Below are 72089 nucleotides of genomic sequence, written 5' to 3'. Positions count from 1 at the left end.
ATTTCCTCATTTTAAGTTTGGTGTTCCTGTTGAAATGAACTTCAGTATGTGCCCAACTTTTCAAACTACCAGGCTATGTGGTCTGTGGTGGGTGGAGGAAATCATAAGGCCAACTTCTGTTGGATGCTGACTGTTGTCATTGTTGGGGGATTCCCATGGAGTAACTGGACTAAGGTTACATTTTCAGCTGATTTGTTCTGAAATATTCTGTTAAGTGAGATAATATTGTATAATATATATAACAACATATTTTAAATTGTGGATTTCAAGAGGTTTCATATCCTAAACTAAATGCAGAACCTAAAACATATTTTTTCTATCAAACATTTTTCAGTAAGATAGTTACTACTGTAATGGAATCACATTATAAAACCCAAGCTTCTTTATATGTGGTGTCACCAGGCCCAAAGTACAGCTGTTGAGAACCTTCCAAAGCATTTAGGAATTTTTTATTTCCTCAAAATAAATTTTTGCTATATTCCATTCAATAAGCACCCTACTCACTGCTTTTACTCCTGCAATTAGCCAGAAAAAGAAAAGTTTACAATCAATGGTTCCCCTCTAGTGATAAACAGTAGTACAAAATACCCTCTTTTAACAAACACCATACAGAAGTGTACTCAATATGCCTCTGTGGTAAGAATTCTGCCTAGGAATGGCCGTAATAACTAAAAGTTACCAGTTACTGAAATTACTACATGAAGTATCAAAAAGAATTCATCATTGCTAAAACATCCAGCATTACACATATTGGGTTGGCCAAAAAGTTCACTCTGGGTGTTCTGTAACATCTTCTGAACAAACTTTTTGGCTAACCCAATGCTTTTTACTTGCTACTGATCCTGGACTGTGTTATGGAAAGGCAAAATTAGATGAAACTCATGGAAACCGAGCTACGTCCAAGAGGCTATATATGATTATAGCAAGAAGATATTTGCCCCACATCCATAATCAGGCTTAACACACAGATCTGTAACCAAAGTGATTTCAGGGCGCTTAGAACTGTCTGAGATACCTGCTTTGGCTTGAGGCTGATGTGGGAGCTTCGCCCCGGACTGACAGGAAAGGTCTGAGTTGGCATTTCCAAGGATAAGTAGGGTCCTCTTGTCCACTTGGCTACATTCATCCTCTAGTCAGTGAAGAAAGGTCAAGGTGTCTGAGGAGTTAGCCAAAGACACGGCTGGTCACCACCCCCGACCCCTGTAACCATGTATCACAAGTACTGGAGAGTACCAGCGCCACTGAGATTTTTCTGTCAATTCTGACTTTCAACAGGGGAACTTTAGTCACCACGCTGCAGCCCAGCACTGGAAATTAGCTGAATGATTCTGGATGATTTTGTACAGTTTCAAATTTTTAGCCTTAAGAATTTGAGGGCTTTGAAATAACACAACTAAGCAGAAGCCTGCCAACTTTCAAAACTAATTGAAAGATAAGACTTTTAATTTGGTACCTTTTATGGACAAAGTTCTTATTATTTATTTTTGGCCACGCCATGCAGATCTTAGTTCCCTGACCACGGTTCCAACCTGGGTCCCCTGCAGTAGAAGTGCGGAGTTCTAACCACTGGACCACCAGGGAATTCCCAGTAAATTAGTCCTTATGAGTAGGCAAATTCGCAAGCTGAGATTTTTTTTTCCAGGTTCTGTTTTAGTTCTACTGTATTTCTCTTTGATGAACACTGCCCAAATTTATATTAATAGGTATACTGTATTAGAACACCTGAAACAAAGAGTATAAACAGACTTTATAACTATTTTTTCAGATATACAAAAAAGCAGAATTATAACCTATTTATAAATTAATGACACAAAACCTAATAAGAGTGTATACAGGAGATAAGAAGTATTTATATTTAGCACTGTTAAAATAACTTTATTCATTTATTTTTTAAAAAGTTATTTTAACAGGTGCTAAATATAAATACTTCTTATCTCCTGTCTACACTCCTGTTCAGATTAACTCTTCTATCAATAGAAAGCTACAACTGACTCTCTTCAAGTCTGTCTGTATCACGTAACTGTTGATCAATTTTGGGAACTCTATTCATAGCTGCCTGTCTTTGCTGAGTGGTCTTCACAAATCTGAGCAGGTTGACGATGGCAGCAGCTGTCACTCCAGGTATACGACTGGCAGCCCCAATCTAGGAATTAAAACCACAAGAGAAACATAAATGAGCTATGTCAGTTATAAGCAAATTTATTTTCCTCTTGATAATGATCTGTATGTTACAGTTTGTAAAATATTTTCAAAACTTTATCTTAATGTATTGCCAAAATAACTTTACAAAGTAGGTAAAAGAAATGTGGTTATAATTAATATCTTCACTTTAAAAACGGGAAACCGAGACTCAGAGACATTAAAATGACTTGTCTAAGATGATGTAACTAACAGATGTTAAAGTACCTAACCTTTTCTTTTTGTTAAACTAAACTAGCATCACTAGCAGTGTGCTGGTCAGCACCCTATGACTAACCTCAGTGATATTTCTATGGTATATTTTTGCAGTGAAATGTATGACTTATTCACTTCACGTGGTATAAAGACCTCATATCAGTTCACGTCTGTTTTGCCACCAAATGACTCTGTAGCAAACGTTTGCAAGAGCTTTCGGTATTTCAGAATTTTGGTTAAGAGGTGAACTGTGATGACCAATATAATGCAATTGAACTTTTCTGTGATAATGGAAAATTTCTGTAACACTGGCAGTGTAAAAATATGATAACTGTCCAGTATGACAGCCAATAGCCTTTTGTAGCTACTGAGCATCTGAAATGTGGCTAATATGACTGAGGAGTTGAATTTTTAACTTTATTTCATTTAAATTACTGTAAATGGTTGCACCTGGTTAGCGGCTATCATATTGGGCAGTGCAGCCTATGACTATCCACAAAAACATAACCCAAAATGAGTAAGATACAGATATAAAACTTAAGGCCTCTCTGCTGCTTTCCATGATGACTATGACTAAGAATATCATATTAGTTGATGAAATCACTCCTCTTTTCAAAAAATCTTTTCAAAATTTTTTGCAGGCCATGGTTTTGTTAAGTGCCCCTTTATTTTATGATCCACTGAAAAAAATTTAAAAAAACCCAACGCAATGCCCATTAAACTATGATACACCATCAATTTTTAAGCTACAACTCAGAGATGTTAAAAATGTATCTCAGAATCAATAAATACAGCCTACAAGTCTTTCAATATTTGTTATTACAAATTCACTACTGTACGCTGCCAAGTTTTTAACAGATGTGTACAGCGTGGTGCCCATGTACTCATGCAAATGCAAACCACACACAGACACACGCAGGATCATGGGTGGGGGCCTCTCTGGCCCTCTACTTCCTCCTACTGGCTCCCAAGGCAACACTATGGAACTCCTTGGAGGGATCCAAGCAGTGATCTGAAAACCACTGACATGTATTCTATTTTAACCTAAAGTAGTTTAAGTCATGCATATAAACAAGCGTGCACATAGTTGGATAATTATAATCAACCCAATTCTTGACTTCCAGATACATATTTAGACTACGCTTTTTTATCTCTCATAAAAAATATAATGATACCTGTCCTATAAAGAGAATATGAAAATAAGAGGTTAAACTTTTTATGATGACATAAAACATTAGTTATATGGCCACTATAAATCCAGCTTTTAAAAATTAAAGCATTGGCTCTTTATGATCTGTTCCTGTCCACTGCCTGTTTTCTTACCGTCTGTGGGCGACTGAAATGGAGCTTCTCTCGAACTTCATAGGACAAAGATATATCCTTGAGAGTCAAATAATCTAGGTCCTTTGGTAGTTGGAGAGCTTCATCTCTCTGAACTTCCTTTATTTCTTGTTGCTGATGGAACAGTACTGATTCATAAGTGGCTGGTGAACAAAATTTATTATGTTGTGATACTCAGATAACATTAACAACCTACATGTTTCTAGCTTTTTACAATTTACAGAGAGCTTTTGCATATATGATCTCAGTACCACGACAGGTGGGGTAGGTGTTTCCTTTCGCAGAAGAGGAGACTGAGGTTAAAATAAAGAGAGGGAGTATCTTGTGTATTAACTACAATATTCTGTCTGGCAGTTTATTCCATGTCCTTCTCATTTAAAAAATCTAGAAAATTTTAAGTAAAAAAAAAAATTGCTTTCTTTCTCAGTGCAAATTTTGGTGGAACACTTTCTTCAACAGGCTATAGGTTTGAAGTTCTAAAGATCAGGTGTTTCTCCAAGAAGACGGTTTTCAAATAAAGCTATAATTGTTAAAAGTATATATTCTTGGATGATAACATATAATTTAAATAAATTAACTGAAGTTTTATTCAGAGTGAAGTTAGAAAGACAATTCAGCAATTATTTTGTAATTAACGCATTCCATTCTTAGAAAAATAAAAGACCTTCATTCTGTCCTGTTTAAGAAAAGCAAGTCTTCCCTAGAGGTTCTGGAAGCTTCTGCTTCTATCACTTGACTGGTAGCCAGAAAGTCTCAGCTCTGAGCCTGGCTCCACCGATAAATTACCCTCTGACAGTGAACACATCATGATACTTCTGGGCCTCAGGCACCTTATCTAGAAATGTTACGGGCTGACCCAGAGACTTATGATGGTCTTTTTGACAACAAAGGAGAGCTGTGAGGTGCACAGGCCTTGCAGACAGATATACTAGGTTCAAAGCCCAGTTCTGCCACTCCCCAACTGTGTGACCCTGGGCAAGTTATAACTATCTGTAAATTAAGACATAATGCTAGTAGCTATCCTTTACACGACACTTTTTAAGTATCAAATGAAATAATTCACATAAAGGGATTAATATAACACATCAGCATGACAAATTATAATGAAATTTTATGACTCAGGAATAGACTGTAGGATCACAGCATATAAATAATGTATATGTTAAAGATATATTTAATTTTTCAAATATGTATAGCAAAACATGAGAGATAGTACAGAGAAGACTCTGAAACTGATTTCTGCCTTCCAGAAATTTGTCTAAGGACTTCCCTGGCAGTCCAGTGATTAAGACTTCACGTTCCAATTCAAGGGGTGCAGGTTTGATCCCTGGTCAGGGAGCTAAGATCACATATGCCTCAGGGCCAAAAAAACTAAAACATAAAACAGAAGCAATGTTGTAATAAATTCAACAGATTTTTTAAATGGTCCACATTAAAAAAAAAGAAAGAAAAAACTTATCTAGTGGAGGATCTAGGTAGTGATTTGAAAACTACTGATATATGCTATATTTTAACCTAGTGTGGTTTCTTTTAAGCCATGGGTATTAGTTAGAGTCTTTATATATGCCAGTCTTAAAGAACAAGGCAAAACAGTAACTACTCCATGGCTGAAGTCAGGGTTTCCTATAAACAAGTTGAAGATAATTATTTTGGACCATTTATTGGACACAGTAAAACAGCAAACCAAGTTTAAAATACAGAGTTTAATCACCTTTTTCCAGATGCTAACGGCCTAAATGTTCAATAAAGTAACCTTTACTCAATAGAGAGATCATGATGTTGAGATATAAGGTTAACAATACTCCTTACACATTAGCAAATGACCAGGGCATGTTCATTTGTAAGAATGATAGGTAGCACTTGGGTCATTCTATATAAGCAGTCAAAGCATAGCAGGGTGACAGACCTCTCTGGAACTGAAAGAAAATGTTACTGCTAGAAGGACTGCAGCATTCTTACCACCTTCGCCGGTCCCCAAGGAGCCTGAAGGCCTTTCCTATTTAACAGTCCACCTTTTATCGTGCTTTTCCTACCCTTCTCTCCCATCTCATTCTGGTTCCTGACTTTTTCTGCAAACAATTTTCCAGAGGAGGAAAAAAAAGAAAATCTTCTATCACAATGCAGAAGCTAATGCTATTATCAGTATTTCTGTTTGAATTTTTTTTTTTTTTTTTGGCATGCGGGATCTTCCGTGACTGAGGATCAAACCTGTGCCCCCTGCATTTGGAGTATGGAGTCTTAATCACCAGGGAAGTCCTGAAATATTTTTTTTTATAAAGAAAAAGTTAAAAATTGCAGTACAACTCCAAAAGTCACATGTGACTTTGATGGTCAATATATTGACTAAGAGTGTGAGAACACACCAAATGTTAGAACATACAGGAGCAGACTCTGAACTTCTTTGCCTGATACAGAATAAGTCTTTGTTAATGGAAGAGTATTATAACATATCATCAAAGCCAAAGATAGCATTATTTTCCTCATTATTAGAACATTTAAGTGGAGAAAACATTAAAAGAAAAAGTTCAAAAGGAGAAAAGATTTTTTTTTTTTTAAAAGGAGAGCTCTACAGTGGCACTTCCCAACATGAAATATACACACAGATCACCTAGGGAATCTTGTTAAAATGCAAATGCTCACTCAGTGGGTCTGGGGTGGAGCTTGAGATTGTGCATTCCTAACACATTCTGATGTGTTACAATGCTACCTGGGAAACCTACTCTGAGTGGTCAGAGCCTAAGACGGTAGGTGTTAGGCTGGTCTTACGGTAATAATGGCTCCTCTTGACACAGACCTCTCTGTGTATCTGCAATTCGTTCATTATTAGCACAAATGAAGAAGATAGCATACAGACATTCTCAGTAAAAAATTTTCTACCTTCTATTTTCAGTCTTTCGGCCAGCTCTCTACATTGGGTGTACTTCTTCAAGGGCTCTGGAACAGCCCTGGCCAACAACTCCATGTCAACTTCCTCATACTTCAGAACATCAAGAGCTCTACAAACACAGAAAAGTTTCATTAACACAAGGGTCCATATTATATCAGGCAGATTAAGAACAAAATTCCTTGAAAGTAATACCAAATCTCAGAATAAATAATATCAATATATTTCTAAATTTCCCCAAGTATACTGAGCAAACACAGCAGCATCTGCGACACAGCGAGACCTCCAGAAGATCAGCATGTGATTCTCAGGCTGAATTCTGTCGAAAGCGTTTCTGCATCTACTGAGATTATCATATGATGTTTATCTTTCAATTTGTCGATATGGTGTATCACACTGACTGATTTGCGTATATTGAAGAATCCTTGCATCCCTCAGATAAACCCGACTTGATCATGGTGTATCTTTTTAATGTGTTGCTGAATTCTGTTAGAATTTTGTTGATTTTTGCATCTATGGTTATCGTAATATTGGCCGGTAATTTTCTTTTTTTGTGATGTCGTTGTCTGCATTTGTTATCTGGGTGATGGTGGCTTCACAGAATGAGTTTGGAAGTGTTCCTTCCTCTGCAATTTTTTGAAAGAGAGCATGTGATTCTCAACTCCTTTCCTTTATCAAGATGGGTAAGCAGTTGGTAAAGTGGTACTGCAACAATCCATGTGTCCTCTGGAGCTTTCCTATTAGGACAGAATATCCTCTGAAAACAAGGGTGTGATTAAACTCCCTAAGAATTTACATCTAAGTCACGTTAAGCCCACGGCCTGTGAATGCGTCATCCTTCTACACGCATGCTCAGAACCAACTAAAGGAGATCTCCTGCTTGTTCCAAGACTGGAAAATATCCTGCAGTTTCCTTCTCATTTTGCTTGGTTCTCACAAGGTTTCACTGATCTGTACACTTTCCATACACTACACTTACTGCCTTAATTTTATTTTTATTTACTTTGCCCTTTCCCTCTTTCAATAGATTGCTTTTTTGATCAACTCTGTCCACCCAAAATCAATTAAACCAATTAATTTATCAAGTCAAAAGAAAGTCAAATCTGCCCATCCCAGGGTCCCAAGTCCCTTCAGGCCTCCCAGATGTGTTTCTTTTTTTGCAGCTCATTCTATCACCACAGTCTTGTGTCACACTCTCTGCAGAGGCCTGTCTCATCTCAGTCTAGGAAAGGCCAGACACCTCTTTGCACAAGGAGCTGTCAACTTTGTTGTGCTCCACAAGATGAATTATGTCAATTAATTTCAGAAGTCTCATCAGATAAGCTATTGATACAATGAAACCAAATAACCCTAAACTCCAAAAGGGGTTGTCCTTTCAGAAGTTATAGAACAAGACTTCCCTGGTGGCTCAGTGGTTAGGAATCGCCTGCTAATGCAGGGAACATGGGTTCAATCCCTGGTGTGGGGAGATCGCACATGCTATGGGGCAACTGAGCCTGTGTGCCAGAACTACAGAGCTCACTCGCCTTGGAACTGGTGCTCTGAGACATGAGAAGCCATCACAACATGAAGCCCACGCTCTGCAACCTGAGAGCAGCCCGCACCAGTCACAACTAGAGGAAGCCTGCATGTAGCAACGAAAACCCAGGGTGGCCAAAAATAAAATAAAAAAATTATAGAACATGCAGGAAAATACCTCCTAATGACTAACCAAAAAGAGAGCAATCTTAGAGAATGGTGACCTCAAAGAAAAGCCTATGACCATTTAACTTTTAAGAAGGTTTTAGGGTTCCCTGGTGGTCCAGTGTTGAAGTTAAGAATCTGCCTGCTAATGTAGGGGACGTGGGTTTGATCCCTGGTTTGGGAAGATCCCACAGGCCATGGGGCAACTAAGCCCGTGTGCCACAACTACTGACCCAGCACTCTGGAGCCTACCAGCTGTGACTACTGAAGCCTGTGCTCGTCGACAGGAGAAGCTGCTGCAATGAGAAGCCCCAGTTCCGCAGTGAAGAGCAGCTCCCGCTTGCTGCAACTAGAGAAAGCCCACAGGCAGCAGTGAAGACCCAGAGCAGCCAAAATAAATACATCTTTTAAAAGGCTTTTAAGCAATTTGTTTAGAAGGCTTGGAACTATTTGCAGGTCCAAACTTCAAGACCAGCTTTGAATGAAGCCTAAGTGTCGGAGTACAGAGGGCTGCCACTGAAGGACATGTTAGCACACTTCCGCAGAACACAAGAGACAGTTTCTGCACTACCTGACGCATCAGTGGGTCTCCCTACGATCCTGACAGGAAATGTGTGCGCGCATGCTCTGTGGATCTCTTCTGTCAAAACGGTAGCTCAAAGTCTAGTCCCACTTCTCAGTGCCTGGCGCACAGCTTGCTATGTGTGCGGCAGACACAATACATGTCCTTGGACCAATTTTCTGTCTTTCTAGCTTTATATGTCTAGGAATTGATCAAGTGAGTTCTTTCAGGGAGGCTCAACACTAGATTATAGATATTCTACCAAAATCAAACAGGAGGATGAGGCCCCTGTTTCCTTCTGAAAGGAAAGACACCTGAATTAACAAGAAAAGCATTTGGTCAAATTACTGTTTAAAAAAAGGTTACCTTAACAAAATGGGTACTCTTGGGATTAGGTAAAAATATAAAACTGACAGCTCCCTCCTTTTTCGTATTTTTATTCATCAATTAGCATTCTAAACAGTGTTGAAAACAATCACTTCCCTTGCTCTCACTATGACCTCAATCCACATGAGTCACATCGAATGCAAATTCTAATTATATAAAATCTAACATAGTGCAATATTTGATCTATGTTAAGCATAATGCTATAAATTCTTCTGCAAAGTTTGAAATAATAATAAACTCTCCTAAATTTAAACAAATAGCTGGACAACAGAGTGAAATACAAAACTGTGCTTATACTACTACCATCTCCCAGTACCACTTAACTGGTAAACAAATAAATCTGCCACCCTTATCTGTGAACCAAGCTGTCTTTCCTGTGAATGAGACCCCCTGGTTTAGGTGACAACCATGCAGATTCTTTATTAATTGTTGCTAAGTCACTTTAGTCATGTCTGATTCTTTACTATCCTATGGACTGTAGCCTGCCAGGCTCCTCTATCCATGGGATTCTCCAGGCAAGAATACTGAAATGGGTTGCCATGTCCTTCTCCAGGGGATCCTGACCTAGGGATTGAACCCACATCTCTTAGTTTTCCTGCATTGGCAGGTGGGTTCTGTACCACCAGCGCCACCTGGGAAGCTGATTATTTACTGTTACTATAATTAAAAACCTGCTTACTATCCTCTATCAGTGGTGCCAGTGCTTTGCGAAATTCTCATGAAAATGAAAATTTGGGAACACAAACTGTAAACAAAAAACACTGTGATGAGATGGAAGTCAAAGACATGTTATGCCTGGCTGTTAGTTAAAAAGAAAGCAGTTAGAGAGATTGGGGATGATAAAAAGTGGCATTAAAATGAATATACCATTAAGTCTACAAATTTCCTCACAAGCAAAACAAGGACTGAGAAAAAGAAAACTATCAACAAAAAACATACCGGAGACACAGCAGCAAGATCAAGTCAGCATGTGTGCTTCTAAGACACAATGATTGTAGATTTATACCTTCTAAACCCACCCTCCAATCCCCCTCTCCGCATTAGCTTACATTTTTTAAATGGGAAAAATCAGTGGTGACTGATGTAAATTCTGAATTACATGAGGTTTTCAGAAATGCATCTCTGAATCATAAAAGCTCTCTATTAATGTCCTTTAGAGTCCATACAACCAGAATGGTAAAAACAAGGACAAAAATACTCCTAAAATGTAGCAAGGGACTCTTCAAGAATTGGTAACACTGCTTCATCAGTTTCCCTGCTATTGTTCACAGGCAAGATGAGACCATTCCAATTGTTCAATGCCTAAAAAAGGAAGCAGATTATGCTATTTCTTGGTTTATGCCCTCTAGATCTTAGGAAAGGCAGAACTCAATGGGAACCACAGAGAAATAAAATAAAAAATAATTTAGAATCATGTATATTGTCATTTGTGAGTAAGGAGATTAAATTATCTCTAAAGAATTTTGAAAAGAAGCAAACATAAGAGCTGCATTCATTTAAAATGTGTAGCTAGAGAATCTATAGGTAGGATCTGAGATGACTCCATTTTTCTATAAAAAGAAAGTTTATACAAAAAATGCATACCTGAGAGGCAGACTTTTACCACTACTTATAGAAGACTCTGGAATTAAGTTTTTCCATTTAGTACTTAAAAACTCAATGGATTTTAGCATAGAAATGCCTTCTTCTAAAGAAGACTTCATCCAAGAAGCTCTTTCATATCGTTGTTGGGACACACAACCAGCTTCCTTGTACCCTAGAAGGGGGAGGGGGAGATTATAATGAAAGAGGTCTTAAAGGAGAGAAAGTCTGGTTGCAGGACTCAGTGTAAGTTACCTCGGAATGTGAGCCTGCTGTCGGCGTTATCAGGACGCAGTGACAAACGGAACTCGGCTCGGCTGGTAAACATGCGGTATGGTTCGTTGGTGCCCAGTGTGGTGAGGTCATCAATCAAGACTCCTATGTAACCTTCTGTTCGGCTAATGACAAAAGCAGGCTTGTGTCTGACCCGAAGACTTGCATTGATTCCAGCTATCACGCCCTACAAGAGGACTGAAATGTTTAAAAGGCCATTATGAACTGAACCAAGAGCTATCCTATTCAGACACTACCTGGAAAAAATGGTTCAGGCAGTAAGGAAGCAGGCCTGCCCAGAAGGGACACAACAGAGACAGAAAATGTGGTTCACATTTACCAACAGAATATGGGTAATATACCACTTTAGAATGCTATAATTCATTGTTTTCAAAAATATCTAATATTCTTGATAAACCAGGTGGCTAATCTTTAAAAAAAAAACAATCCACTTGTAAGACTTTTTTAGCCTTTTCCCACTTCCAACTAAAAATAACATAACTTTCTGTTTAAAAAGGAGTAACAACAGGGTAATTTTCAATAAAGTTAGGTTAGGTTAAAAGAACTAAATTTTCTTTTTTTAAATTTCAGAAGCAATACAAAAATCTAATCAAAATATGCAACTGGATCTAGGAGCTCAGAAAAGAGTAACAAAGACACAGTGTTTTAAAAATCCTGTTGTATACAGAAGCCACCCCCATATGTCCTGAAATAGAAGTCAGTTTTCTATTACAGTTACGAGTTGTATCTAAGCTCTATATAGCAATCATGACAGATGTCAAGAGGAGGAACACCAGTTAAATAGTCCTTTTCTGTTTATAGTAACATTTGAACCACTTCTTACTTGAGCTGCAGCTTCCTCGTAACCAGTAGTGCCATTTATCTGTCCAGCAAAGAACAGCCGCTGCACCAAATGAGTCTCGAGAGAAGGAGAGATCTGCCGGGGGTCCATGTAATCATACTGAACACCGTAACCTGGCCAAAGAACAGATGGTACAAAAAGCAAAAACGGCTGGGTTTGCCTCAAGGTGGAGATGCAAAGATTATCATTAAATGCTCTTCAAATGTGAAGACTATTTTATTAACAAACGTGCAGATGCTGGGTTTTGTCTTCTGGGGCTCTAAGCACCATGACTGTAGCTTCAATTTTCCGCTGTCTGCTAAGCAACGATGAGCTCAGACCAAAGGGCAGCTGGGAGTCTCTTTACCTGGCTGAATCATTTTAGCATTCTCCAGGCCTCTGATGCATGTGATCATTTTCTCCTGTAATTCAGCTGGCAGTGTCACAGATAACCCTTGGGGGTAGATGAGGTCAGAATCCATTCCTTCAGGTTCCAACCAAACTTGATGTACACGGTTTGGAAAACGCAAGACCTTTGATTCAATGGAGGGACAGTATCTAGAATAGGACATTGGAATTTAAAAATGTAATGAAACAAATAAAAGAGGGTTGACATTATTCCTTACTGCAATTAAGCACTGGTATTTTGTCCTTACCGGGGTCCTCTTGTAGTTTCCTTAACGTGACAGTTAAGGTGAAGGTTCTCAAGGACAATCTCATCCACTCGAGGGTTAGTGTGAGTCAAGTAACATGGCAGCTGATCTTCTGGCTAAAACATGGGAACTCGTCACAACACTGTTTCACTTCTCTGTTAGTTTGCCTCTAATTCAAATGAATTCCATACATGATATAAACTTACTTGTACAGACATCAAATCTATGCACAAAGCCAAATACTAATGGTGAAATATGCTTGTTAAAAACAACCCAAAAGATGAACCTAAATTTACATAAGCCTCCAGATCAACAGTTCACAAGAAATATTGATGATGTAGGAACATGTTTAAGGCACCAGAGCAGTGAAATCAGACAAATCTACAAATCTAGAATGTAGGAAATTCCAGAAATGTCTGAGTTTCTTCCCCATGTAGATGTAAAAGAGGCTCCCCTGGTAGCTCAGGTAATAAAGAATCCACCTGCAGTGCAGGAGACCCTGGTTCGATTCCTGGGTCGGGAAAATCTGGAGGAGGGCATGGAAAACCCACTCCAGTATTCTTGCCAGGAGAAGCCCCATGGACAGAGGAGCTTGGCAGGCTACAGTCCATGGGGCTGCAAAGAGTTAGACATAACCGAGCGACTAAGCACAGCACAGCACACAGATGTAAAAAAGAGAGGATTATAAGATATGTAATGTATGAACCTCATTCGGTTCTTGGTTCAAATAAAACAACTATAAAATACTAGGAATGCACTTGGAACATTGTAGTTCAACTATACTTCAATTATATATATATTTAATACTAGGGAAAATTGAGCACTGAGTATCAGATGATATTAAGAAATTATGTTTTGCTATGTGCACTAATAGTATTATGGTTGATTTTTACAAAATCCTTATTTGTTAAAGACATGTACCAAGGTATTTCTGGATGAAATGATGTCTGGGACTTACTTTAAAACTCAGTAAGACAAAGTGTTGAGGAAAGATAAGAATGTCAAAAGAGGGAATTCCCTGATCGCTTAGTGGTTAGGACTCCACACTTTCACTGTAGGAGGCATGGATTCAATCCCTGGTCAGGGAACTAAGTTCGCACAAGCTGTGCAGCATGGCTAGATAAATAAATAAATAGCCACTCATCAGGGTAACACTCACCCAAAATTAGGACTGTCAACTACTAGCCCTTAATTCTAAACACACAATATAGAGCTTGTTTTTTTCTTAAATTACAAGAACAGGTAAAAGTAGCCTATATCTTCAAAAGTATCAGTACTATTAAGACTGAAGAACTATTCCAGATTAAAAAGAAATGACAATTAAATGGAATATATGATGCTAGGTTGGAAAAAGAACGTTGGGACAAAAAAATTTATTGGGGTGGTCAGAAAACTCTATGAATTTTATTTTCGATAACAGCACTGTCAATGTTAAATTCCCCAAATTTCATCACTGCATTGAAGTTATATGAGGATGTCTTTGGCTTAGCTGAGATGCAGACTGAGGTATTTAGAGGTAAAGGGTCATGATCTCTGCAACTTACTCTTAAATGTTTTGGGAAAAGAAAAAAGAATAAAAATAAATGTGTATGTTACTGTTCTCTATGTTAAATATATGTATCTATGTCTATATATATGGAGAGGGCAAGTAACAGTCCTACAACTTTTCTGAAATTATTTCAAAAAATTTAATAAGGTAAAGTTATCAAAGCAATGAAATTTAAGAATTTATGGGATTTGGGGAGGGAGGTGGAGGGAGGGTCAGAATGGGGAACACATGTACACCCATGGCTGATTCATGTGAATGTATGGCAAAAACCACCACAGTACTGTAAAGTAATTAGCCTCCAATTAAAAAAAAAAAAAATTTATGAGGAAATACCGAAGTAGCCAAATCAGCTAATCCTTCTAAAGAACACATTTTTGTGCCCTAATTAATAGTGATGAAAAATGAATACAAAAAAAAGTCTATATTCCCTGTTTAAAGCCACATTTTCATAAATTATCTCACCTTAATCCACACTGTCTGATTGATAAAGCTGAATGGTATGGATGGATTATCTGGTGTCTGCTTGTTTAGAATGCTGAAATTAACGGATTCTTTGGCAATTCGGGGCGGAGTTCCAGTCTTCAATCTTCCCACCACAAACCCCAACTTCTCCAGAGTCTGAGCCAACCCTATGGAAGGCTGATCCCCTAAACGTCCTGCTGGATGCATCTCCAAGCCGATTACAATCATGCCTCTCAGAAACGTCCCAGTAGTCAGAACCACACTCTCTGCATACACTGTACTTCCATCCGCTAAAGGACAGGAAAGAGAACAAAACTCATGCTCTAATTGTCACCATGGATCAAATTAGAATGTTACGCTTTTGTAAGAGAACTACAGAAAAATTTGTCTTTACAAACCTGAAAAAGATTTTAAATCAGTAAGAAGGCTATATGTTACCAATCTGAAGAATCCAAAAAAGCTGAGATGGAGAGCATAATGTATTATCACAGATACACATGTTCCCAAAGTCTTGTCAGCACTGAATAGCTGGTCTCAGTTAATTTTTTAAATTAATTAAATTTAGACTTCTAGTTAAATTTAACAGATCCCACCTCACATCATTTCTTCTCCTTCTTAAAATTCCGAAAGAAAATAAAGGAGCAAAAAAGATATGAAACCACAAGAACCACAAGAATGGGAAAGAACTTGTCAAAAGATAAAAAATTTCAAATATTTTTGAAAGATAGAAAGTGGTTGGGGGGATAGATAAATTAGGAATTTGGGATTAACATATACACACCACAATAAATAAAATAGTCAACAAGGACCTACTGTGTAACACAAGGAACTCTACTCAATATTCTATAATAACCTACAGTGGAAAATAACCTGAAAAAAGAATGGATAATATACATTATATACGTTTAACTGAATCGTTTTGCTGTATACCTGAAACTAACACAATATTGTAAATCAACTATACTCTAACATAAAATAAATTTTTTTTGAAGTGGTTGGAAGAGTGATAACTGACTGAGCAGAGGGGAGAACACTATAACTCAAGAACCTGAAGACAACATACAGATGACAGTGAAGTACTCTGCCCTGCAGCAGTGCAGAAACGGGAGGACTGAGTGTGAGAACTGTGGGAATGTAGCTGGGGGTTGAAGATGAGAAAGAGCTGAAATTCACATATAAAGGTTTGTCTATAGATGGATCTACCATACAAGAAAATGTAGGTTAATTCTTTGGCTAATAGAGAGTTACTGTTAATGGGTACAGTATTTCAACTAAATTTCAGAAGTTCTAGAAATGGAGAATGGTGACAGCTGCACAACATTGTGGGGGTACTTGATGGCATGGAACTGTATATTTAGAAATGGCTACAGTGGCAAACTTTATGCTATATACATTTTACTACAATAAAAAACTGATTATTAATAAGCTATAAAAAACTGATTATTAATAAGCTATAATCGAGAAGACTGAAAAAGAATATATATATCACTTCACTGTACATCTGAAACACTGTAAATCAACTACACTTCAGTAAAAAAAGTTAATTAAAAATTGTATTGTTGGGCCCATAAAATATAGACAGGGTCCAAGAAATAGCATTTGAAGACACTAATTTAAATAACAAGTAAAAATAATTAAAAAGGATAAAGGGCTACCCTAATAAAAACAATATAATCATCAGTCTGGAGAGGAAAGGAGGCAGAGGGAAAGGGAAATGAAAATAAAAGTAGTAACTGTTCAACATAGGGAAGTCACGAAACGCTGACAGAAGAAAGGGAAGATTAAGTGTATTACAGAAAATCATAGTTACTAAGGTAATCACAGAACAAAAGCCATGAACTTGTAGGAAAGACACATAGCTCCCAAAAAGCAAAGCAAATATAGACTAAGTGGTTAAATAAAGTATAGCAGGGTGTGTACAATATGTTACTACTGTGTGTGTGGGTGGAATATATATACCTATGCGTGAAGTCAAGGATAAAATCACAGACAGAAAGACCATACCAGTGCCTAGGAATGCTCCTGAGGAAGGAAACCGGCTGCCTGGAGCACAAGATGGGAGACAGACCACCTTTTCACTCTGCCTTCTTTCATCCCCTTTAAACTGTTGATGACGCAAAAGGAACATTTAAGTTTTTAAATACCTGGGTTGAGTTCCTGACTGTGATATTTTCTAGCTGTGGGACTTGGGGAAACTACTTGAACTTTATGAAAGTTGGCTTTCTAATCTATAAAAAAGATATGCCTACATCATAAATATACTTATATGGAATTTAAAAAATTCAGGTGGAATGTAGAGCAAATTGAAAATTTCTTCAGACCCCTGGCTTTAATTGCCTGTGGTAAATGGCAATTTTTCTTAAAAAATTTTTTTTTAGGCATTAGCTGGCTGCAGCTACCATGTTTTTTTATTATTAATGTTGCAGTTATTTATTAAGTAATTCACTATAACTATTTATTAAATATTATATTATGATCTATTAAATCCTTACTATATGCCAGCCTCAACATTAAGTCACACTTTTCTCATTTGGTGAAATATACATTACTCTCCCAATTTTGTAGATGAAGAAACTGAAACTCAAAGCTAAGTCTGAACACTAGTCTAATTCCAAAGCACCGTCTCCAGTCAATGTATTTTCTTTTTACTCTTTGATTCCACCAAATTCCTCACAGTAAAGTTTGAGCAGTATCATTCTGCTTTTCTTCATTTTGTCTTTCCTTTTTCCTTTTAATTAGAGGATAACTGCTTTACAATGTTGTGTTGGTTTCTGCCGTAGAACAACTATATGAATCAGCCAGACATACACATATGTCCCCTCCCTCTTGAACCTTCCCTCCGATTCCCCACCGATTCCACCCCTCCAGGTTGTCACAGAGCCTTGGATTGAGCTCCCCGTACTATACAGCAACTTCCCACTTGCTATCTATTCTACACATGGTTTTGTATACGTTTTTTTTTTTTTCATTTTGGATTTATTTATTTTTAATTTTACTTTACTTTACAATACTGTATTGGTTTTTGTACGTTTTAACGCTACTCTCTCAATTCGTCCCACCCTCTTCTTCCCCCACTGGGTCCACAAGTCTCTTCTCTATGTCTGTGTCTCTATTGCTGCCCTGCAAACAGGTCCATCAGTATCATTTTTCTATATTCCACATGTATGCGTTAATATACGATATTTGTTTTTCTCGTTTAACAGGCTCTAGGTTCATCCACCTCATTAGAACCAACTCAAATTCATTCCTTTTATGGCTGAGTAATATTCCATTGTGTATATGTACCACAGTCTTTTTCTCCATTCATCTGTCGATGGACATCTAGGATGCTTCCGTGTCCTGGCTATTGTAAACAGTGCTGCAATGAACACTGGGGTACGTGTGTCTTTTTGAATTATGAAATTTTGTCAGGGTATATGCCTAGTAGTGGGACTGCTGCATTGTATGGCTACCACAGTATTTGATTATTGTTTTTACTTGTAACACCAGATATGTTCAGTGTCTATGTGGGATGTAAATTATAGGTGATGTATTTATGTCACAATAGCACTCTCGATATAAGTAATTCCTTATCTAACTGACACACTTTCTTGACTAATAACTCTAATTTTCCTTGGGTGAAATATACCAATCAAAAATATTTATCTTTTCACACCAATGTGAGGCCATAGAAGGCCATTAGGATGCAGTTTTGGTCAATGGACTTCAAGAAGATGCTGGGCTAGACTTCTATTAATAGGAAGGTGGAAATCCTTTTTGAAAGGAAAGGCACCTTGTTTGCTCTGTTTTTGTTTGGTCTTTAGCCTTCCCTCTTTTTCCTTTTCTTTCTGATATGATAATGGATACCTGGATATGTGACTTTGGTCTTGTGAACACTGGAATGAAAGCTACAGCCACAGGTGATAGAGCAGGACAATGGAAGGGGCACGGGTGTCTGGTGACATGGCTAGGACTTTCATGTGGATTGTCTACCCATGTCCTTCTTACTGTGTAAGACAAATACACTCAATTTTTTCTAAGTAAAAAAATTAATATGTATATCCCATTCTAAAAAATAAGTCTACAATAAAATTTAAACAGGGAAAACAAGTTAATAAGTGTATTTTAAATGATGAAATTTTTATGGCTGATTTGAGATGTTATATGGCAGAAACCAATAAAACATTGTAAAGCAATTATCCTCTAATTAAAAAAAAAAAGGATAAATTTCTCCAGTGCAGCCCCTTCTACTACTGTGTTCCTAGAAAGCTAACAGTCCAGTCCTCTGGCAGAAGACTGATTCTTCTCCTTAGGACTAACAGATGTAGATGTTTGGGAATTCCTCAACAAAAAAGCCAGTTCAATCCCTAATTATTAGACTGTACAGAGTCAGTCAAGCCATAAAATAACTATGCACACATAAATCTCTCAATTAGTGTTTGCAGTGAAGGCTAAAAAAGCTGAAGTGGTTAAGTCTTTAAAGGGAGAAAACAGAGATAAACTGCTTTTCCATTCTTCTGTAAAAAATATGTTCATGTGCAATTTTATTTTAAAAATTAACATGTAACTCAAATAAAAACATAAATAATCTTGTAAAATATAAATTTAAAATGTTTAAAGTCAGAACTAAGAAAAATAAAAATTATCACAGAAATACCAAGAGGAAAATACACAATTATGCAGGCTATAGAGTCCCAAAATAAGATGGTACAGAATGTGAATTTCATGGTGAAAATGAAATGAGGAATAGGATTTTTTTCTATACAGTTTCCCTCATACTTGAACAGAAAACACAATTTCCTAGAATAAGCAAAACATCTCCATACGCTACTCAGGATAAAATTTTCACATGGAGTTTGATACTGTTATTATTATCCATAAGCAGTACATACCCAAAACAACGCCACTGACACGGTATTTCCCAGTGTGCTCAGGCTCTGGTTCTGTAAGGATGAGATCTTCTACAGCTCCCTCCTGAACAGTAAGCAGCGGTGTATTGAGGATTTCTTTCTATCAAAAGAAAATGCAAGTTGAAAATAACTTGTTAAAAATAACTTGCATGTTAAATAATCACTACAATCCTTCCTGTTTTCATGCCCTGATCTTACCTGCATGTTCTGCTTATAAAGCTTCCTATCAATTTGAGCTCTCAGACCCCAAACAGCTGGTCCCTTGCGCCGGTTTAATACTTTGTAATGTATACCAGACTGGTCACAGATTCGAGAACACAGGCCATCCAAGGCATCGACTTCCCTCATTAAATGCCCCTTTCCAATGCCACCAAAGGAAGGATTACAGGACATCTGACCTAAAGAGAACAGACATAAACAAAATAAATATATGAGCATCTTGCACATAGTGCGTGCTTGATAGGGAAATGTCTGTACAAGTGACTAGAATCAGGTGATTAAAAATAAAAAACTTGATGCAAACACTAAAACTGCTGAAGTCCCAGTGGGACGCAAGAGTTATTCGGGGCATCTTGGAAGACAAACCATTGCTGGACGTTTCTTTTGAATCTTTCTCTTGTACATATTTTTAGCATTTCATTACGCTGCCTCTTCCTTTACAATGTGATTTTGAAAACTTTACCTCATGAAACCTTCCTAAATCAAGCATAATTTAAGAAATTTCTTTGTACTGGTTCACAGTTATAATTAATTATGTCTTCCATAAAGGACATCTGCTGATCCTGTGACCAGCATTTAGGCCTCCAAAAGTTTTCATGGTCTCCAGAGGGAGGCTGAATAGTGCTGTCATTATGAGCATGGGTTAGTAGCAAGGTAGAGTTCTGGTTCAGTTCCTATATTTACCACTTATAAGCTCTATGTGATCTTGGCAAGTTGTCTAATATTCTGTATCTCAGTGTTCCTACAGTAAAAACAGGGATGACAGCTGCGTAGATTATTTTCCTCCTTCCTTTGATATAGAACCACTGTTTATTTAGGTAAATACTCTTCCTGATGAGGCTTTGTGCTTGGGGAGTGTGACCTAAACTTAGTTTAGGGATAAATCTTTATTGATCTAAAGTAATCCTGTTCCTACTTGCCAGTGAGTGGTTTGGTGTTAAAAGACTTCTCTTTCATCATGAATGGCAAACAAGTTTGTCAAAAAGTATTATTTCCCAGGTTATTAATAAAATAAAAAATTTTCTACCTCTGACTTTATTATGGCAGATGATATGACAGAACTGATACAGGACAATTCCTGCATTCTGTATTCCTATGGAAGTTTAACCTTCTAAGTCAAAACTATCTTTCTGAGAACAAGCAGAAATACTTCATACTCCACAACATCAAAGTACCTTAAAAAAATGAGACTTTGATTTTAAGATAGAACTGTCATTCATTAAGCTCATTTATAAGAGTTATTAAATATCTCTGATATCCATTTATTTAAAAAGAAAACTTAGGTCACATTGTATTGGTATAAAAATATAAATACAGGTTTTGATGGCAATTCCTTTATCCTTGACAAAACTACACCACTTATACTATTATCTGATCATCTTATTTCAGTAATAATTTTTGTTCATTCAACTTTTAAAATTATTATTATTGAAATGCAGTACCTGCTTTTTACTTGGGTAATCACATAGCCTCTATCCAAAAGAATCGCTGTTAACAAAAGTATATATTTCTCCACAGTTATAAACTGAATGGTTATTTCTAAACAGTATTTCAGTACAGAAAGCATAGTTAACATTTCAATTACTGTTCCCTCGTAAGCAAAATGCACAAGGAAAGACACAGGCATGCATAATTTACAAGACAGTGTCCTGCTGTTGCTGCTGCTAAGTCACTTCAGTCGTGTCCAACTCTGTGCGACCCCATAGACAGCAGCCCACCAGGTCCCCCGTCCCTAGGATTCTCCAGGCAAGAACACTGGAGTGGGTTGCCATTTCCTTCTCCAATGCATGAAAGTGAAAAGTGAAAGTGAAGTCGCTCAGTCGTGTCCGACTCTTCGCGACCCCATGGACTGCAGCCTACCAGGCTCCTCCGCCCATGGGATTTCCCAGGCAGGAGTACTGGAGTGGGGTGCCACTGCCTTCTCCGAGATAGTGTCCTAGCTGGCCCTAGCTGGCATCTATGATGATGCCAGAGAGGGGTCTTGCTTTAAATTATGGCCGTCCAGCCACTGCTTGTGAAGTGCCAAAAAGCACAGTCGGGTCCTAACCACAAAACTGGGGAATAAACATTCAGTATGAATATAAAATACAATTTAAAAAGTAGCCTCGTTCTTCAAAAGGGTTTCACAAAAATCTCGAGAAAAACACAATGGGTATTTAATAAACGAGTACTAATAACGTTGATTCACTCTTTAACCGAGGCAACAAGCTAGTAAAGGGCAAAAGACAACATTGAAATAAAGTATCACCAGTGTTCTTAAAAGTTTGTTCTTTTCTTAACGTACCTCTCCCCCAGTCCTCCTCCAACTAATTACCTCTGTCAACAGCAGCACAATTCGTGGTCCACAGAATAGCCGAGACCAGAGTTCTGGCCCGGTCCCGCCTGATCTGCGAAACACACATCAGGCTAAAACAATATTCGGTAGGATTCTCACCAGAGTAACGGGAGGAAAAGGTACTGGGAAGGGGAGGAGGACCCTGGCAGCGTGCGTCTCTCTGCAAGCCTCACACCGCGCCACTCACCGATGGTGTCCACTCGGTGCGTGAGCAGCAGAGTCCGGGAGCCGCACCGAGCTGCTGCTGCGGCGGCTTCGGTCCCTGCGTGTCCTCCGCCGATGACCACTACGTCGAAGTGCGGCGTCCAGGGCGCCGCGCTGTCACCGCCGAACCGGACCGACGCAAGGTGCTGTTTGGTGAGCGAAGCCGCGACCCGGCGGCCACAGCCTCGGATACAGAACATTGCTGGAGAAACGCAAGTCTGTAACTCGGATCCTGATACGAGCGAGGGGAAAACACTTCGGAGAGAAAGCCTTCAGGGAGCAGCCATCTTGCTATGATGTCACAGCGTCACGTCTACGTCCAGCGTCGCCGCTGATTGGCAGTTAGGCGCGACTTTCCTGGCGAAGCGCGTTGGTGTGGACGTGGATTGGTGCCTGTGTACCTCGTTTCTTGCCTGGCGGAGGCTGTTGGATTACCTGTGGTTGGAGAAGGGGACGACAGAGGATGAGACGGTTGGATGGCATCACCGACTCAATGGACATGGGTTTGGGTGGACTCCGGGAGTTGGTGATGGCCTGGCGTGCTGCGGTTCATGGGGTCGCAAAGAGTCGGACACGACTGAGCGACTGAACTGAACCTCGTTTCTTGCCTGGCGGAGGAGGCTGTTTGTTGGATTACCTGTGGTTCTGGATTTTGGGGTCAGGGGAGACTTCTACTCAGTCATCTTTTGTTCTTTTCAGCGAATTGCTGCCCTAATCACCAGGTGACTGCCTGCAAACAATAATTTAGGTCCCTTTGCTTTATAGGGCTTCCCTGGTAGCTCAGACGGTAAAGCGTCTGCCTACAATGCTGGAGATCCAGGTTCGATCCCTGGGTCGGGAAGATCCCCTGGAGAAGGGAATGGCAACCCACTCCAGTACTCCTACCTGGAAAATCCCATGGACTGAGGAGCCTGGTAGGCTACAGTCCATGGGGTCGCAGAGAGTCGGACACGACTGAGCGGGTTTTGTTTTTTGTTTTGCTTTATATGAGTCTTCGAAATTTGTGGTGCAGCCATCACCTTGCCTTCTGTTTATGAAGATTGGGATAGATTCCAGAGACATTCAAATGTGTTTGTGGATGAAAGGTTCATGAAGGCTAGTTAGAAGAACTGAAAGGTTGAAGGTTAAAGTCCAGCCTTTTGGAACTGATAGTTTTAAAACCTCTATGTGGTCAGTTACATCGCCTGCTCTGTGTGCATGCCCTAGTCAGCCAGTGTCTACCTTACCTACACCCTACTCACATGACTGACTTTCCTACATACTCTTGCCCCAGACCTTAGCTGGTGACTGCTGAGCCTGCTGAGGGGGTCATGACCCAGTTACTTCACCATGTAACTGCTAACCTCTCCCTTTCACTGGGAGGGAATTCTGCTGTGGCCTGTCCCCGCTCCAAGGTACGCAGTGGGGTGTCGCTCGAGGACCTTGTTGCAGACAAGCAAGCACTCCCTGTCCCTTAAACCATTGATGTCTCTGTGCTGACTCCAGGCTGTTTCTTCAGTTTTCAAGCCGTGCAAACACACCCTGGTTGTGGGGAGGAGGGTAGTGTGCAACCCAACACCTTCTTTAGAAAGGAAAATTTTCACTGGTTGGATTGTGAAACGATCCATGTGGCAGTTTTATTATTCTGATTATTAATCTCTATCGAATACATAATTTTTGTCATTACATTATTAGTATTTTTCATACACAGTTTAAAGCTTACAGAAATACAAAACTTTGAGAGTTAAGGAACTTGTAACTTCCATTGGGGCCTGTGGACTTTCATCTCTAATAATTGTCAGCATTTTGTTGCTAATACCTTCTAATTTTTTATTTATTAAAATAAAGACTGCACCAGGTCTTATTTGTGGCATGCGAACATAGCTGTAGCATGTGGAATCTAGTTCCTCTGACAGGGATTGAACCCAGGCCCCCTGTGTTGGGAGCGTGGAGTTTTAGCCACTGGACCACCAGGAAAGTCCCAGTGTCTCATTTTTTATAGTTATACCAATGCTACTATTATTTTGCACATGTAATATATTACATGTGATTATATTGTTTTTTACTTTGCTACTTTTTTAAACAATTTTTTTTTTTACCATCTCTATGCCAATATATATGAATCTATCTATCTCACTTTTTAGTGATCTAGTCAGTTGTTTATATGAACCATAGTTTATTTTTGAGCAGATGGCTACAGCAGTTGATTGCTAGATGGTGGGCATTCCTGGTTTCCATCCTGCGTTCCCTCAGCGCTCACCATCCAGACATGTGGTGGCTTGATGGCTCCAACATCCTTTGTTTACTAATATGGCAAGCAGCACTCTTAGTTCACATTTCTAATTTTTTGATATTATGATCATCTTTGTACATATATCTTTTAAAAGTTATGGGACTCTTGGGCTTCCTTGGTGGCACAGTGGTAAAGAACCCACCTGCCAATGCAGGGGCCATGAGTTTGATCCCTGCCTAATCCAAGAGGATCCCACCTGCTGCAGAGCGACTAAGCCCACGCACCACAACTACTGGAAGCCCGTGCACTGCAACTTAAGAGTAGTCCCCACTTGCCGCAACTAGAGAAAAAGCCCTCACAGCAATGAAAACTCAGCAGAGCCAAAAATAACTAAATAAAAACTATTAAAAAAAAAGTTATGGGACTCATTATAAGTGAAAATTCTGGGTAAAAGGACTCCTCAATGTTTAAATTTTTCATAACTACTAAATTAACTTTCTAAAATCTTTGTGTCAGGTTGCATGGACAGTGTAAGATTATTTCATCTCATCGTAGCCAGCACTGGATTTTAATTTTTAATTATAAATGTATTTTCATTATCTTTTAATGAAAATATGGTCATACTGTGATCTATATACACTGTTTTGTAACCTACTTTTTTTTTTTTCTATTACAACATCATGATTTATTAAAGCACAGCATTCTGTACAACAAAGGGCCTTAACAGTGGTCTATTCTCAGCCAAATTTCTCTGTAAGTTAGTTTCTCTTAATAAAAAACATGTTATACTTTAATAATTTAACTAATGAGGAAGTTACCATAATACCTATTTTAACATTGAACAAATCTAACCACCTATTGGACATTAATGTAAAATCCTGACATAGAATTTGATTTAAAACTTCTCAAAATAAATTTATTAAAGCAAGTTCCCTGTGAAAATATGTAAGAATGAAAGCCAGCATAATAGCAGGTGCAGTCTTTACATTTTATTAACCATAAAAGATACTTTTTTAAAGAGTCTAATAGAGACATTAACTGTGCAAAACCTGGTGAGATTTACAGTCTTAAATACAAGCACCAACACAGAAAGGAGATTGTGTCAGTTCAGTTCAGTTCAGTTCAGTCGCTCAGTCGTGTCCGACTCTCTGCGACCTCATGAATCGCAGCACTCCAGGCCTCCCCGTCCATCACCAACTCTTGGAGTTCAACCAAACTCATATCCATCGAGTCGGTGATGCCATCCAGCCATCTCATCCTCTGTCGTCCCCTTCTCCTGCCCCCAATCCCTCCCAGCATCAGAGTCTTTTCCAATGAGTCGACTCTTTGCATGAGGTGGCCAGAGTACTGGAATTTCAGCTTTAGCATCAGTCCTTCAAATGAACACCCAGGACTGATCTCCTTTAGGATGGACTGGTTGCATCTCCTTGCAGTCCAAGGAACTCACTCTCAAGAGTCTTCTCCAACACCACAGCTCAAAAGCATCAATTCTTCGCTGCTCAGCTTTCTTCACAGTCCAACTTTCATATCCATACATGACAACTGGAAAAACCATAGCCTTGACTAGATGGACCTCTGTTGGCAACGTAATGTCTCTGCTTTTTAATACACTATCTAGGTTGGTCATAACTTTCCTTCCAAGGAGTAAGCGTCTTTTAATTTCATGGCTGCAATCACAATCTGCAGTGATTTTGGAGCCCCCCAAAATAAAGTCTGACACTGTTTCCACTGTTTCCCCATCTATTTCCCATGAAGTGATGGGACCAGATGCCATGATCTTCATTTTCTGAATGGTGAGCTTTAAGCCAACTTTTTCACTCTCCTCTTTCACTTTGATCAAGAGGCTTTCTAGTTCCTTTTCACTTTCTGCCATAAGGGTGGTGTCATTGGCATATCTAAAGCTCCATTAAATCTACACTTAAGAGGATCTTTTCTTTATGTCAGCACAATCTCATTTATGAATTACACATGATATGCAGTTTAGGATCCATCTACATTATGTTGGTAACTGCGTGCCGCTGCTGCTAAGTCGCTTCAGTTGTGTCCGACTCTGTGTGACCCCATGGCCTGCAGCCTACCAGGCTCCTCTGTCCATGGGATTTTCCAGGCAAGAGTACTGGAGTGGGTTGCCATTGTCTTCTCCTTGTAACCTACTTTTGCATATAATAGTTCATCATGGACATTTTTCTATGCCAAGGAATACAGGTTTATGTCATTTTCAAGGCTACACAATGTACTGTTTTATTAATAAGTATTTTAAAATTAGTAGCTTGAGCCTTTGATTAGAGAATCACAGGCCTACGTTTTCAATTTGACCATTCCTTTCACATGGTGTATATTTATTTATTTATTTTTAACTATTTATTTGTTTATTGGCTGTGGTGGCCTGTGCTGCTGTGTGGGCCTTCCTCTATTTGTGGCCAGCAGGGGCTGCTCTCTAGTTGCAGTGCACTGGCTTCTCATTCTGGTGACCTCTCTTGTAGAGGACAGGCTTTAGGCTTCAGTATTTGCAGCTCCTGGACTCTGGAATAAAGCCAAAGTGAGCTGCAATTACAGGGGGCATGATCCTGCCCACAGCAGATGATAGGAAATGCTTCTTAAAATAATTGATTTATGAAATGGACTTGAAGCACAGTGGTTGGATTCCTTATTATCTGGCCTCCAAATACCTTCTTAGTCTTTTTCCTTTTGCATTTGCTGTTCCTTCAGCCTGTAATACATTTTTCCTTTAACCCTTGCCCTGCAACCACATCTCCCCACAAACTTTATGGTATTTCATGCTTAAAAAAAGAAGAATAGCATTCAGCAGAAAAGGAAGTTAACTGTAGGCAAGAAGGTGGACATTTGTATGTTAATCTTCCCCTTCACAGCTGTTTCTTTTTTGTAATACTGGATTATAACATGATGTGCTTCACCTGTACCATATTATGGGCTTCCCAGGTGGCACTAGTGATAGAGAATCCACCTACCAATGCAGGAGACACAAGAGACACAGGTTCAATCCGTCAGACCCCGGGAAGAGGAAACAGCAACTCACTCCAATATTCTTGCCTGAAGAATTCCGTGGACAGAGAAACAGGCTACAGTCCATGGGGCTGCAGAGAGTCAGACACAGCTGTGGAACTGAGCACAGGTACCACACTGTATTTCTTCTCTGTATACACTACAGAAGGGTACTCACCACCAAAAGTTTAGTTTCTATCAGTCACCATACAGTTGACCCCCTTTACCCATTCACTTTCCTTCCACTCCCTTTTCCCTCTGGTAACCAATACTCTGCTCTCTATATCTGTGTGTTTTTGTTTGGTTTGGTTAGTTCACATATTTTGTTTTTTTTTAAATTCCACCTCTGAGTAAAATCATATGCTGTTTGTCTTTCTCCATCTGATGTATCTCACTTTGCATAATATCCTCAATATTGTTGCACATGGAAAGATGAAATCTTTTAATGGCTGAATAGTAGTCCATTGTACATATAGACCCATCTTCTTTATTCATTCATCTGTCAATGGGCACTTAGGTTATTTCCATATCTTGCCTATTGTTAATTTTAATAATACTGTGGTGAACAAAGGGGTACATATCTTTTCAAATTGGTGTTCTTTTTAAATTTGTCAGATAAATACCCAGAAGTGGAATAATGGGATCATATGGTACTTCCTTGGGCTTCCCTGGTGGCTCAGATGGTAAAGAATCTGCCTGCAATGCGGGAGACCTGGGTGTCAGGTTGAACCTTGGTATCTTCATTTTGTCAATCCCCTGCTACTCCCTCTATTATGTGGAAACTGCGGGAAACGTCTTCCTGCAATGTTCCTCCAGCAATTTCTACTGAAAAAAGTTACCATAGTGGGCACTTTCAAAGAGAAATGCTTGGGCTTCCCTGGTGGCTCAGTTGTAAAGAATCTACTGGCCAATGCAGGAGACACTGGTTTGATCCCTGGTCCAGGAGTATCCCATATGCCACAGAGCAACTAGGCCCATGTGCCACAACCAGTGAGCCTAGGCTCCAGAGCCGGGAGCTGCAACTACTGAGCCCATGTGCCACAACTACTGAAGCCCGCACGCCTAGAGCCCATGCTCTGCAACAAGAGAAGCCACAGCAATTATAAGCTTGAGCATTGCAACCAGAGAGTAGACCCAGCAAAGGCAAAAATTTTTCTTAAATATATAATTGATTTAAAGTAAATAAATAAAAGAGGAATGCTTAGCGGAATTCTGTTTATCAGTAAGCTTTTATTGAAGGGCGTGTTTGAAGCTGAGAGGCATTAAGGGGATAACCCACCCTCTTCCCCTGGGTATCCCCTCCTTTAACTTTTGCTCAAGTGTCATTCTTTCACTGTTTTACTGAGAGTGAAAGTGGCTCAGTCTTGTCCGATTCTTTGCGACCCCACGGACTACACGGTCCGTGGAATTCTCTAGGCCAGAATACTGTAGTGGGTAGCCTTTCCCTTCTCCAGCCCAGGGATCAAACCCAGGTCTCCCACACTGCGGGTGTATTCTTTACCAGCTGAGCCACAAGGAAAGCTGAAGAATATTGGAGTGGGTAGCCTATCGCTTCTCCAGCAGGTCATCCTCACCCAGGAACAGAACCGGGGGTTCTCCTACATTGCAGGCATAGTCTTTACCAATTGAGCTATCAGGAAATCAATAGAATGGGAAGGACTAGAGATCTCAAGAAAATTAGAGATACCAAGGGAACATTTCATGCAAAGATGGGCACAGTAAAGGACAGAAATGGTATGGGCCTAATGGAAGCAGAAGATATTAAGGAGAGGTGACAAGAATACACGGAAGAACTATACAAAGAAGATCTTAATGACCCAGATAACCACAATGGTGTGATCACTCACCCAGAGCCAGACATTCTGGAGTCCGAAGTTAGGTGGGCCTTAGGAAGCATCAAACATAGCTGGTGGAGGTGATGGAAGTCCAGCTTTCAAGTCCTGAAAGATGATATTGTGAAAGTGCTAGACTCAATATGCCAGCAAATTTGGAAAACTCAGCAGTGGTCACAGGACTGGAAAAGGTCAATTTTCATTCCAATCCCAAAGAAAGGCAATGCCAAAGAATGTTCAAACTACTGCACAATTGCACTCACCTCACACGCTAGCAAAGTAATGCTCAAAATTCTCCAAGCCAGGTTTCGACAATACATGAAGCGAGACCTTCCAGATGTTCAAGCTAGATTCAGAAAAGGCAGAGGAACCAGAAATCAAATTGTCAACATCTGTTGGATCATCGAGAAAGTAAGAGAGTTCCAGAAAAACACCTACATCTGCTTTATTGACTATGCCAAAGCCTTTGACTGTGTGGATCACAACAAATGGACTGGTTCCAAATTGAGAAAGGGAAAGGAGTACATCAAGGCTGTATATTGTCACCCTGCTTATTTAACTTATATGCAGAGTACATCATGTGAAATGCCAGGCTGGGTGAAGCACAAGCTGGAATCAAGATTGCTGGGAGAAATATCAATAACCTCAGATATGCAGATGACACCACCCTTATGGCAGCAAGCAAAGAGGAACTGAAGAGCCTTTTGATGAAAATGAAAGAGGAGAGTGAAAAAGCTGGCTTAAAACTCAACATTCAGAAAACTAAGATCATGGCATCTGGTCCCATCACTTCATGGCAAATAGATGGGGAAACAATGGAAACAGTGACAGACTTTATTTTCTTGGGCTCCCAAATCACTGCATATGGTGCCTGCAACCATGAAATCAAAAGATGCTTGTTCCTTGGAAGAAAAGCTATGTCCAACCTAGACAGCATATTAAAAAGCAGAGACATTGCTTTGCTGACCAAGGTCAAAGCTTGGTCAAAGCTTCTTTCATAGCTTCTAGTCAAAGCTATGGTTTTTCCAGCAGTCATGTTTGGATGTGAGAGTTGGACCATAAAGAAAGCTGAGCACCGAAGAATTGATGCTTTTGAAATGTGGTTTGGAGAAGACTCTTGAGAGTCACTGGGACTGCAAGGAGATCCTGAATATTCACTGGAAGGACCGATGCTGAAGCTGAAGCTGCAATATTTTGGCCACCTGATGGGAAGAGCTGACTCACTGAAAAAGACCCTGATGCTGGGAAAGATTGAAGGCAGGAGAAGGTGACGACAGAGGATAAGATGGTTGGATATGAGTTTGAGCAAGCTCCAGGCATTGGTAATGGACAGGGAGGCCTGGCATGCTTCAGTCTGTGGGGTTGCAAAGAGTCAGATACGACTGAGCAACTGAACTGAACTGAACACTATTTTAGTATTGTACGATTCCTCATTCCTGATTTTTCTTGCACTATTTTTTTTTCCTGTTATTTCTTGCACTGTTTTCCCCTGGTAGCTCAGACAGTAAAGAAGCTGCCTGCAAGGTGGGATCCCTTGAGTCCCACCTTGGGGATCTCCAAGAGCCCCTGGAGAAGGGAATGGCTACCCACTCCAGTATCCTTGGACAGAGGAACCTGGCAGACTATAGTCCATGGGGTTGCAAACAGTCGGACATGACTGAGCAACTAACATTTCACTTCAACCCTTAAATGGTCCCATGCTCCATATGTTATTTGGGCTTCCTTGGTGCCTCAGGTGGTAAGGAATCTGCCTGCAGTGCAAGAGACTGTGTTCAATCCCTCAGTCGGAAAGATCCCCTGCAGAAGGGCATGGCAGCCCACTCTAGTATTCTTGCCTAGAGAATTCCATGGACAGAGGAGCCTGGTGGGCTACAGTCCATGGGATCCCAGAGTTGGACATGACTGAGCGTCTTCCACTTTTTTAAATACAGCTCATCATTTTCTGTGATATGGAGTAATTTATGTATGTATTATTTTATTGTGTTTTTCCCTGCCAGAGTGCAAGCTCTAGGAGGGCAAGATCTTTATCAGTATATTGTGAGCGCCTATGGTTGAGCTTGGCACATAGTATTTGTGCCAAATATTTGTTGAATAAGTGAATTACTGAGATAAACATGGGACATAAAATAAAATATATAAAATCATCTAGGTAAAATATATACCCATAAGCAAATCTCTTGTGTTTTCCTACCTGATAAAGTCCAAACTCCATATAGTCATTCCTTCTGTGATTTGGACATTGATTGCTGCTGCAAGATTGAGCAAGGAATGTTTTCCTTTTTTGACAGGTCAGCAGAAGAGGTACTTGATTGTGATCTTGTGGCCTGTTGCTTGCACGCTTTTGTTTAAGCTAACACTAGTGCACTTTGAAAACAGCTAGAAGACAGCATTCTCCACTACTCTTGACTGGAAAATCCCATGGACAGAGGAGCCTGGTAGGCTGCAGTCCATGGGGTCTCAAAGAGTGGGACATGACTGAGCGACTTCACTTTCACTTTTCACTTTCATGCATCGGAGAAGGAAATGGCAACCCATTCCAGTGTTCTTGCCTGCCGAATCCCAGGTACGAGGGAGCCTGGTGGGCTGCCGTCTATGAGGTCGCACAGAGTCGGACACGACTGAAGCGACTTAGCAGCAGCAGCAACAGAAGACAGCATTAAGCCGGCTACCTCAGCATTTACAGGATTTCAGGACAGGCATGGAGCCCTTGGAGGACAAAAACAGAATCACAGAGCAGAGGTCTTCAATGTGGAAGAGGCATACTCCTGCTCATCCTGGAAGACAGTCCGAGGGACCTGCGATTTTAAGGAAATGGCTTCCAACTTTCAGCTTCCGTTTTACTCTTGCCTGAAATTGGTCTGCTTGAGAAGTCTGACTATACACTAGTCCTCCTTCCATTTTACAAAAGAAAGACGTCTTTTAAAATTCAGAGAAGGATATATCAAAATACTGGTTTCAAGGAAACCTTTTAGAAAAGTAATCAAGGCATTTTGTCCCTTGACAGATGAATGGAAAACAATGTGTTTTATATACATACCTATCAATTCAGTCAGTCCTGTCAGACTCTTTGAGACCACATGGACTCCACCACATCAGGCCTCCCTGTCCATCACCAACTCCGGACTTTGCTCAAACTTATGCCCATCAAGTTGGTGATGCCATCCAACCATCTCATCCTCTGTCGTCCTCTTCCCCTCTACATACATATAATACAATGAAATTATTCAGCCTTAAAAAGGAAGGCTGAGACGTGCTACAACATAGAGAAACCTTGAGGACTTTATTATTGAATAAGCTCATCATGAAAGGAAAAATATGATTCCACTTACATAAGGAACCTAGATGGTCAGATTAGAGACAGAAGGGTGCTTTCCAGAAGTCAGAGCAAGCAGGAGGGAATGGGGTGTTAGTTTAATGGGTAGAGTTTCAGTTTTTCAACATGAAGAATTCTTGAGACTGATGGTGGCGATGGTTTCACCCTGAACTGTACACTTAAAATGGTTAGGATGGTTAAAAAAAAAAAAAAAGTACCAAGGCATGCTAAACCTAGGGCTTTCTATCAAACATGTATTTCTGTAAAGGACTTGGCTTTAGAAATCGATACTTAAAAGCTTGTATTGAAATACTCTGGAATCACAACGGCCGAAGCAGTATTATTTAAAAATATAAGTGCTGATGTGCCGATGTTTGATGGGCTTTTGAGAACCAGTGGATAAAACTCACCAATAAGAACTTTACACTTTGATTGTGGGTGCTTTTAAAACGATGTTTTAAAAAAAGGTTAAGTAATATTTATTCCATATTCAATCCATATTATTCAATCCAATTATTATTCAATATTCAATCTATATGATTCCACCTAGTTAAAAAAAATCTGTTTACTATTAATAAGAAAATCCTTTACTTACACTTGCATTTAGAAAGTTGCTCCGTCAAGTTCAATGTGTGAGATAGTTTTTCCCAAATGTTCTTAGGCGATACGCCATTAAACGCCTCTCGCTTTCAAAGCTCTTTTGCGCTTTACTCGGTTCGGTTCTGCTTACTTCCCAAGCCACAAGGCAGCGCTCGACGCAAGGAAACCCAGCGGACACCTGGGCGCGCGCGCGCTCGCGCGGTCCCGCGCTTCTGAGGCGGGGACGTGCCTCCGCGTGACCGCCCCGCCCCGCCAGGTTTTCCGCGCGTGCGCCCCACCGCGTCCGCTCAGTTCCCGCCACATTTTTAAGTTTCATTTCCTACCGCGACTGCCGGTTCCTCCTCCCGCGCGGCCTGTTCCCCGAGCTGGTCTCCCTCAGGGAAACAAGAGAACGCCAGCCATGGCCCCACCGCGGGGAAAGGCGACGCGGAGAGCTTCGGAAACCGGCTCCGGGGTCTCGGCGCCGGCTGTGGAGGGCGGAGCGTCCGCGGCGCCCAGCGAGCCCGCGGCTGTCCCCGAGGCCGCCCGGCCCCGCGCGCGCAGGTGCGGTCCCGCTGGGGCGTCGGGCTCCCGGAGGGAGAAGAGCCGCCTGGATCCTCGGGAGAAGCCGCAGGTGCGCGCGCGGGCGGCCCGCGCCGAGGACCAGGCGGAGGGCCTGGCGGCTCCGACCGCGGACGCAGAGCCTCCCGCGGTCCCCGGGCACCCCCTGCCCAGGGCTACCGCTCGCAGCCGGGCGACCCCGAGCTCCGCTCGGGCGCGGAGACCCCAGTCCGGACCCCCGGACGGCCCCGGCCCGTGGGCCCCCGCTCCGCATCTCGGGCAAAGGGAGGAGGCGCCCGGTGCCTGGAAGCCCCGGGCCGTGCTGGAGAAGTTGAAGCTGAGCCGTCGGGCGATATCCATCGCGGCGGAGGTGGTGAACAGGTTGGTGGACCACCTGCTGCGGCGGCTGAACAGTTGCGAGTCGGAGTTCAAAGGCGTCGACCTGCTCGGCACCGGGAGCTACTACGAGCGCGTGAAGGTGAGCCGCCGGGCGCCTCCTCCGCGCCCCTCACTTCGCTTCGGAAGTAATGCTTGAGTGGTCTGTGACACCTGATAAAACGCTGATTTGTTTTGGCTTTCCATCTAGATTGTAAGCTGCACCGTCAGAGAATGTTTTACACCATTTTGAACCCTATATGGCTGCTCATTGTTATTGGTCACAACTTGGAATCCTATATGGCTGCTCATTTTATTGGTGTGGGCTCAGTGCTATTTGAAGTTCATTGTTGAAGCTGAAACTCCAATATTTTGACCACCTGGAAGAGCTGACTCATTTGAAAAGACCCTGATGCTGGGAAAGATTGAAAGCTGGAGGAGAAGGGGACGACAGAGGATGAGATGGTTGAATGGCATCACCGACTCAATGGGCATGAGTTTGAGTAAACTCCAGGAGTTGGTGATGGACAGGGAGGCCTGGCGTGCTGCAGTCCATGGGGTCGCAAAGAGTCGGACACGACTGAGTGACTGAACTGAACAGTGCGATTTGAGCTTCCCGGGTTAGCACAGTGGTCAAGAATCCGCCTGCCAATGTGGGACACCTGAATTCGATCTCTGTATGGCGAAGATGCCCTGGAGTAGTAGTTGTTCGGTCACTAAGTCGTGTTTGTCTGACTCTTTGCCACACCATGGACTGCAGCGCACCAGGCTTCCCCATCCTTCGCCATCTCTGGGAGTCTGTTCAAACTCCTGTCCATTGACTGTGTGATGCCATGGAACCATTTCATCCTGTCTCTCCCTTCTCCCCCTGCCCTCAATCTTTTCCATCATCAGAGTCTTTTCTAATGAGTCAGCTCTTCCAGGTGGCCAAAGTGTTGGAGCTTCAGCTTTAGTGTCAGTCCTTCTAATGAATATTCAGGGTTGATTTACTTTAGGATTGACTAGTTTGATTTCTTTGCTGTCCAAAGGACTCTGAAGAGTCTTCTCCAGCACCACAGTTTGAAAGCATCAGTTCTTCACAGGTCCAACCTTCTTTTAGGTCCATCTTTCACATCCATACATGGCTACTGGAAAAAGCATAGCTTTGACTAGATGGACTTTTTTTGGCAAAGTGATGTTTCTGCTTTTTAATACACTGTCTAGGTTGGTCATAGTTTTCTTCCAAGGAGCAAGTATCTTTTAATTTCATGGCTGCAGTCACTGTCCACAGTGATTTTGGAGCCCAGGAAAATAAAATCTGCCACAGTTTCTATATATTCTCCTATTTGCCATGAAGTGATGGGACTGGATGCCATCATCTTAGTTTTCTTAATGGTGAGTTTTAAGCCAGCTTTTTACTTTGCTTTCAGCTTCATGAAGAGGCTCTTTAGTTCCTCTTCATTTTCTGCCATTAGGTGGTATCATCTGCCAGATGGTGATATCATCTGCATATCTGAAAGTGAAAGTGAAGTCATTAAGTCGTGTCCGACTCTTTGTGACCCCATGGACTGTAGCCTATTAGTCTCCTCAGTCCTTGGAATTTTCCAGGCAAGAGTACTGGAGGTTATTGATATTTCTCCCTGCAATCTTGATTCCAGCTTGAGTTTCATCCAGCCTGTCATCTGCATGATGTACTCTTCATAGAAGTTAATTAAGTAGAGTGACAATATACAGCCTTGACATACTCGTTTCCTAGTTTGGAACCAGTCCGTTGTTCCATGTTCGGTTCTAACTGTTGCTTCTTGACCTGCATACAGATTTCTCAGGAGGTAGGTAAGGTGGTCTGGTATTCCCATCTCTTTAAGAATTTTCCACAATTTGTTGTGATCCACAGAGTCAAAGGCTTTAGCATAATCAGTGAAGCAGAAGTAGATGTATTTCTGGAATTCTCTTGCTTTATCTGTGATCCAGCAGATGTTGGCAATTTGATCTCTGGTTCCTCTGCTTTTTCTAAATCCAGCTTGTACATCTGGAAGCTCTTGGTTCACTTACTGTTGAAGCCTAACTTGAAGGATCTTGAGCATTACTTTGCTAGCGTGTGAAATGGGTGCAATTGTGTGGTAGTTTGAACATTCTTTGGCATTGCCCTTCTTTGGAATTGAAATGAAAACTGATCTTTTCCAGGCCTGTGTCCATGGCTGAGTTTTCCAAATTTGCTGCCAGTTTGAGTGCAGCACTTAAAACGGCATCATCTTGAAGGATTTTAAATAGCTCAGCTGGAATTCCATCATCTCCACTAGCTGTTTTTGCAGTAATGCCTCCTTAGGCCCACTTGACTTCACTCTCCAAGATGTCTGGCTCTGGTTAGTGACCACACCATCGTGGTTATCCGAGTCATTAAGACTTTTTTTTTGTACCGTTCTTCTGGAGTAGCAAATGGCAACCCACTGCAGCATTCTTGCCTGGAAAATTCCAAGGACTGAGGAGCCTGGCAGGACAGACCACTTGGTCCCAACAGGTTGAACAGGACTGAGCAGGAATGCATGCAGGATATTTATCACAGGAAGATGTAGTGTATGTACCTGGTTTTGGATTTTAAATGCTTTTAGCACTGAAGACCACTCATAATTTCATCTAAAGCTACTTGAAAGCCAAGTGAGCAAAACTTATATCAACTATCTGTCTAGAGCATGATTCTTATTACATAAATATCAAACTATTCAGTTCTATGGATGGTTCAAAGGAAAAGAGAAAGTTATTAGTTAGAACTCAAGGACAATTAAGACATTTACAGAGCAGTGTCCAATCAGAATCACTCTCCTTTTTATTTATTTTTTAGAAACTTTATTTTATATTGGAGTATAGTTGATTATCAGTGTTGTGATAGTTTCAGGAGTACAGCAAAATGATTCATTTATACATATACATGTATCCTTTTTCAAATTCTTTTCCCATTTAGATTGTTATATTGAGCAGAGTTCCTTGTTATCCATTCACAAGTCTCCTTCTTAAAATCAAGCTGATGAAAAGAAACCCAATGAAATTTGTTTTATCTAAAACATATATTGATTTTTAAAAATTGATTATAAAAGGTCTTCATGTTCATTTTAGAGTTGACCCAGTGCCTGCCCTCCAGTAGTAGACCATGGCACAGCAGTACGAACCCTCCATACCTCTGTCCTCAGCCTCTCCCATATTTGCCACTGTTCTGTGTTGATGTCCCTGGAAAATTCAGAAAAGCACATAAAAGAACAATATTATTGCTTTTTATTTTGTTCACTGTTATTTTGGTGTATTTTTTATTTTATGCATGCACTTGAATTTCAAAATGGGATTCCAAACTTTGTGACCTGATACCATTATATTTGAGAAGTAAAAGACACTTCTCATTAACCTTTCACTTGGGTTCATGTTGATGCATTTCCATTCATGTATGTAATATCAAATTCTGGGTGAAAATATGGAAATTTTCTTGTAGAAATTCTCTGTGGGATTACCAGTTCATATGTTGTTTTTTTCAATCCCCAGCACCTCACCCCAGCCCCCGTCTAAGCCAGCATCTTTCACCTGAACTTTTGCCTTTCTGATCTCCTTATTTACCTTTTTGTATTATCTTCTCCACAGAGGCCAGAGTAAATTTTCAAAAATAGAAAGCTAAAACCTGCATTCTCAATGAACACAGTGGAATAAATCTGAGCTCCTTTCTGGGATCTACATGTCCTCGCAGAATCTGGGCCCTGGCCTCCTCTTCAGCTTTGTTTCATGTCATCTTCTTCTTGTCCACATGAACCTATTTTTTGTTCATTGAGCTAAAATTTTAAATGTTAAAATTTTGACAATTCCAAGTTTGAGGAAGATATGAAGCAACTGAAACTCCCTTATGTTGATGATGGGAGGATAAATTGGTACTTCTTCTTTTGAAAACGAAAAATTTTTCTAAAGTTAAAGGTTTGCCTGTCCTATGGTCCAGCAGTCCCATTCCTGGGTGAATAACCAATAGAAATGAGTGCCCGTGGCCACCCAAAGACATATGTAAGAATGCTCAGAATAACTATAATAATTAAACTCAGAACTATTTGTAGTAAAAATTGGAAACAATATTCAACAACAGAATACATAAATCTATTTTGGCATATTTCATTAATTCAATGGAATACTATAAAGAATGAGAAAGAACTGCCACTATAGATACAGTGATATGGATGAATCTCACAAACAATGATGAATGAAAGAAGTCAGATGTAAAGAGTTCCTACTATATGATTTAGTTTATATGATGTTCCCAAACAGGCAAACCTAACATTTGCTGTTAGAAGTCAGGGTCGTGTCTACTCTTGATGGAGGTTTCTGATCAGAAGTGGGAATGCTGCTGGGCATGACGGTAGAATGTAGAATTTAGAATGTCCACAAGGCTCATTGTCCTTACCGAGATTCAGCCATTTTTCTTGAATAAATCTTCCTTGGATTGTTGCAGGTCATTTGGTTAATTTACAGAGATCTGAAAAAGCTGAATTTGACCATTTCTGGAGGAGTGGATTTTCAGAGGCTTGTACTTCATTCCCACGGATGGCACTTCAAGTGTTTGTTTTACCCTTGTAGTATCTCCTAGTCAGCTTGGGCTACCATAACAAAATATCATAGACTGAGAGGCTTAAACAATAGACATTTATTTTCTCACAATTCTGGAGGCTGGAAGTCCATGATTAGGGTGCCAGAATGGCTAGGTTCTGGTGAGGGCTCTCAGCCTGCTTTGCAGATCTCGTCCCTGTATCCTCACCGTGTTCCTCAGCACGTGTACAGAGGGACATGACTGATCTCACTTCTTCCAGTCCTGTCAACTAAGACCCTCCCCTTTATGATCTCATTTAACCTTCATTAATTCCTAAAAGCCCTCACATTGAGGGCTAGGGCTTCAGTATATGAGTTTGGAGAGGATATAGTCCACACACCGCCTGGTACATTTCAATGTGGACTAGCCACATTGATGTGGGAGGCAAAAAACATACGGCCACCAGATAATTGTGTTCAATAAGACAGTCCAGTACCTGTATTTGAAGCTTACCGTTAATGAGTGAAAGACTTGTGCATTTAAAATATTTATTTTTTATTTATTTTGGCTCCATGAGGTCTCCGTTGCAGCACGTGGGATCTTACGTGGTGGCTCGTGGGCTTCTCTGGAGTTGTGGTGCACAGACTAGAGTGCACAGGCTCCGTAGGTGCAGGTCTTGGGCCCAGCTTCCCCACGGCGTGTGCAGTCTTAATTCCCTGACAGGGATTGAACCCATGTGCCCTGCATTGCAAGGCAGATTCTTAACCACTGGGGAAGTCCCTGCATTTTTACTATAAGAAAGTAATCATTGATTATAATTGCTATCATTATTATTGCGGTGATGAAGAAGATTCTTTGATGCTCTTTATATATATGATGATATTTATTTTTTATCCATGCTGTGCAGCTTTTGATATTTTCGTTCCCCCACAAGGGACTGAACATGTGCCCTTGGCAGCAAAAACTTGGAGTCCTAACCACAGGACTTCCAGGAAATACCGTGAAGCTTTTAAAATGGTGTGGTTCAAAGACACTAATTAGTTAGTGTGTGACTTGGAGCTAATACTCAGTTTGGATGACAGTTAGCTATAAGGCAAGGGCCCTTGATCAACTAGCCAGGAGGTAACTACACACACTTTTGAGACCAGACAGGAGGGTGGCTCAGTGTGTAGCTTGTGACATAAAAGGTAGCATCTTAAAGGTCTTTAATTTTATCAAGCTTTGAACTCAGGGAAAAAACTGGTACAGATTTTAAACCTTGAATAGTATTTTAAATTGTTTTTAAAAATGAGTATAAATGAGTGTAGAACCTGCAAGTGAAACCAATAATATTCTCCCAGCTCTACTATTCTCTATTAGGATTCTTGCTTTACACAGTATGATTTTAAGTGGAAATTTCATGAAAAAGATTGTAGTGGGTTGGAAAATATTTACAAGCAAACACAATCAGTGCTATTTTTTCTGTTTCTTAGATTTCTGCTCCTAATGAATTTGATGTTATGTTCAAACTGGAGGTTCCCCGAATTCAGCTGGAAGAATATGACAACAGTAGTGCTCATTACTTTGTGAAATTCAAAAGAAATCCCAAAGGAAGTCCTCTGGATCAGTTCTTAGAAGGGGGTATCTTATCGGCTTCTAAGATGCTGTCCAGGTTTAGGAAAATCATTAAGGAAGAAATTAAAAATATTGAAGGTAAGATCTTTGACTTTTGATTCTTTAAGGTGTAATCATACCTACTAATTTCTTCTAATCTTTTTTGATTTCCCTGCAGCAGACTGTTGACTGCACGCATGCCAAGTCATTTCAGTCGTGTCCAACTCTTTGAGACCCTATGGAAACTGTAGCCCACCAGGCTCCTCTGTCCATGGGATTCTGCAGGCAAGAATACTGGAGTAGGTTGCCATGCCCTCCACCAGGGGATCTTCCTGACTCAGGGATTGAACCCATGTCTCTTAGGTCTCCTGCATTGGCAGGCGGGTTCTTTACCACTAGCACCACCTGGGAAGCCCAGACTGCCTTCTAGAAACAAGCTTTTGCTCTTAATTTTAGTCTACTACATTTTCTTGGTATTCATCCTAAATGTTGATTGGCTCTATTTTGTTTGTTTTTTGTTTTTTTTAGCTGTACCATGTGGCCCTGCAGGATCTTAGTTCCCTGATCAGGGATTGAACCTGGGCTCCTGGTGGTGAAAGCACAGAGTCTTAGCCACAGGACTACCAGAGAATTTCCAGTTGGCTCTATTTTGATCTTCACTGAATATTTGCTGAGAAGCTGCCTGCACCCTTGGGTGTAGGTGGTTGAGTAAAATCAATGGGACTCCCCTCCTGAATTTGCAAAAACAAATTACAGTGTGTGCTTTGAAGGGAATGAACTCGGAGACGTGGTAGCAGTTGGGATAGAGTGGGTGGTGGAGTAAAGCCCTGTGGCAGAAAAGAGCTTGATAAGCTCAAGGAGCAAAAAGAGGGCCGTATGGACAAGGGGAGGAGTGACCTGAAATGAAGTAAAAGTGGCTATGGGCCAGATTCTAGGAGGACTTGTGGATCCTGGAAAGGAGTTCAGATTTTATGCCGTGTTCCATTGAGAATTCAGGTCTTAATTAGAAGGTAATTGATTCCCTTGTGGCTCAGCTGGTAAAGAATCTGCCTGCAATGTGGGAGACCTGGGTTCATCCCTGGGTTGGGAAGAATGTCTGGAGAAGGGAAGGGCTACCCACTGTAGTATTCTGGCCTAGAGAATTCCATGGACTGCAAGGTCCATGGGGTCACAAAGAGCTGGACACAACTGAGTGGCTTTCGTTCATTAATGATTGATTGGCTTCATACTTTTAAAAATTTGCTCTGACTTCTGTGAAGAAGATAGTTTAAGAAGGCAGTTGGGAGTTTGGCTTTGGATAAGTTAGAGAATCCTATGGTGAAAAAGTATTGTAAAGTGAGAGGGTTCAGGAATGCTGGGGGGATGGCCTGGGGGGAAATTGCAGTATTAAGCAGAGTGGTAAGAAGAGGATCTCATTAGGGGCTGGAGAGAAGAGGGAGCAAAAGGAGACTATGCATGTTCTGCAGGAGTCATCAGTGTTTACAGTGCACTAACATCCAGATCATGTTTGCACTTGGTTTGGTTTGTTTTGTGGGGATTGTTGGTAAGTTTGACTCAGAAGTTTCAGTGGAGTCCTCAGCACATGAGAGAGAAGGGTCGGGATGCTGTAGAGACAGCATCATGGTAACACTCTAGAAAGTGTTGGCTGCAAAGGAAGTGGAAGGATGGATAAGTGGGGAGGCAGCATAGATGCAGGGTCAACGGAGAGTGTCCTTTAGGATGAGAGACACTGGATCCCCTTTGTGTGAAGACAGGAATGATCCGGTAGGAGGGGAGGCCACCGATGGGAGAGGGAGCGATGGAAGGAATGAAGTAAGAAGGAAGGGATCCAGAGACCATGTGTGGGGGTGCCTCTAAATGGTGGATGGACACTCCTAGGTGGTAAAAGGACTAAAGGAGACGTAATGGGTAAGAAGGAGGTGGGTTTCTGGATTTAGTGACAAAGAAAATGAAGGTATGCAGTGGGATTTTCTCCTTGGAGATACGTCCTCTCTCCCATTGTGGTCCTTTCCGAAAGTCTTATCTGGGAGCGGTCTTTCACTACTGCTTGTACACCCCGCCCCCCAAAGCCAGTATCTCTGCTCTAGAAGCCTTTCCCAAATTTCTGGCCAGTGGCCATCTCCAGTTGGGTGTCCCACATGTACCTAGAACTCAGTGTAGATGAAATGAAGTTCATCTCAATCCAGTCTTTCTTCCTTCAGCCAACTCTGTGTTGAACAGTAGACTCAGCGTCAACCATTTCCCAGGCCAGTGTCGCGGGATGGGTTCCCTGACTCCTACCTTCTCCCTTACCTCACAGATTCAGTTTTACCTACCAGTTCAGTTCAGTTGCTCAGTCTTGTCCGACTCTTCGCGACCTCATGAATCACAGCACGCCAGGTCTCCCTGCTCATCACCATCTCCCGGAGTTCACTCAGACTCACGTCCATTGAGTCAGTGATGCCATCCAGCCATCTCATCCTCGGTTGTCCCCTTCTCCTGCCCCCAATCCCTCCCAGCATCAGAGTCTTTTCCAATGAGTCAACTCTTCGCATGAGGTGGCCAAAGTACTGGAGTTTCAGCTTTAGCATCATTCCTTCCAAAGAAATCCCAGGGCTGATCTCCTTCAGAATGGACTGGTTGGATCTCCTTGCAGTCCGAGGGACTCTCAAGAGTCTTCTCCAACACCACAGTTCAAAAGCATCAATTCTTCAGCACTCAGCTTTCTTCACAGTCCAACTCTCACATCCATACATGAGCACAGGAAAAACCATAGCCTTGACTAGACGGACCTTAGTCGGCAAAGTAATGTCTCTACTTTTGAATATACAATCTAGGTTGCTCATAACTTTTCTTCCAAGGAGTAAGTGTCTTTTCATTTCATGGCTGCAATCACCATCTGCAGTGATTTTGGAGCCTCCCAAAATAAAGTCTGACACTGTTTCCACTGTTTCCCTATACATTTCCCATGAAGTGATGGGACCGGATGCCAGTTCTATTAATTTGAACCTCTTTATTGCTTTCACTTCTGCTACATGGGTCTTTTTTAAAAAATAAAAATTGTCCATAATCGAGGTGAACAACGTGATGTTTTGATACACATAATGAACTGACTAGCACGGTCAAGCTAATTAGCATCTTCTCCCAGAGTTGCCTTTTTTGTATGTGAAGTGAGAGTATCTGAAACCTACTCTCTTGGCACATTGCCCGTAAACAGTACAGTTGTACTAACAGTCACCACGCTGTACGTTAGATCTTACTCTCCCTACATAACTGCAACTCTGTACTCTTGAATGAATGTCTTCCCATTTTCCCCACCTGCCCACCACTGGTAACCACTGTTCTACAGTCTGCTGCTATGTATTCGACTTTTTTAGATTCTTTGTATAAATGAGGTCATGCATTTTGCTTAGCACAATGACTTCCACTGCTGACCTGTACCTCCGCAGGAGACACTCAAACACAGTTCTGTCTCAGTCTCTGAGGGGTCTTTGGGTCCTGGTGTGCACAAGGTTTGTTTGAGCCCTCTGAACATCTCTGGCAGATATGGGGTTTGATTCTAAATGTAATTTTGCCCCTCCTACCGTCTTGCTGGGGCTTCTTCCTGCCCTTGGACGTGGGGTAGCTCCTTAAAGATGCTCCAGCGCTGCTCAGCCTCTGCATTGGGAGCGAGGCATGTTAGCCACTGGACCGCCAGGGCTGTCCCCGAGTGTCTTCTGAGTGTCCTCTGAGATAGAGGGGTCATGCTCAAACTTGGAAAACAGAGCTGAGTAACAGCTGACTTACCTGCTCCCACAAGCAGGGTTTCAATGCAGGCCTGACACACCCTGACACATGGGAAGCACTCAGATGGCCTGCCCAGGATGCTGAGACTGGATAGGAAGTTGGGGGGGGGCGGCTCCTGTCTCGCCCTGCTCTGCCCCTTCCTTGGGTGGGGACCCCAGCAAGGCTGGTGGAGCTTTGTCTCCCAGGCTCTAGCTCCCTCTCCTTCTGTGTCACTGGCTGGGCAAGGGTCCATCCTCCCCAAAGGTTTCCTTGTATCTGGTTCACTCTGTTCCCTCTTCCTTTCTTTCCTTTCATACTGTCATCTTAATCCCTTTAAGACCTGAGGCCTCAAGCCTAGACCGTGTCAGCTCTCTTAAATGTTCAAGCTGGATTTAATAAAGGCAGAGGAACCAGAGATCAAATTGCCAACATCTGCTGGATAATTGAAAAAGCAAGAGAGTTCCAGGAAAACATCTGCTTTATTGACTATGCCAAAGCCTTTATTGTGTGGATCACAACAAATTGTGGAGAATTCTTAAAGAGATGGGAATACCAGACCAGCTGACTTGCCTCCTGGGAAATCTGTATGCAGGTCAAGAAGCAACAGTTAGAAATGGATAGGGGAAAAAAAAAAAAAAAAAAAAAAGGATATGGAACAACAGACTTGTTCCAAATTGGCAAAGGAGTAAGTCAAGGTTGTATATTGTCACTGTGCTTATTTAACTTATATGCAGAGTACATCATATGAAATGCTGGACTGGATGAAGCACAAGCTGGAATCAAGATTGCTGGGAGACATCAATAACCTCAGATATGCAGATGATACCACACTTATGGCAGAAAGCGAAGAACTAAAGAGCCTCTTGATGAAAGTAAAAGAGGAGAGTGAAAAAGTTGGCTTAAAACTCAACATTCAGATCATGGCATCTGGTCCCATCACTTCATGGCAAAGAGATGGGTAAACAGTGGAAACAGTGACAGACTTTATTTTGGGGGGCTCTAAAATCACTGCAGATGGTGACTGCAGCCATGAAATTTTTAAAAGACACTTGCTCCTTGGAAGAAAAGCTATGACCAGCCTAGACAGCATATTAAAAAGCAGAGACATTACTTTGCCAACAACAATCCATCTAGTCAAAGCTATGGTTTTTCCAGTAGTCATGTATGGATGTGAGAGTTGGACTGTAAAGAAAGCTGAGCACCAAAGATGCTTTTGAACTGTGGTGTTGGAGAAGACTTTTGAGAGCCCCTTGGACAGCAGGGAGATCCAACCAGTCTATCCTAAAGGAAATCAGTCCTGATTGGAAGGACTGATACTAAAGCTGAAACTCTTAATATTTTGGCCACCTGATGCGAAGAAATGAGTCATTTGAAAAGACCCTGATGCTGGGAAAGATTGAAGGTGGGAGAAGGGGATGACAGAGGATGAGATGGTTGGATGGCATCACTGACTCCATGCACGTGAGTTTGAGTAAGCTCCGGGAGTTGGTGATAGACAGGAAAGCCTGGCATGCTGCAGTCAGTGGGGTCACAAAGAGTAGGACACGACTGAGTGATTGAACTGAACGACTTCCACATTCATCCACATTGTTACAAATGGCAGGATTTTCTTCCTTGTTAAGGCCGAATAATATTCCATTGTCTGTATATGCCACAGTCTCCTTACTTATTCATCTGTCAGTGGATTTTCTCCATATCTGGGCTATTGTGAATAATGCTGCAGTGAATGACAGTTGATCCCTGTGCCTTAACGCTCACTGCCTCTCTGTACGACAGGCCTCTGCCCTCTGAGTTGGTTTGTTGCTGTGGTCTTTTTTTTTTTTTTTTTTTTTAATTTGGCTGCACCACATGGCTTGTAGGATTTTAGTTCCCAGACCAGGGTTTGAACCCCTACCCTTGGCAGCATCAGCTTGGAATCCCAACCATTGGACTGCTAGGGACTTCCTGCTGAGGACTTCTAAATCAGCGTCTCTCCTCCGTGCTGGTCATCCTACCTCGTATGCAGGCCTCCCTCCAACTGCCAAACAAATATTGAAATGAAAATTTAATCACAGCACTCCCAGATCCCACAGTCCTTGGGGGCTCTTCATTTTATATATGAAACAGAATCTTCATGATACCCCCACTGCTTGAGGGGTATCAATCAATACTGGTTAAATGAGTAAAACACTGCCTTGTGGGGTCATTTTCTTCTTTAGAACTAATTTTTGGCTTACAGTTAGTATTTACAGATCTCCAATTATAGTTATTCTTCCTGTGTTAGAGAAAAATGGATTGATAAGCCCTTTCTTCCTTATTATATCTTTAAACAGATACTGATGTCATTATGGAGAGGAAGAAAAGAGGGAGCCCTGCTGTAACACTTCTGATTAAAAAACCTAGAGAAATATCTGTGGATATCATCCTGGCTTTGGAATCAAGAAGCAGCTGGCCTGCTAGCACCCAGAAAGGCCTGCCCATCAATAATTGGCTTGGAGCAAAAGTTAAGAGCAATCTAAAACGACAGCCATTTTACCTGGTACCCAAGCATGCAAAGGAAGGAAGTCTTTTCCAAGGTATCTTGATTATGAAGCTTTATGTAAAGATATCCATAGATAAAAGAGTCGTTAATGTTACATCCTAGGGCAGTGAAAGATCAACTGGTGCTGTTGGCGTTTCAAGAACCGTTGGGCTAAGATGGGAGTTTGGTGAGAGATGGAATTGCAAAGGGCATAATTTTAATAGTAATATCGAATACTCAGCTTTAAAATGTTTACTAGCCCACGTTTGAATGTTGTTTTTGTTTGTTTCTTGCTAGTAAAGAAAAGTAGTACTGGCCTTGCAATCTGACTGCCCTGGATTTAAATCTTGAGGCTTCTTCCCTCATTAGGTGTGTCATCTGGAGCTAGTTATCAAGCCCCTCTAAACCTGTTTTGGTCATCTGTGTATGTGGGTTAATCAAAACTACTTGAAAGGTTCTGGGAAGATAAAAATGAGGCAGTGCTTGCAGAATCCCTAGTTGAGTTAATAGCAGCTGTGTATTCCTGATGTTATCACCAGAGCCTCAGCTGTCACTCCAGCCTTGTTCCTCTCTTTCCTCTGTCTGCTTCCACTGCTCCCCATGCCACTGGCAGAACTTCCTTGCAGCCTCAGCTGCAGTTCTGCCCACTGATTGGGTCTCCTCACCCGTGTACCCTGGTCTCCTGGGTCAGGACAGGTTTTCAGGTGGTGCTCTTGGGTAACATTCAAATTGTGAAGACTGGGCTGAGATAGTCTACAGGTGAAGCTGAATAATGGCGATATCTTCTGAGGTAGAAAAAAAATTCACCTATTATTTTCTTTTTCTCTCATAAATTATAAAGGACTTTTAGCACCTACTATTGCTGGACTCCAGGGAAATTGGAGGACAGATAACAAATGAAGTCAAGTTATCTGATAACAGATGAGATCAGATAACAAATGAACATATCCGAGAAATCGTCCATCATGCTTAGTTTGATGGATTGTTTTGTGGACACACATCATAACTTTATATTGCATATATGTAGGAGTCATTTTCTGTAAGAAAAGTTGTTTATAAGAAGGAATTACATGTATCATAATTTTATGAAAGAAATATAACTTCTGGAGAAGGGTGTACAGTTTCTACAAGGGCTATCCCAAGAAACCCTCACTGCATGTGGTACAGAAGTCTCAACAGGACCCATACTGCTCTCTTTGTGGCCCTTGGCCAACTACCTTGGGGTTGACTGGGAGACTCATCAGCCTAGGGATGAGGGAGCATCCTTCAGTGGCCATGTGCCTATACAAAGGCCAGTGTGGTTGGATAGTTCCTCATATCCATGCCCAAGATAAAAGTGGAGGCGGTCAGGCACTCAGCTGACCTCTGCTCTGGTACCCTTGGCTGCTCTCCATCTCTCCTCATTTCAGATTATTCATATGTAGGCAAAACCCTGTGGCTATGTCTGTGTGTATGTGTGTATCTGAGTGGCTAAGAGGGGCAATGAAAATAACTTGTATTATCAATAGATAGGCATGTATTACACCTATTTTAGCTTTTTTCTTTTCAAATGTCTTATTACAAATTTCCTGGTCACAAGGTATATTTTAAAATATATACTTTGTTTGATTTTTTATCAAAAATTTCAATCTGTTTTAATCAAAATCAAATAATATGATTTTGATATTATCAAAAAATGAAAAAATTGATATTATCAAAATAATAATACAGGTGTTGTTACCAAGAATATAATTATTTTTTAAAAGTATAAACTTTATTTGCAGTTCTTTTTGTTAAGATAAAAAGACAGTCAAAATATTAAGTTTATTTTTTGACCTTAAGACTTGAAACATATAGTTTTTATTACACTAAAATGTACGAACATTAAAATACAAATTCCTTCAAACTGGTAGTCATCCATAGTTGGCTTTATCTAACAAAAGGGATTGAACGTCAACTAAATAAAAATATCATCATGTATAAAATAAAGCTAGAAGATATTTCTTTGCATTAAAGATCATTTTCAGAATGATAATGAGCATGGCAAGGACTATACATTTCATCACATTTATCAATACCTCATTTCAAGGCATGTATGCAATGAATGCTAAAATAGAAAAAAAATCAGTAAAGCTGCAGTGTTCTCAAATATCTAAATAGTCTGCCTGCATTTTAAATTCATTTAAATGCAAAAAAGTTATTCATCAATTTCAGTTCTGATATTCCAGTCAATGAACATGAAAAGCTTTATTTAAAAAGAATAATCCATACACTGTTGATGGAAGTGTTAAATGGTACAACCACTTTGAGAAACAGTCTGGCAGTTTGTTTTTTTAATTTTAATTTTATTATTTATTCATTCATTATTTTACTTTACAATATTGTATTGGTTTTGCCATACATCAACATGAATCCGCCACGGGTGTACCTGTGTTCCCAATCTTGAACCCCCCTCCCACCTCCCTCCTCAGAGGGACTGGCAGTTTCTTATACAGTAAGACATATGTCTTCCGTAATCCAACATGAAGTCCATAACACATTTATACAAGAATATACGTAACAACCAAAATCTGTAAATAGCCCAGAAGTCTGTCAAAAGATAATGGATATAATATTTATAAACTAGAAGACTACTCAGCAACAGAAGTCAGTGAACTACTGATAAAAGAGGGTCTTAAAAACATTAAGACAGGTGAAAGAAAAGAGAAACAAAAGGTCCGTACTGTATAAGCTCAATTATATTACGTTTGAGAACAGGCGAGATTTATCCATGGTTTTTTATTTTTAATTAGAACATTGGTTGCCTGAGGTGACTGGGGATTGATTAGGCAGGAGCACAAGAGAGCTTTCTGGGATGATGATAACTTTTTAACTCCAGATACAGCTTAAATTACACAGGTGTAGTCATTTGTCAAAACTCATCAAATGCAATATTTAAGATTTGTGTGTTTCACTGTTTGCAAATCTTACCTTAAGTATCAAATACACAAAGATAAATACTGGCCTCTGAAATACCCATGCTGAAATGTTTATGGGTAAAGTATTCTAGCTAATTCCACAACTTGTTTTAAAATAACATTTTTCTCGGGCATCCCTGGTAGTACAGTGGTTAAGAATCCACCTGCCAGTTCAGGGGACATGGGTTTGATCTCTGGTATGGGAAGATCCCACATGCCATGGGGCAGCTAAGCCCGGGCACCACGAGCTACTGAGCCTAAGCTCTAAGACCTAGAGCAGCAACTACTGAGCTCATGTTCTGCAGCTACTGAAGCCTGGTGGGTTAAGCTAACCAACTCAGCATGCTTAACATTCATTTTCATTATTGTTTCTAATTTTAGACATTGGATTTTAAATGTTGATTTAGTTTTGTTTTTTAAATTTATAAAGCATTCATATGGTCCCAAAGTCAAAGCTACAGAAAAAAGTATTCTTAGGGAAACACAGCTTCCCTGTATGTTTCTTCTACCCTCTTCTCTCCTTTCCCGATTGGAAATCCATTAATTGTTTTGGGTTTACCTTTTGTTTTTAAAAAGTACAAGCATTTTGTGTGTGTATATATATATGCATATACATATATATGCATATATATATTTATATGCAACCCCCTTTTTAAGATGAGTACAATTTTTCTATTTTTACTTAATAAGATATCTTGGCGATCATGCCATAGTTCTATATAGAGATAGCACTCATTCCTCTTTTTGTTTTTTAAAATACTTCCATGTATTTATTTTCTTTTGGCTGTGCTGGGTCTTCATTGTTCCTTAGCCTTTTCTCTAGTTGTGGAGAGCTGGGGGCTTCTCTCTAGTTGTGGTGCACAGATTTCTCATTGTGGCAGCTTCTCTTGTGGTGCACGGGCTTCAGTGGTCGTGGCCCCCAGGCTCTAGGGCACAGGCTGTATAGTTATGGTGCACGGGCTTAGTTTCTCCATGGCCTGTGAGATCTTCCCAGATCAGGGACCTAACCTGTGTCTCCTGCCGATCCTCTGTTGCCAGGTGGATTCTTTATCACTGAGCCAACCTGGAAGCCCAGCAGTCATTTCTTTTTTTAACAAAATTTTTATACTCTTTTTAAAGGTTACTTTCTATTTAGAATTATTACAAAATATTAGCTATATATTTCCTGTGTTGTATGATGATACATCCTTGTAGTCTTATCTTACGCCCAGTAGTTTGTCTTTCCCATTTCCCCACCCCTGTATTGCCCCGTCCACTGGTAACCACTCGTTTGTTCTCTTTTATCTGTGAATCTTATTGTTATTTTCACTAGTTTATTTTTTTAGGTTCCATGTATAAATCATGTCATATAGTGTTTTTGTCTTTCTCTGCATAATGCCCTTCAAGTCTGTCCACGTTGCTGCAGATGGCAAAATTTCATTCTTTTTTTTAATGACTGAGTAGTAGTCCACTGTATATTTACCACAGCTGCTTTATCCATTCATCTGTTGATGGACACTTGTGTTACTTTTATATCTTGGCACTTGTGAACGATGTGGCTGTGAACACTTGAGGTGTGTGTACCTTTTCAAAAACCTCACTAAGGGTTTTTTTGAGCACCCATTCCTTTTTACAGTCTATTTTTGCAGTTTGTCAAGGAATAGTAAATCCATATCTAATTTTGCTAGTATTGCCAAAGTCACCTCCATACAGAATTTACCAATTTGCATTCCCAACAGCTGTGTGTAGGAGAGTGCCCATTTCACCCTCAACTTCATCAGCAGAACTCATTAAACTTTGGAATGTTTGCCAGTAATTCAAAAAGGGAGAAATGATGCCTCAATGTCGTTATTTAAAATAAACTTAATTTTAGAATAGTTTAAGATTTGCCAAAAAAGTACAAGGATAGTATAGAGAGTTTCTGTATACCACATAACCAATTTTCCATTTTAGCATCTTACATTAATATGACACACTGGTCACAGTTAATGAACCAATATTAATGTAGTCCTGTTACTCAGATTTCCTTGGTTTTTACCTGATGTCCTCTTTCTGTTCCAGGAGCCCATGTAGTTCGCTACATTCCATTTAGTCGTCGTGTCTCCTTAGTTTCCTCTTGACTGTGACAGTTTCCCAGTCTTTCTTTGTTTTGATTACCTTGACAGTTTTGAAGAGTACCAGTCAGATATTTTGTGGAACAGCCCTCATTTGGCATGTGCCTCATGTTTTTCTTGTGATTAGATTGCAGTTCTGGGTTTGGGGGAGGACTGCAGAAGTGAAGTGCCGTTCTCATAACATTGCATCAACAGTACATCGTGGGCCTGACTTAGCACTGCTGGTGTGGACCTTAATCTCCTGGCTCAGGGAGTGTTTGCCAGGATTCTTCCCTATTAAGATCTTCTCTTTCCCCCTTTTCGTACTGTGCGTTTTGGAAGGAAGTCACTGTGCACAGCTCACACTTAAGCTCACCTCTTTAAGAGCAGAGTATTTACACAAATTATTCAGAATTCTTCTGCATGGGAGATTTATCTCCTCTCTAATCTGTTTACTTAAATCATATCAGTATGGACTCATGGGTATTTGTCTCATATTTTGGGCTATAATTCAATACTGCTTTCATTTTGTTGCCTAAATTGTTCTAGCTTTGGTCTTCAGGAGCTCTTGCAGTTGGCTCCTGTATCCTTTGGACATATGTCCCATAGTTGTGGGTTTTTTTGTTTTTATTTTCAGCACTAACTCACTTTCTGGCACTACAAGATGCTCCAGGCTCATCTTGTATAGTTCCTGCTTCAGTCCTAGAATCAGCCATTTCTCCAAGGAACTCTCTGGATCCTTTTATTGTAGAGTGTGTACTAGAACTGTAGAAGTGTGATCTAGGTGCTGCGTGTGTTCTGCTGCTAGAGTGTCATCCCTTTCAGCTGGAGGAGCAAGGAAATATTTGTATGTATACTATCCCCAGGATATGCACAGCTCACCACCTGTATCTGTATCAAGTGGTACATGAGTTCATGCTGATGTCTCTAACTGTAATCCATTACCACGTGGGTCATCCTGCCTTTCCTCCTTGCTATCTGTAACCTTTCCTTCCAACAGTGAGAAGCCTGGCTCCTACCATCTGCCACCCACCTAGCCCATCGTTCCTTGTTCAGTTCCCACCCACACATGGGCGCGTCAGAATTGCAAACCCATTCCCCCGTGTGCCTGGGGCACGTGTACTGTTCCTTTCACCTTCAGTCTTACAGATTCCATTTCCAAAGCAACTTCAGTCAGCACCTTTTGCCCCCAGCCCCTTCAGGGAGGTTGTGTCATATGTTTGTGATACAGTTAGAGCCCCTTTGCACAGTCTGCATTCCTTCCTGAGATCCCTTGACCATCTAAATGACTTTTTAACAGTTTGTGTACGTTAAGTTTCACTCTTCATGCCATGAAGTCCTATTGATTTTGACAAATGCATTGCATCATTATCTATAATTACATAATAGTTTCACTTCCCTGAAAAGTACCTCTACTTACTCAACCTTCACTATTCCAAATCTCTGGCAACCACTGATCTGTTTACCATCTCTACAGAGTTTGCCTTTTCCAGAATGGCATGAATGGATTGTTGTAAATGGATTTATATAGCAGCAGTGAGCACACCTCTCTCTGTGCCACCTTTTCCATATATTTATTATCTGTATATTGTGTACGTATTATATGCTTTATTCTGTCCCCCCAAAATCTTTGTCTGTCCATGGGCTATATACCATTATGTCATACATAATGTCACTTTATAAGTCTTGATATTTGCTTTCCCACTCTGTCCTTCTTCAAGAGTGTTTTAGATATTCTTGACCCTTTGTTATTTTTATAAAAATGTTGGTATTGTCAAGTTCCACAATCATTTTTTTCTGGAGTTTTGATTGTGAGAGCATTGGCTCTACAGATGAATTTGGGGAGATGTGATGTATTTATAATAATGAGTCTTTAATGCATGTGCAGCTGCACATCTCTGTTTATTTGGATTGCCTCTAATAGTTTTCAGTGAAGTTTTAGAATGTTCTTCACAGAAATTTTATATATCTTTTATCAGATTTACTCATAGGCAGTTGTAACATTATGAAAAGTTGTAAAACAGAAAAGTAGACTGAAGAATATATGGAACTCACACATACCTGTCATTCTGTTTCTTTTGTATTTTCTATATACATGATTATATCATCTGTCAGTAATGATGGCTTTGTTTTTCTCTTTCCAGTGCTATCACCCTATTTTTCCTTCTCTTACTGTGCTTGCTACGATAGCTATTACATGTCAAACAGAATGAGGATAGCAGCCTGCCTTCCTGTTTTCAAAGAAAAAGCTTCAACTTTTTATGTTAGATTATCATATTGCTATCATCAGATCAAGGTTCCATCTGCATTTAAATTACTGAAAGGTGTTTTAATGATGAATGAATATTAAATTTTATTGGCTGCATTTTCTGCTTCTGTTGAGTTGGTCATATGTTTCTCCCCTGTTCTGCTAATGCGACAGGTTGTGTTGATTGATTTTTAAAACAAAAAACCAATTCCTGGTATTAAAACTCAACAGTGATAGGATGGGTCAGAGCTATCCATTGTAAAACTTGGGGAGACGGGGGAAATCATTCTATTCTTATGTAAACTTCCAAAAAATAGAAAAAAAGGAAACGTACCCTGATTCATTTTGCATAAATACTAAAACTTTGCAAGGATAGTATAAAAGAATAAACAAAAAATTTCAATCAATGCAAATTATTATAGAGACAAAACATCAGCAAACAGAATTTAGCAACACATAAAAACCAATAGATCTTACCATAGCTCACTATATTAAGCTCTGACTTCTTCTGCTAATTGTTCTCTATCTTGGCCCATTGTTTGCTTGGTCAAATCACTTGTTTTAATATGTAATCACATTATTTATCTGTTCACTGCTTTTGGTCTGTCTCCCCCTAGAAATTTTTCAGAATTATATTATAATGAAGGAAATCACTTAAATATTTGTTGTTTGTAAATTGATGTTTTTGGTAAAGTGCTTTTCTGTTTTTCTTTTGGATATTAAGAGGAAACATGGCGGCTGTCCTTCTCTCACATTGAAAAGGCCATTTTGAAAAATCACGGACAATCTAAAACATGCTGTGAAACTGATGGAGTAAAATGTTGCAGGTAAGCTCCTTATTTTGTAAATGACAGACATACCAATAGAATGCTTAGTTCTTTGCTGACTCTAGTTGAAACCTGAAGATTACCACTGCTGGGCTGAGTTCTGGGGGCAGCACATGGCTGGATTGACCAGGGGTATTGGAGTGTAAGCATGAAACCAAGGACGCCGGGTCCAAGGGACTAAGGAAAGAATGTTGTTAGAAGGCAATGCTGGGACCTCCCTGGTGGTCCAGTGGTTAAGACTTCAGCTTCCAATGCAGAGGGTGTGGGTTCGATCCCTGGTCGGGAAGGTAAGATCCCATGTGCCCTGAGGCACAAAAACTAACACAGAGAACAGAAGCAGCATTGTAACAAATTCGATAAAGACTAAAAATGGTCCACATTAAAAAAAAAAAATCTTAAATAAAAAGGGACTGCTGGGGAGCATAGACCTGAGCCTGGATGCTGTGGACGTCTGAGAGGAGGAAAGAGTGGAGAGTGTGAATACTAGTCATGACTAGCCATGACAGTTGGGTTTGCCTTAATGTTCTGGTTGGTTCAAGGCAATGAATAATAATGTTGCATAATGGGAAGAGACCAAAGGACCGCTCTTACTGGGTGCTGGGGCTTGCTTTGAGATGGTTTAGCTATGAGGAAGGCTAGGGAATGACAAGCCAAGTTTGAAACAACACTAAGATGTTGGTAATTATTTTTCTTGATTAGCATACATACCATAAAGTACTGAGTTTTGAAAAGAATCATTCATTTCAGTTTTTAAAGTTGGGCTTTCCTGATAGCTCAGTTGGTAAAGAATCTGCTTGCAATGCAGGAGACCCCGGTTTGATCCCTGGGTCGGGAAGATCTGCTGGAGAAGGGACAGGCTACCCACTCCGGTATTCTTGGACTTCCCTTGTGGCTCAGCTGGTAAAGAATCCGCATGCAATGTAGGAGACCTGGGTTCGATCCCTGGGTTGGGAAGATCCCCCGGGGTGGGGAAAGGCTACCCACTCCAGTATTCTGGCCTAGAGAATTCCATGGACTGAATATAGTCCATAGAGTTGCAAAGAGTCAGACACGACTGAGTGACTGTCACTTTCACTTTCAAAGCTGAATAGAATAAGGATCACAAAAGTTAAAAGGTTAAAGCAAGGATACCCAAAGTGTGAGCACGGGGGGTCTTTAAGGCTTCACATGCAGGTTTTGAAGCAAGCATTAAGAAAAGTATATTGTTGATAAGGCTTAATAATTGTATAAACATTAAATTTTGTCAGCTACCAAAATAACTGAATGATTAATGTAAATCAAAATAAGACAATGATTTTATAAAAATTAAAACAAGATTTTTCTAAATACTAAACTGGATGAATAATGTAAAATATCTGCTAGTTTTCATGTAGTTGAATTAATCCTAATAGAATAAAATACTTAAGCTATGAATGAGGAAGAAGGAAGGAGAAAATATGTTTTTGAAACTTTTAAAGTATTTGAAAAAATAATTAGGTTTTAGAATGACTCTAATTATATTATTTATACATATCATTGGGCTGCCCTAGTAGCTCAGCAGTGAAGAGTCCACTTGCAATGCAGGAGATGTGGGTTCAATCCCTGGATTGGGAACATCCCCTGGAGGAGGGCATGGCAACCCACTCCAGTATTCTTGCCTGGAGAATCTCATGGACAGAGGAGCCTGGTGGGGTACAGTAAATAGGGTCAGAAAGAGTCCTACAGGACTGAAGTGACTGAGCACATACGCACACATACATACCTTTATTGTTTTTTGTGTCTTTGTAAAAAATGTATTATATATCTGTATTGTTTATTACATCTTTGTATGTTTTTCCTGTAAGATGCCTAAAGTTCTTTGTGGAATGAAAAAGGTTGTAAAGAAATAAAACTAAATGCTTCTCTTTTCTGTTCAACAGGAAAGAGTGTTTAAAGCTGATGAAATACCTTTTAGAACAACTGAAAAAAAAGTTTGGAAACCGAAGGGAACTGGATAAGTTCTGTTCTTATCATGTGAAGACTGCCTTCTTTCATGTCTGTACCCAGGACCCACATGACAGTCAGTGGCATTACAAAGACCTGGAGCTCTGCTTTGATAACTGTGTGACATACTTTCTTCAGTGTCTCAAGACAGAACACCTCGAGCACTATTTCATTCCTGATGTCAATCTCTTCTCTCGAGACAAAATTGACAAGCTAAGTAAAGAATTTCTGTCAAAGCAAATTGAATATGAGCAAAACAATGGATTTCCAGTTTTTGATGAATTTTGAAATTTTACTTTTAAGAAGAATCCAAGAATTAGAGTGACTTTATAATAATTGAAATGTATGTATCACAACAGTGATTGACTAAAATGAATATAATTATTCAGCCATCAGGTTGTCTTCATCAAGTCTAATCAATATAAAAGGATGGATTAGAAAAGAGATTATGTAATAGAAGCAAAGGAGTATTTAAGGGTCTCCCTGGTGGTCCAATGGTTAAGAATCTACCTGCCAATGCAGAGGACATGAGTTTGATCTTTGCTCTGAGAAGATCCCACATGTCCCGGGGCAACTCAGCACGTGTTGCAACTGCTGAGCTTGAGCTCTGGAGCCTGCAAGTCGCAACTGCTGAGCCCATGTGCTACAAGTACCCCCTAGAGCCTGTGCTCCATAACAAGAGAAGTCACTACAGTGAAAGGTCCTCAAACTACTAGAGAATAGCTCTCATTCTCTGCAATTAGAGAAAGCCCTCATGCAGCAACGAAGACCCAGCCATAAATAATAAGTAAAATATAAAATATAAAAGCTTCATCAGAGTGGGGTGAAAAGAAGGACGAAATACAGACCACCTCAATTAAACCCATTAAGCACTTACTGAACAGCACCCCTCACCTAGCACAAATGTGTGGAAGGTGGCAAAAGACAATGGTAGAAAGGATCATTGCCTCTATGAACGGGTAGATTTTGTTGACCATATGGACATATTTGGAAGCAGGGTCCTGTCCTATGTGATAGGATAGGTAAGAAGGAAATGAAAAAATTGGTTCTGCATGTCTTGGGAAATTGATTATCTTTTATAGAAAAATATAGGATACTTTACTACAGGGCTAAATATAAAACATAACTTATTTTCTTTTACTTTAAGTAATACTTTTATATGTATTTCTAAAAAAGCAATAATACACATATGGTACAAAACTCAAAGAGTATGAAAATGTTACCCTCTGTACTCGGGAAGCATTCGACTTGAGGGAGCTGCTGCTTGTTAACTTTTTTCTATTTATGTATTTTGCACATTTTCTTATTGGCTATTTTATAGTTTTCTCGTCGTCATTTTATTTTGTTGTCATTGTCATGTAATGAATAACTTCTGTGTGGATTGTCTATATCATTTTTTGTGTCTCTTCGTGAGTGAGGTTTTAAAATTTACTTCTTGAACTTATCAGTCTTTATGCTTATGTGCAGTTTTATGTATCTTGTTTAACAACCTAATGTGTTTGAACATACTAATCACTGGACATTTGGAGAAGACTTTCAGTGATAAATAAATAGAAAATCGAGCAAACAAAAAAATCCAAGCTTCTTTTAACTCCAGGAAAAATTGTATGCAAGAAAAGAAAATTAATCATAGTCTAGTTTGAGAAAATTGCTTAGCTGTATTTATGAAGTCAAAGTAATATTATAACTATTGGCTATTAATTGTATCAGAATTATGATTAGTTATATGGAGAAGATAGGTTAACAGTCTGAGTGCTTATGTGTAACAATGATGGTGGAGTTGGGCTATATTGGTTTTCTACTGCTGCGTTAAACTTACCATGAAATTAGTGGCTGAAACAATACACATTTATGATCTCACCGTTTCTCTGGGACAGGATTCTGGAATGGTTCTGCAGAACACCTCACAAGACTTCAATCATGGTGTAAGTGGGGGTTGCAGTCTTATCTGAGGCTTGCCCAGAGAATTCAGTTTCTTACGATTGTAAGACTGAAGACTTCAGTTTCTTGCTGACTGTTGGCCAGAGATTGTCCTCAGCTGCTAGAAACTGCCTTCAGTTCCCTGCCATGTGAACCAGCCAGCATTGGCAGCCCTCAGCATGTCAGCAGTTCACTGCTGGCAAGGGAGGGAAAAACTCCAGCAAGAGGGTGTAACAGTCTTATTTCACCTAACAGCGAACACGTAATCGTGTGTGTCTCATAACCTTTACCACATAATTGGTTGAAAGCAAGTCACTATTTCCACTCATATTCAAGGGGAGGGGAATCACTGAAGAGTGTTATGTCAGTTTAAACAACCGTATAGTTAGGGGGAAGACAGTTCCCTTAGACCAGTCCTGACACCAATTGCAGCTTGAGGAGGTTCTCCAAATCATTCTTAGGTTTGATAAGTCACTGGAAGATAGAACTCAACTGAAACCAGTATATTCATGGTTACAGTTTATTGCAGGGTAAAGATACAGGTTTAAATTAGCCAAGGGAAAATGTCCACGAGGGTACCAAACACTGAGGTTCTGTTCTTTTTTCCCTGGGAAGTCATGGGTATGTTTTTTTTTATCTCGTCATTCATGAATATCAATAAACACAAATACTGCCAAGCAGGGAAGCTCACCTGAGTTGAGAGTTTTTATTGGACCTCAGTGATTGTCTTAACTAAATGCTATGTTTTCAGTTTTGTTATCAGTTATCCTAGCTTTTGGGCTTCCCAGGTGGCTTAGTTGTAAAGAATCCACCTGCCAAGGCAGGAGACACAGGTTTGATCCCTGGGTGGGGAAGATCCCCTGGAGGAGGAAATGCCAACTCTCTCCAGTATTCTTGCCTGAAAAATCCCATGGATAGAGGAACTTGGTGGGCCCTAGTCCTTGAGGTCTCAGAGTTGGACACAACTGACTAACACTTTGACATATGTATATGCATATGCTGGGCACAACGGAGCGATTTTCACTTTCACATACATGTATAATTTTACTTATATGTACATACGTTATGTCTTGCCAAAATATTTCAAAGTAATTTACACATATCACTATACTTCATCCTTAAGTAGATCATCATCCTTCTCCCCAAACCAGTAATTCCCTACCTCATACTATTCTTATACTAACAATAATTATCTAACATTACCTGATATCCTTTTCTCCAACTCTCAAGATCTGAGAACTTTGAAAGGCAGAAGTCCTATCCATAAGTGATAAGATATTTCCTTAAAGTTTAATAAATGTAATTGATACATTATGGTTGATAATAGTTGAGTATAATGAAAAATGTTCTGGTCTGTCACAGCACAGCACACAGCACATCCTAGCTTTACATGAGTTGAAGAATTTTCATCTTTTATTTCTGGTATGCCAGATCCCTCTTGAAAGCCCTTGATTACTTATCCTGTTTCTTCTGTTTTATCTATGCAACTTAACTACCAGGTAAAATTTGCTCATTTAGGAAGATATAGTCACACTTGTGAATTCATATTTGACATACAGTGATCCAGTGGTTAGGAGTTCGCGTTGCAATACAGGGGACATGGGTTAGATCCCTGAACTGGGAAGATTCCACATGCTTGGGGGCAACTAAGCCCATGTGCCACAGCCACTGAGAGTGCAGCCTAGAGCCCGTCTCTGCAACAAGAGAAGCCACTGGAATAAGTCTGCCCGCCCCAGCTAGAGAAAACAGGTATAGCAAGGAAGACTCTGTGCACACAAAAATAAAAGGAGTCCGTCGTTTTTCACCAAACTTGTATTTTCTAATTTGTTAATTTCTACTTTTACCTTTCCTTTTCTCTACAATCTGCCTATCAGTAATACCAGGAAACTTACTGCATAAATAAATAATGTAAATTAGGTAATGAGGGCCTAGCTAATTATACACAAACATAAATACTAAATGTTAATATTAGTGATTATCATATAGGGAATAGAATACTACACAAAACTATAGGGAAAAGTAAGAGAACATCAGTCATATGTTTTCATGCAGATTAATTTATCCAGGATTTATTCTAGCATGGGGTGCTAGTCTAAAATGTAAGAAATAGCTGTTACATATTTTGGTCCCATGAAATCCTTTCACTGTTTCATCTCAAGGTAGGTTAAGTATTAAAGTACTAAATAATATTTGGTAAGTCTAAAAGGCTATGGAAAAAGATCAGTTTGTTTCTTTTTTCATAAAAAAATTTATTGTATTGACAACTTTTTCACAGCTTTGACAACATTGAAAAAGCTTTTTTAACTCTTTAAAGACTGCTATTGAGAAAGATAATTTGTTTCTTTTGTCATAGAAAAAAATTTACTGTGTTAGCTTCTTTTTCACTGCTTTGACAACATTGAAGAAGCTTTAAACTCTTTAAAGGCTGACCTTAACACAGCAATATTATAGAAGATAATGTTTACTTTTCTTTAAATATAGTAAAACCCTATGTAAAAATGTATATACTCCTTAAGTAAAAAATGCTATAGTTCTTAAGATCCATACATGAAATTTCAACTCAAATTTAAGTACCTGGGGTTTTACAAAAACAAAATACTGAATTCTACATTTTTAAACACTTGTTTTAAGAATCAGTCAAGTCTCTCCAAACTGCCATCATGAATCCAGTACTTCCGTATATTATTTAAATTTCTCCAAGAAAACTTGAGAAATGTAAAAAAAAAAACACCCAAAAATTGATGTCCCCAAATCCTTTAAAAAATTTAATTTTGATAAAATTTACTGTTCTAACCATTTCAAAGTATATAGTCCAGTAGTATGAAGTAGCAGCTATCCTAATTGAGGTGTGGTGATCTTTAATTTGCGTTTCCCTAGTGATAAGTGTGGAGAAGGCAATGGCATCCCACTCCAGTACTCTTGCCTGGAAAATCCCATGGATGGAGGAGCCTGGCGGGCTACAGTCCATGGGGTCGCTAAGAGTCGGACACGACTGAGTGACTCCACTTTCACTTTTCACTTCCATGCATTGGAGAAGGAAATGGCAACCCACTCCAGTGTTCTTTCCTGGAGAATCCCAGGGACAGAGGAGCCTGATGGGCTGCTGTCTATGGGTCGCACAGAGTCGGACACAACTGAAGTGACTTAGCAGCAGCAGTAGCCGTGATAAGTGACCATCTTTTCACTTGTTAGCCATTTGTATGTCTTCAGGAAATGTCATTCAAGTCCTTTGCAAGTTTATTAGTTTTTATTGTTTTAATTGAAGTTTAGTTGATTTACTATGCTGTGCCAATCTCTCCTGTACAGTATCTTTGCACATTTTAAAATCAGGTTGTTTTTGTTCAGTTTTAGTTCTCCATGTTGTTGCCATTAATCTCTTGTGCTCTATGATTTGCACAAGTATTTTCCCCACAGTTTGTTCATATTGCCCCCTACTGGGCATTTATGTTATAGTCTTCCTGCTGCAAATACTGCTGTAATGTGTAAATCTTTACTTGCATATACAGAGATATTTATAGATTACATTCCTAGAAAGGGAATTGCTGGATTAAAAGGTATATGGCACCCCACTCCAGTACTCTTGCCTGGAAAATCCCGTGCACGGAGGAGCCTGGTAGGCTGCAGTCCTTAGGGTCGCTAAGAGTCAGACACGACTGAGCAGCTTCACTTTCCCTTTCACTTTCATGCATTGGAGAAGGAAATGGCAACCCACTCCAGTGTTCTTGCCTGGAGAATCCCAGGGACGGGAGCCTGGTGGGCTGCCGTCTATGGGGTCGCACAGTCGGACACGACTGAAGTGACTTAGCAGCAGCACTTAAAATTGCTGCAGTTCAGTTCAGTTCAGTTCAGTCGTTCAGTCGTGTCTGACTCTTTGCGACCCCATAAACTGCAGCAGCCAGGCCTCCCTGTCCATCACCATCTCCCGGAGTTCACACAGACTCACATCCATCGAGTCCGTGATGCCATCCAGCCATCTCATCCTCGGTCGTCCCCTTCTCCTCCTGCCCCCAATCCCTCCCAGCATCAGAGTCTTTTCCAATGAGTCGACTCTTCGCATGAGGTGGCCAAAGTACTGGAGTTTCAGCTTTAGCATCATTCCTTCCAAAGAAATCCCAGGGCTGATCTTCTGAAGGGACTGGTTGGATCTCCTTGCAGTCCAATGGACTCTCAAGAGTCTTCTCCAACACCACAGTTCAAAAGCATCAATTCTTCGGTGCTCAGCCTTCTTCACAGTCCAACTCTCACATCCATACATGACCACAGGAAAAACCATAGCCTTGACTAGACGGACCTTAGTCGGCAAAGTAATGTCTCTGCTTTTGAATATGCTATCTAGGTTGGTCATAACTTTCCTTCCAAGGAGTAAGTGTCTTAATTTCATCTGCAGTCACCATCTGCAGTGATTTTGGAGCCCCCCAAAATAAAGTCTGACACTATTTCCACTGTTTCCCCATCTATTTCCCATGAAGTGATGGGACTGGATGCCACGATCTTTGTTTTCTGAATGTTGAGCTTTAAGCCAACTTTTTCACTCTCCTCTTTCACTTTCATCAAGAGGCTTTTTAGCTCCTCTTCACTTTCTGCCAGAAGGGTGGTGTCATCTGCATATCTGAGGTTATTGATATTTCTCCCGGCAATCTTGATTCCAGCTTGTGTTTCTTCCGGTCCAGCGTTTCTCATAATGTACTCTGCATATAAGTTAAATAAGCAGGCTGACAATATACAGCCTTGACATACTCCTTTTCCTATTTGGAACCAGTCTGTTGTTCCATGTCCAGTTCTAACTGTTGCTTCCTGACCTGCATACAGATTTCTCAAGAGGCAGGTTAGGTGGCCTGGTATTCCCATCTCTTTCAGAATTTCCCACAGTTTATTGTAATCCACACAGTCAAGGGCTTTAGCATAGTCAATAAAGCAGAAATAGATGTTTTTCTGGAACTCTCTTGCTTTTTCGATGATCCAGCGGATGTTGGCAATTTGATCTCTGGTTCCTCTGCCTTTTCTAAATCAGCTTGAACATCAGGGAGTTCACGGTTCATGTATTGCTGAAGCCTGGCTTGGATAATTTTGAGCATTACTTTACTAGCATGTGAGATGAGTGCAAGTGTGCGGTAGTTTGAGCATTCTTTGGCATTGCCTTTCTTTGGAATTGGAATGAAAACTGACCTTTTCCAGTCCTGTGGCCACTGCTGAGTTTTCCAAATTTGCTGGCATATTGAGTGCAGCACTTTCACAGCATCATCTTTCAGGATTTGAAACAGCTCAACTGGAATTCCATTACCTCCACTAGCTTTGTTCATAGTGATGCTTTCTAAGGCCCACTTGACTTCACATTCCAAGATGTCTGGCTCTAGATTAGTGATTACATCATCATGATTACCTGGGTCATGAAGATGTGTTTTGTACAGTTCTTCTGTGTATTCTTGCCACCTCTTCTTAATATCTTCTGCCTCTGTTAGGTCCATACCATTTCTGTCCTTTATCGAGCCCATCTTTGCATGAAATGTTCCCTTGGTATCTCTAATTTTCTTGAAGAGATCTCTAGTCTTTCCCATTCTTGTTGTTTGCCTCTATTTCTTTGCACTGATCGCTGAAGAAGGCTTTCTTATCTCTTCTTGCTATTCTTTGGAATTCTGCACTCAGATGCTTATATCTTTCCTTTTCTCCTTTGCTTTTCCCCTCTCTTCTTTTCACAGCTATTTGTAAGGCCTCCCCAGACAGCCATTTTGCTTTTTTGCATTTTTTTTCAAGGGGATGGTCTTGATCCCTGTCTCCTGTACAATGTCACGAACCTCAGTCCATAGTTCATCAGGCACTCTATCTATCAGATCTAGGCCCTTAAATCTATTTCTCATTTCCACTGTATAATCATAAGGGATTTGATTTAGGTCATACCTGAATGGTCTAGCGGTTTTCCATATTTTCTTCAATTTGAGTTTGAATTTGGTAATAAGGAGTTCATGATCTGAGCCACAGTCAGCTCCTGGTTTTGTTTTGGTTGACTGTATAGAGCTTCTCCATCTTTGGCTGCAAAGAATATAATCAATCTGATTTCGGTGTTGACCATCTGGTGATGTCCATGTGTAGAGTCTTCTCTTGTGTTGTTGGAAGAGGGTGTTTGCTATGACCAGTGCATTTTCTTGGCAAAACTCTATTAGTCTTTGCCCTGCTTCATTCCGCATTCCAAGGCCAAATTTGCCTGTTACTCCAGGTGTTTCTTGACTTCCTACTTTTGCATTCCAGTCCCCTATAATGAAAAGGACATCTTTTTTGGGTGTTCTAATAGGTCTTGCATTACTACCTAACTGCAGAAGAGTTTCTACCAAATTATACCTCCACCAGCCCCATTATGCTCTTAATAATCTTTCTGTACAACTTAATGTTTTTTTCTCACCTCTGAATTGATACTTCTAAGATACATTAACTAGAATTTAGGTGACAGATAAAGAATAACATCTGTTAGTGATTCTTAGAGATAATACTGATTGCAATACACACACCTAACAAAGCCTAGTTAAGCAAATAGGTATTTGAAGATCCATGTGTTATTCAAATTTTACCTCTTCTAAGTAGGCTGGTACCACTTTTCAACAGACAATAAAACTTGTGGGGTTTTCCTTGAGGTCTTCCTAATTTGTTTTCCATTTCTTTTTTCAGTTTAATTGCTTTATATCTCTCACATAAGATCCTCTGAAGCCATTAAATATATATATTGTTTATTTTATTTTTTTTGTAATGGGTTTTTAAAATTTTATTTATTTATTTTTACTTTTTTACTTTTTAATTTTACATTATTTTACTTTACAATACTGTATTGGTTTTGCCATACATTGACATGAATCTGCCAAGGGTGTACATGAGTTACCAATCATGAACCCCCCTCCCACGTCCCACCCCATATCATCTCTCTGAATCATCCCCGTGCACCAGCCCCAAGATCCTGTATCCTGTATTGAACATAGACTGGCGATTCATTTCTTACATGATAGTATACATGTTTCAATGCCATTCTCCCAAATCATCCCACCCTCTCCCTCTCCCTCAGAGTCGAAAAGTCCGTTCTACACATCTGTGTCTCTTTTGCTGTCTCGCATACAGGGTCATCATTACCATCTTTCTAAATTCCATATATATACATATATGTGGAGCTTGGTTTCAGTGTAGGTATGGAGGCATTTGATGAGCTCCTATTGCTTAATGTTCCCTGAATTCAGGAGTTCTCTGATGTTTTCAGGCTTTGGACTTAAGCCTCCTGCTTCTGGTTTTCAGTTTTATTTTTACAGTAGCCTCTAGACTTCTCCATCTATACAGCACCGATGATAAAACATCTAGGTTAAAGATGAAAAGTTTCTCCACATTGAGGGACACTCAGAGAGGTTCACTGAGTTACAAGGAGAAGAGAAGATGGAGGGGGTAGTTAGAGGTAACTGGAGTTAGATGTGGTGAGATCAAAAGAGGAGAGAGCAAGCTAGCCAGTAGTCACTTCCTTATGTGCGTTCCATAGTCTGGACCGCTCAGAGGTATTTATGGAGTTATACAGGGAAGAGGAGAGGGAGGAAGTAGACAGAGGTGGCCAGGAGGATAAGAGAGAGGAATGAGAAGGAGAGAGACAAATCCTGCCAGTAACCAGTTCCTTATGTGTTCTCCACCGTCTGGAACACACAGAGATTCACAGAGTTGGATAGAGAAGAGATGGGGGAGAAAAGAGACAGAGGCCACCTGGTGGAGAAAAAGGAGAGTCCAAAGGAGGAGGGAGTGGTCAAGCCAGTAATCTTGCTCTCAGGTAAAATTGGGTAGTGAAATTTGGGTTTTTAAATGTACAAAATTGACAACAAAAACCAAAGAGCAGAGATTAAAAATCTAGAGTAGAGGTTAGATTTTCAAAAATACAATATTAAAGAAAAGAAGCAGAAGGAAAAAGGAAAAAAAAAAAAAAAAGCCACAAGAACTATTATTAAAAAACCACCAATAACCACCCAAAGACTATATATGGTGTTTGCCTTAAAAAAAAAATGATTTTAAAAATAGTAAAAATATATCTGGCCCTTCTCTGATGTTGTGGGCAGTGTGGGGTCACTTCCAAGGCGGTTCCCTTTGTTTAACTTCTTCTTTATGCTGGTTTTTTAGGCTCACTAGTTCAGTCGCTCTGTGGGGAGGGGTGTGCTGCAAACAAATAGCGCTGTCGTGTGCACACAGTGTCTCAGCCCCTCTGTCCCTTCTCGCAGCGTACAAACCGCTCTGGCTCTACGATGCTCAGCCGGGAACCGTCTGAGGCCGGCCCTAGGCTGCGTGCACTTCCCCGGTCTAAGCCACTCAGGTTCGGCGCTCAGGTAGCTCTCAGAGGCACAGATTCGGCTGGGACTGCGTTTTGTACCCTTTCCAGGTCCGAGTAGCTCAGGAGTTTGGCGAGCGCGATCGCTGCGACTTGTCGCCTTTTCTGCCTCTGCTGCTCAGTTTTCTGGGTGGACCGCTGGCGCCCCTTGTGAGGCAGATGGTGACTGTCCAGCACCCCCAGAAGTCTTAGCAAAGAAGCCTGCTTGCAGTTTGGTAAGTGAAGTCTCTCTGGGTCTGCAATTGCCCCTTTCCAGTCCTTATGGCTCTGGCTGCCTGTCCCCGGCGGGGGATGGTCTGCAGCCGGCTTTTTCCGCTCCGTCCTTTGTTCTGTGTGCAGTCCTGGCGGTGTCTTATGTTCGAGCTTTTCGCGTGGTAGCTATCCCACAGTCTGGTTTGCTAGCCCAAGTTAGATCGTTCTGGTTGCGCGTGGGGCGTTCCTGCCCGATTCTTACAAAGCACTGCAGCCCGTGCCTCCCGCGCTTCCCTGCCCTGCCCCCACTTCCTAGTGGCGGATGCAGGCGTCTGTGCTGCTTTTCCGCTGGGGGAGTTACTGTTGGGCTTGTAATCTCTTGGTTTTAATTATTTATTTATTTTTCCCCTTCCTGTTATGTTGCCCTCTGTGTTTCCAAGGCTCGCCACAGACTTGGCAGGGAGAGTGTTTCCTGGTGTTTGGAAACCTCTCTTCTTAAAATTCGCTTCCCGGGACGGGATTCCCTTCCCAGGACGGTGCTCCCTTCCCACCTCCTTTGTCTCCTTTTTCGTCTTTTATATTTTTTCCTACCTGTTTTTGAAGACAATGGTCTGCTTTTCTGGTTGCCTGATGTCCTCTGCCAGCCTACAGAAGTTGTTTTGTGGAGTTTGCTCAGCGTTGAAATGTTCTTTTGAGGAATTTGTGAGGGAGAAAGTGGTCTTCCCGTCCTATTCCTCCGCCATCTTAGGACCGCCTCCTGTACCACAGCTTTCTTATCCATTCATCTGCAGATGGACATCTAGGTTATTTCCATGTCCTGGCTATTATAAACAGTGCTGCAATGAACATTGGGGTACATTGTCTCTTTCAATTCTGGTTTCCTTGGTGTGTATGCCCAGCAGCAGGATTGCTGGGTCATAAGGCAGTTCTATTTGCAATTTTTAAAGGAATCTCCACAATGTTCTCCATAGTGGCTGTACTAGTTTGCATTCCCACCAACAGTGTCAGAGGGTTCCCTTTTCTCCACACCCTCTCCAGCATTTATTGTTTGTAGACTTTTGTTTTGTTTTTTTCTTATTTATTATTTAATTTATTTTTTTAATTTTTATTTTTACTTTATTTTACTTTACAATACTGTATTGGTTTTGCCATACATTGACATGAATCCACCACGGTGTTTGTAGACTTTTGGATCGCAGCCATTCTGACTGGTGTGAAATGGTACCTCATTGTGGTCTTGATTTGCATTTCTCTGATAATGAGTGGTGTTGAGCATCTTTTCATGTGTTTGTTAGCCATCCATACGTCTTCTTTGGAGAAATGTCTATTTAGTTCTTTGGCCCATTTTTTGATCAGGTCGTTTATTTTTCTGGACTTGAGCTGCATAAGTTGCTTGTATATTTTTGAGATTAGTTGTTTGTCAGTTGCTTCATTCGCTATTATTTTCTCCCATTCAGAAGGCTGTCTTTTCACCTTGCTTATAGTTTCCTTTGTTGTGCAGAAGCTTTTAATTTTAATTAGATCCCATTTGTTTATTTTTGCTTTATTTCCAGAATTCTGGGAGGTGGATCATGGAGGATTCTGCTGTGATTTATGTCGGAGGGTGTTTTGCCTGTGTTCTCCTCTAGGAGTTTTATAGTTCCTGGTCTTACATTTAGATCTTTAATCCATTTTGAGTTTATTTTTGTGTGCAGTGTTAGAAAGTGATCTAGTTTCATTCTTTTACAAGTGGTTGACCAGTTTTCCCAGCACCACTTGTTAAAGAGATTGTCTTTACTCCATTGTATATTCTTGCCTCCTTTGTCGAAGATAAGGTGTCCATAGGTGTGTGGATTTATCTCTGGGCTTTCTATTTTGTTCCATTGATCTATATTTCTGTCTTTGTGCCAGTACCATACTGTCTTGATGACTGTGGCTTTGTAGTAGAGCCTGAAGTCAGGCAGGTTGATTCCTCCAGTTCCATTCTTATTTCTCAAGATTGCTTTGGCTATTTGAGGCTTTTTGTATTTCCATACAAATCTTGAAATGATTTGTTCTAGTTCTGTGAAAAATACCGCTGGTAGATTGATAGGGGTTGCATTGAATCTGTAGATTGCTTTGGGTAGTATACTCATTTTCACTATATTGATTCTTCCGATCCATGAACATGGTATATTTCTCCATCTATTAGTGTCCTCTTTGCTTTCTTTCATCAGTGTTTTATAATTTTCTATATATAGGTCTTTAGTTTCTTTAGGTAGATATATTCCTAAGTATTTTATTCTTTTCGTTGCAATGGTGAATGGAATTGTTTCCTTAATTTCTTTTTCTACTTTCTCATTATTAGTGTATAGGAATGCAAGGGATTTCTGTGTGTTGATTTTATATCCTGCAACTTTACTATATTCATTGATGAGCTCTAGTAATTTTCTGGTGGAGTCTTTAGGATTTTCTATGTAGAAGATCATGTTATCTGCAAACAGTGAGAGTTTTACTTCTTCTTTTCCAATTTGGATTCCTTTTATTTCTTTTTCTGCTCTGATTGCTGTGGCCAAAACTTCCAGAAATGCGTTGAATAGTAGCAGTGAAACTGGGCACCCTTGTCTTGTTCTGACTTTAGGGGAAATGCTTTCAATTTTTCACCATTGAGGATAATGTTTGCTGTGGGTTTGTCATATATAGCTTTTATTATGTTGAGATATGTTCCTTCTATTCCTGCTTTCTGGAGAGTTTTTATCATAAATGGATGTTGAATTTTGTCTAAGGCCTTCTCTGCATCTATTGAGATAATCATATGGCTTTTATTTTTCAATTTGTTAATGTGGTGAATTACATTGATTGATTTGTGGATATTGAAGAATCCTTGCATCCCTGGGATAAAGCCCACTTGGTCATGGTGTATGATCTTTTTAATGTGTTGTTGGATGCTGAATGCTAGAATTTTGTTAGGGATTTTTGCATCTATGTTCATCAGTGATATTGGCCTGTAGTTTTCTTTCTTTGTGGCATCTTTGTCAGGTTTTGGTATTAGGGTGATGGTGACCTCATAGAATTTGGAAGTTTACCTTCCTTTGCAATTTTCTGGAAGAGTTTGAGTATGATAGGTGTTAGCTCTTCTCGAAATTTTTGGTAGAATTCAGCTGTGAAGACGTCTGGACCTGGGCTTTTGTTTGCTGGAAGATTTCTGATTACAGTTTCAATTTCCGTGCTTGTGATGGGTCTGTTAAGATTTTCTATTTCTTCCTGGTTCAGTTTTGGAAAGTTGAACTTTTCTAAGAATTTGTCCATTTCTTCCACATTGTCCATTTTATTGGCATATAATTGCTGATACTAGTCTCTTATGATCCTTTGTATTTCTGTGTTGTCTGTTGTGATCTCTCCATTTTCATTTCTAATTTTATTGATTTGATTTTTCTCCCTTTGTTTCTTGATGAGTCTGGCTAATGGTTTGTCAATTTTATTTATCCTTTCAAAGAACCATCTTTTGGCTTTGTTGATTTTTGCTATGGTCTCTTTTGTTTCTTTTGCATTTATTTCTGCCCTAATTTTTAAGATTTCTTTCCTTCTACTAACTCTGGGGTTCTCCTTAGGTGTAGAGTTAGGTTATTTATTTGACATTTTTCTTTTTTCTGGAGGTATGCCTTTATTGTTATGAACTTTCCTCTTAGCACTGCTTTTATAGTGTCCCACGGGTTTTTGGTTGTTGTGTTTTCATTTTCATTATTTTCTATGCATATTTTGATTTCTTTTTTGATTTCTTCTGTGATTTGTTGGTTATACAGAAGTTTGTTGTTCAGCCTCCATATGTTGGAATTTTTAATAGTTTTTTTTCCCTGTAATTGAGATCTAATCTTAATGCATTATGGTCAGAAAAGATGCTTGGCATGATTTCGATTTTTTTGAATTTATCAGGGTTAGATTTATGGCCCAGGATGTGATTTATCCTGGAGAAGGTTTCCTGAGCACTTGAGAAAAAGGTGAAATTCATTGTTTTGGGTTGAAATGTCCTATAGATATCAATTAGGTCTGACTGGTCTATTGTATCATTTAAAGTTTGTGTTTCTTTGTTAATTTTCTGTTTAGTTGATCTATCCATAGGTGTGAGTGGGATATTAAAGTCTCCCACGATTATTGTGTTATTGTTACTTTCCCCTTTCACACTTGTTAGCATTTGTCTTACATATTGTGGTGCTCCTATGTTGGGTGCATATATATTTATAATTGTTATATCTTCTTCTTGGATTGATCCTTTGATCATTATGTAGTGGCTTTCTTTGTCTCTTTTCACAGCCTTTGTTTTAAAGTCTATTTTATCTGATATGAGTATTGCTACTCCTGCTTTGTTTTGGGTCTCTATTTGTGTGGAATATCTTTTTCCAGCCCTTCACTTTCAGTCTGTATGTGTCTCTTGTTTTGAGGTTGGTCTCTTGTAGGCAGCATATATAGGGATCTTGTTTTTGTATCCATTCAGCCAGTCTTTGCCTTTTGGTTGGGGCATTCAACCCATTTATGTTCAAGGTAATTATTAATAAGTATGATCCCATTGCCATTTACTTAATTGTTTTAGGTTCGGTTTTATACGCCCTTTTTTTGTTTCCTGTCTAGAGAGTATCATTTAGCATTTGTTGGAGTGCTGGTTTGGTGGTGCTGAATTCTCTCAGCTTTTGCTTGTCTGTAAAGCTTTTTATTTCTCCTTCATATTTAAATGAGATCCTTGCTGGGTACAGTAATCTGGGCTGTCAGTAATTTTCTTTCATCACTTTAAGTATGTCTTGCCATTCCCTCCTGGCCTGAAGAGTTTCTATTGAAAGATCAGCTGTTATCCTTATGGGAATCCCCTTGTGTGTTATTTGTTGTTTTTCCCTTGCTGCTTTTAATATTTGTTCTTTGTGTTTGATCTTTGTTAATTTGATCAATATGTGTCTTGGGGTGTTTCGTCTTGGGTTTATCCTATTTGGAACTCTCTGGGTTTCTTGGATTTGGGTAACTATTTCCTTCCCCATTTTAGGGAAGTTTCCAACTATTATCTCCTCAAGTATTTTCTCATGGTCTTTCTTTTTGTCTTCTTCTTCTGGGACTTCTATAATTCAAATGTTGGAGCATTTCATATTGTCCTGGAGGTCT

General features: G+C 40.2%; 2 protein-coding genes across 2 annotated transcripts; one reads left to right on the top strand and one right to left on the bottom strand.

Moving 5' to 3' along the window:
* Nucleotides 1–1939: 1939 nt before the first annotated feature.
* On the bottom strand, nucleotides 1940–22544 carry MTO1 (mitochondrial tRNA translation optimization 1). Its single transcript, XM_052645820.1, has 12 exons — nucleotides 22241–22544; nucleotides 19698–19897; nucleotides 19482–19599; nucleotides 14611–14900; nucleotides 12603–12715; nucleotides 12314–12504; nucleotides 11950–12080; nucleotides 11088–11292; nucleotides 10836–11007; nucleotides 6613–6731; nucleotides 3718–3878; nucleotides 1940–2143 (listed from the first exon to the last, which is right to left on the bottom strand). The coding sequence occupies exons 1-12, from the start codon at nucleotides 22455–22457 to the stop codon at nucleotides 1982–1984; spliced, it is 2079 nt and encodes a 692-aa protein (XP_052501780.1). The 5' UTR covers nucleotides 22458–22544; the 3' UTR covers nucleotides 1940–1981.
* Nucleotides 22545–33617: 11073 nt separating this feature from the next.
* Nucleotides 33618–56830, top strand: CGAS (cyclic GMP-AMP synthase). Its single transcript, XM_052646064.1, has 5 exons — nucleotides 33618–34235; nucleotides 40133–40352; nucleotides 46310–46552; nucleotides 54478–54580; nucleotides 56479–56830. The coding sequence occupies exons 1-5, from the start codon at nucleotides 33618–33620 to the stop codon at nucleotides 56828–56830; spliced, it is 1536 nt and encodes a 511-aa protein (XP_052502024.1).
* The last annotated feature ends 15259 nt before the right edge of the window (nucleotides 56831–72089 follow it).

Source organism: Budorcas taxicolor, chromosome 9 (assembly GCF_023091745.1).
Source record: "Budorcas taxicolor isolate Tak-1 chromosome 9, Takin1.1, whole genome shotgun sequence".
NCBI classification, from domain to species: Eukaryota; Metazoa; Chordata; class Mammalia; order Artiodactyla; family Bovidae; genus Budorcas; species Budorcas taxicolor.
The sequence above is the reverse complement of the archived record's forward strand: the minus strand, read 5'-3'. Positions and strand labels throughout refer to the sequence as shown.

Excerpts from the sequence above, each read along its gene's own strand:
- MTO1 (XM_052645820.1), bottom strand. The coding sequence starts at position 22,457 with ATGTTCTGTATCCGAGGCTGTGGCCGCCGGGTCGCGGCTTCGCTCACC. Across the intron at positions 19,898-22,240 it reads GCACCGAGTGGACACCATCG|GTCAGATGTCCTGTAATCCT; the intron begins GTGAGTGGCGCG and ends TGTTCTCTTTAG. Across the intron at positions 12,716-14,610 it reads ATCAGACAGTGTGGATTAAG|CCAGAAGATCAGCTGCCATG; the intron begins GTGAGATAATTT and ends CCCATGTTTTAG.
- CGAS (XM_052646064.1), top strand. The coding sequence starts at position 33,618 with ATGGCCCCACCGCGGGGAAAGGCGACGCGGAGAGCTTCGGAAACCGGC. Across the intron at positions 40,353-46,309 it reads AGAAATTAAAAATATTGAAG|ATACTGATGTCATTATGGAG; the intron begins GTAAGATCTTTG and ends ATCTTTAAACAG. Across the intron at positions 54,581-56,478 it reads GATGGAGTAAAATGTTGCAG|GAAAGAGTGTTTAAAGCTGA; the intron begins GTAAGCTCCTTA and ends TCTGTTCAACAG.